This window comes from Scomber japonicus, chromosome 22, assembly GCF_027409825.1.
Source record: "Scomber japonicus isolate fScoJap1 chromosome 22, fScoJap1.pri, whole genome shotgun sequence".
NCBI lineage: Eukaryota > Metazoa > Chordata > Actinopteri > Scombriformes > Scombridae > Scomber > Scomber japonicus.
The window spans coordinates 18,922,463-18,993,147 of record NC_070599.1 but is presented as its reverse complement, the minus strand read 5'-3'; the positions used below and the strand labels follow the sequence as shown (position 1 = coordinate 18,993,147).

The following is a 70,685-nucleotide window of genomic DNA, read 5'->3' as shown; positions in this document are numbered from 1 at the left end:
TCTGAAGGTGGAAAAACAGAGTTGGGTAGTGAGAGTTTGGAGATGTCAGGAGTGCAGAGAACAGACAGAATGTGTGAAATTTCAATTAACACATTTCAACAGTCCTTCCCCTTCACCTGATTGTATGCTATTGTGGTTTTACCTTGACTATGGTGGAATTTTCCAGTAATTACACATATTTGTTGTTTGCACCACAACACAGACCAGAACATGTTTTACTTCAAAGTGCGATGTGGGTGTAATTCTTTAAAAACATTACTCTCTCCCAAAGGTATGATTTAAGAGAAAAAGGACATTTTGTGTGGGACTGTTTCTTGACCTGGTGCAGTAATTTCCTAGTCCTATTATCACCATGAGGTTGCCAAGCAACGAACACCTTGCCAAGAAATGTTGAACTTTTGCTTCGGTAAAGCATGTTAGAAATGCTAATATGACTCCAGATTTGGTCACATTTTCAGAAAGAAACATTCTTTTCAGTTTCTTGGCAAGTTTCAATACTATTATTTTATAAACACAAAAAAGTAATTTTAACTAATTGTACTGGACTGTGCTCAATGTCAATATATCATAATTCCACAGTAATTTCGGAACATATATCTATCAACATTTCACATGTACTGATTAGTATAGTACTTAGTATAGTACTGATTTTAACAACCAGTACTTGACTCCCTGACTCTTCAGTTCCATCACTGCAGTCCCTTATCCATCACCCTCCCTCCACCTCACCTAAAACCTGTCCCACGATCATGCGTCCGTCCTCGCCGGACACAGCCGCCCGGGCATTCCTCTCATTGGAGAACTGGACAAAGGCGTAGCCCTTGTGGACGGAGCAGCCGACGATCTTGCCGTACTTGGAGAAGATAGCCTCCACGTCGGCCTTGGTGACCAGCAGGGTGTTGAGGTTGCCGATGAAGACGCGTGAGTTGAGGGAGCGCGGGTCGGTCTTGTTGGTCACGTTGCTGGCCATCAGGCTGGAGGTGGTGGAGGACGACGACGACCAACTGGACAGGAGGGAGAGAGGTGGACATGGAGGAAGAGTACGGAACGGAAGAAGAAAAGAGGATAAAGAGATGAGGGACAATAGATGGAGCGGTTTTCTTGTGTGCTTTGAAACTTTCTCTGATTTGATGATCATTTCTGCAACATGGTCAACCTGATAACCTTGTTCAGTTGCCAAAGTTGTGGTTAAACTTCATATGAATGAGCATGTACAGTTTTAACCATGCTTTTTAGCAACTTTTAGAAAAAAAGTAGGTGAGTCTGCAGAGGGCTAAACTAATGATGTAGGTCTACCTTCATTTTAAAAAATTGTCTAGTGTGTATAATGAACGTCAATGAATGCTGATCATAATTTTGAAGGGTCTTAGTCCTTAGATTGCTTGTTGTGTCAGAACAACAGTCCAAAACCCAAATATATTAAATGTACAATCATATAAAACAGAGAAAAGCAGAAACCCTCATATTTTAGAGGTTGGAACCAGCAAATGTTTGGTTTTAAATGTTTTACTTAAATAATTAATCAATGTGTCAGTTTTTTAACTAATCATTTCAGCACTAATGCAAAGTGTGAAAACACATCTCTAACACATATTTACTTACATTAATACAGGCTAGCATATGCACTTATCCTTACATTATAGAAATGCTGCTGTACTGATGGATATGCACATGAAAACTTTCTACCTTTTAACAGTGAAGGTGGATTCAGTCAAGAGGGGTAGTTGTGTATATTCTACACACACACATACACATACACACTTACACACACTCACTAACTGTGTGTCTGAACTTTCATCCACTATGAAAAGAAAAACAGGGGCATCTAAAAAGTACTGCAGGTATCAGAGAGCAGAATAGACAGTGTGATCGTGGTCATAAAGCAGCCAGCACTCACTCCATTGTGTCTGTACTCTGGTCGGTGGAGGCCTGCCTGCCTGTCTGTCTGTGTCTGTTGGAGAGAAGAGGGTCGTCGAGGAACTACGAGAGATGGAGGCAGTGACTTTGGGGACACTTCTACTACACCTCCACAAAGTTTTGTTCTTTTTTTTTTCTTAAATTAAGTGGAAAATCCAAGAAGTTCTTAAAAATGGAGGGGGTGGGGGTTCTGGTCAGGAGGTGGTAGAGTAGGTAAAATGTTTTTTTAAACATTAAAAAAGCAACAAAAAAAACCTGTGGGATAAATATGTGTTATGACAAAACAAAATATTGCATTTAAGTGAGAAAACTACCTTTAATAGAGCCCATATTTTCTTAATCATCCACTTAGAAGCAACTGCAAAACCTCAATGTCTCCTGAGAGGGTGAAGACAACTCAAAACACCTTCCAATATCCCCACAGTTAACAACTATACTTTTCATTAACGATCAATCTGTAGATTACCTTCTCAATTAATCAATTGGTTGTTTGATTCATAAAATGTTGGAAAATTGAGATAAATATGCCATTTTGTCCCGACCAACAGTTCACAATCCATAGATTAACAGTTTACTATCATTGAGGACTAAAGATAACAGAAAATATTAACATTTAAGTGGCTCGAACAAGACGATTTAGCATTTAAAAAATACTGAAATCAATTATCAAAATACTTTTACAATTAATTTTCTCTCAATTGACTAAAAATTGCAGCTTTAAATACCACTTTGCCTGTTGTTTTTGTGGCAAGTATTCTGCTAAATTGACCAGAAATGTATTTATAGCATTCATTTGTATCAGGTTCTGATGGAAGCTGAAATCATATGATGATGACATCAAAAGTAAATCCTAGCCCGATAGACGTGTATCAATATCATTCAATAATTAACGAGCCTCCTGGTGTATGATGGTTTACTTTTGATATTGACCCCGTTAGGTTTCTTTCTATCAGTGCTGGTGAGGGTGTACTGGAGACAAAAGAAATGGGTGCACACATATAAGAATCTTCTTTTCTGCCTTTATAACTGTGACTTGAATGTTTTTGATCAATTAGAACAGGTCTTATTCAGAATCTTGTTTCTTTTCGTACAGTTTTGTGTTTCTCAAATGTAATCAAGACGACTTCTTCAGACTTCTCTCCTTGCTCTTCTAAATACATTTACAACATTTGCGACTAAAGCGCCAAGACTTCGAGCCTCACTTGTTATAAATTACAATCACACAAGCTGGTCACATTAGCATGTAATACAATTAGCAGTGTGAAGTATCGGAGCCTTAATATAGTGTAAGTACAGAGTCCAGATTGTCATTAGTCTCAGACACTGCACAATTATGTAACGTTGGTGGTTGGTGGGTGGGTGTCGGCATGTGCTAAACATAGGGAAGCTGCACTATTAAAGAATAGCAGAAATAATCACAAGAAAAAACCTTCACCAACACTGACTGGAAGACACTTTTTGGATATTTGTTTATAGGCTACAACTAAAAAGTAAGACATAGAAAAGCTGCACAGACTCAGAAAATAAAATAGCTGCTCCAGGGTCATATTGTAAGGTGTTTCTTTCATTTTGTCCTCCCCCCTTTAACTGAATACATTCATTACTTTTTTTTACTTTCCAAATTTTGTGGGATTTCCTCTCATCATCATTACACATAAACCCCATTATGAGCAAACAATGGGCCTCTTTATTGACCTTTTATGTGTCTGTCTTGTTTTTTTTTTTGCTAATTCCCTCTCAGTTCTGTGAGCCGTTCATCTTACAATCAACCCCTTTTCGCAGATGCAAAGCCGTGTCTCACCTGCCAAAACACAACAGTGCTGCCAGCCGGGCTAAGCCCAGTGGCAGCGACAGGCTCTCCCTCTTTGGCTAGTAGCTACCAGCAGGGGATTACATGGTTTGCAGCAGGCTCTCCGGCCAAAGCTTAACGCTCTGCTCTCCACTACATGATTTGGCCGGGATGTTTCTGCTGCTTGGCAAGCTGACAGGGCGTCTACAACACTGGGTGTGTTTTTGTGGGGGTGGGGGGGTGGGGAGGGGGGACTGTCACAGTAGCGTTTAGCAAATGTTTCTAATTCTTTGTGGCATGTTGGGGTTCAAGTAGGAATATCCAGGGTTTATACACAAGCCCTCTGTGTGATTCTCATAACAAAGTGAACTCATCAGGCTCTACTGTTGAATGACAGTAACAGAAAAAAGAGGAAGTCTTTATTTAAAAAAGATGGGTAAATATTTGCACACAGGGTGGACAAAATAACAGGAACATCTTACAATATAATAGCACTGTAGAGAAAATTGTGAAGCCCATAAGTTTTCTGAGGTGTTGATTCAACATGATGATCATTGTCCAGGAAATAGTCACCTTCTTTTTCTGGATAGTTTGGTACATGCTGCGAAATTACTGAGACTATTTCTGATTTGCTGTTAGTGTTTCCTTTAAAGTTCAGTGTCCAGTTAGAAGTACAAAGGTTTGATGTAGAGAAGTTGCATTATCAGTTTGAATCAGCTCTTAAACATCTCAACAAAAACTGAATATGAGCTTCACAAGCATAACACATATTTCAAGACTAGTCCATTTCATTGCATTATATTGTAAAGTCCTCCTGGTATTTTTGCACAATCCTTGTATTTTTATTTTATCAAGAACGTAACATTGTCACTTTAAAGGACACTAATACTGTGGCCACCCTTATCAAAAATGTCCACTTATGGTAGCTGATATTTCTTATCATCTGCCTTATAGGGCCTTATTGTATGATGGCCAGCTGTTTCTGGTAAACATTCAGTCCCATTTTGGCTTGTGGGTTCATCCAATTTTTTGTTTTTTTAGTTCATTGAGTGTGAGAGTGTTGGTTTAATGTTTGTGCTTCAACTGTGACACGGACACTGGGACTGCAGTTCTTAGGAATCATGCTTGGAGAGAGACAAGCCAAAAATGACAGGAAGAGCAGATTTGCAGTGGGAGTGAATGTGCCACCTATATGTAGTTGCGTGTTTTTGGGGGGGTTTTCTTTATAGCAGAAATTAACTGGGGAGTTATAAATAGGAGTTTAACTGAACACTGATCATTTACTCATGACTGTGTGACATTAGCAATAAAATATGTGATATATCTGATAGCTTTAGTCACAGTATAACAAAAAAATCGCTTTTCATCAATTCATATGAGGGATTGTTGAATAAGTTAGTAATGAATGAGTATTTAGTGCTGGCATGCATATTTAATGGGCAAAAACTATTCAAAGGGGGTAATAATGGTGACATTAGTGTTATTGTTAAGAGCAACGCCTCTAAAGAGAAGGTAACTTTGTGTTTGTGCAGGTAACGAATCAGATTTACTCCATCAAATGACATGCACACTCACAAAAAGGAAAAAAAAACAAAAAAAAACATCTCAAAGCAAAGGCAGAAAAAATCTGAACTTATTTTGCCTTTGTCAGTGTCAGTCCTTCATCTGAGGACTGACTGCAGGAGGGAGTTGAGGGAGTGTTACTCAGCTGTTATTATCTACCGGCCTCTCATAAACTGGGATAAGTGTGGGAGGATCATTTAAAGAGAGGCCGGCAAAAATCAATCAGTTTGAGAATCAAACATTTAATTTTCTAACACAGCACAATAAAAATAAAAAAAATAAATGAAAAAAAAAAAAAAAAAACACTACATGCTATTGTTCTAGGAAATCCAAAAGGGGAGGAAGAGGAGGAGGAGGGGGTAGGGATAAGCTAAATCACATGAGGGAGAAAACAAAACTGGCATATTTTAAAAAGAAAAAAAGAAAAAGAAAAAAAAAGAAAAATGCAAAAGTTGAGGTGAAAAAAATAAACCAAAAAAAGGTTGAGACCAACTTACGATTTGCTGCCGTTCAAAAAAGTGGCTTCAAAAACTAAAAACAGGGGAAACAAAAAGGTCATATTAGAGAAGAAGCCCTCTGAAAAATGAACCAGAACTGTTATTACAACAAACAGGTGGATGGGGTGGGGGGAGGTGGGGGGTATGGGAGGAGTGGGAGAGCAAAGCTGAAACAAAACAAAAACAAACCAAAACTCTGTCAGGGCTCTACTTCCTGTGTGACTTCAATCTTTATTCAATTTACAAATACAATCTCTACAGTCAAACTTTCCTCCTCAGCCATTGTGAGACTGAAACTTTTTTTTACTTTATTTTTTTTACTATTTATTCATAGTAAAGCAAAAAAAAAAGAAGTATGGCCTCTGGCTTTTTGCCATTTTCCCACAGCACTGCATATGTTAATATTATTTTAGGGTGGAGCAGTCCTTTAATGTTGTTTACATAAAAATATATTAGCAGACTTGGCTGGTAGGCTTAAGTTTTATCTTGTCAAAGCAGCAGCTAATGTCACTGCAACTATTTAGTGAATGCTTGATTTATGTTAATCATGCTATTCTAGCACTGCTTTGACTTCACTTTAATGCTACAATTTCTCCACACTGTGATATGTAAAAAGCCAAATATCTTGTAAACCCATTAAGGATAAAGGTAAGCACATGAAGGTACTAACTGGTAGATCTGGTTCCCTTGTTTGCCAGTTTAGCTGACACTCAGGAGAACTGCTGTAGGGGTGACTGCCTACATCAAAGCAGTATAAGTGATAAACACCAAGTCATTATCTATTAAATAAATATGGTAAAGGAACAGGTGGTTGGCTACACCCATATTTGACTTGACTTGTTAAAACAGTGGAACAAGAGTGTAACCGTCTTTCTTTAGAAACTTAATGACTCTCTGCAAAGCTAATCCTCCTTATTTGACTTTTACAGTTATGCAAACTATCTCAGCCCAAAGAATGCAGGATCATTTCTGACTGAGCTTCAAAATCACATCTGAGCATCACTAGTCAGAGGGAATTCATGGCCCCCCTGTTTTTCCCCCCCCCATACTGCCTGCTGCTCCCTGTACAGAGGCCAGGACAAAGGGTCAGCTACAGAACAGCACCCCCGGAGCCTGGAGGGTTTCCTGTTCAAGGACACTTCCAGAGGACACACTTGGGGGCCAAACAGGGTGGGGGGTACGGTCAGGGGAGGGGGGGGGTAAAACCATGAACTTGTAGTTTCTGGGGGGCCATCTTCAACTGCAAGTCTACCCTGCCCCTATCCACTATAAACATTCAAGGAAGACTGGATTTTTTTTCCTTCACAGACAACTGACTAGTCATGAAGCTACAAGAAAAAGAAAAGCAGAGCAATTAAGAGATCTAAGTCTGGTCATACAGCTCATTGCAGCCCCCCCCCCCCCCCCCCCACCCACCCCCTGTACACTTTCCTCCCGGGTCTAAGCAGCTCCACAGCTCAGAGTAAACTGAGACCGAATGAATGAGGTTCTCAATCTGCAAACGAACTTTAATGTTTATATATCAGAATTACCACATGCACAAATTATGTGACACCACTGCCACCGAAATCCCTTGACTGCATTATACATCAAGACAACTGTTGAGAGCTGTTCCTTAAAAAAAAAAAAAAAAAAAAAAAAGAAAACACCCCCACTTCTCATTAAGGGGAAAAAAAACAAATTGCCTTAAAAATTACATCATTCTTGAGAGATCTGCTGAAGGAAATATACTGTCTCGAAACTGCCGAAAGGAAACAGGAAAAAAAAAACCACCGTCTTATGAGTCATTATCAACCACTGCAAGTCAAGTTACAGGTGGATGTGAACCAAAGGACGAGGATAAAAAAAACCTTTTAAAAACATATTTCCAGAAAAAGGGGCGACCCGTTTTGAACACTGTCCAGAAAAGACTGAACCAATCTTCCATATTTCTCTCCTCGAAAATATGACCACACTCAGATAAAGCAATAGATAACACAGCAGCCCTGAAAAAAACAGAGGTTTTAAAATGTCGATATTCGAAAAACAAAAGCAAAAATCTTGTTTGTGGAAGCTAATCAAAACTATTTTTCTGCGCAGCTCATATTGCCATCACAAAATGTACGCCACTCTAAAGCCAACACAGTCTCAGGAATACCAGCCAGGAAAAATGCATTAAAAATAAAAACAAAAAAAAAGTCCCAAAGACGACTCAGAGTCAGGAAAAAATAAAAAAAAATAGGGGGAAAAAATCTCTTGGTTAAAAATACTCACCACGAGCTTAACACTAAAAATGAGTAAAATTCAACGTTGTTTTTACTTGAGTAGGTGAATATCCGCTTACGGCTCTGCAGGATGATTGTATCACCTTGAAACCAGTGGACACGAAATGGCGTCGACTGATACACAAAACAGAAGCGTCACGCCCATTACCCCATCCCAGTTTTTGATTGGATATTTAACCCGCCCTTGTGTGGCTATGCTCTTCACTGATTTGCAGATACGGTTGTCAGTCCGGCTCGTGAGTGACGACACCGGAATACTGAACTGAATTGATTTTTTGAATAGTCACAACACTTATCAATACGTTATGGCAAACACTGACAATACACCGAGCGCAACACTCATACGTTGAAGCTGTAATTCTGTAAATATAACACGAGACGGACGGTGTATTTAGGTGTTTGAGAGCAAGAGAACGTCAGAGCAATGCGCATGCGTCGCAGTTTGGCATGAACAACAGCTGAGCAGGGGGAGAAGTGGGAGTGACGTCACAAAGTGTCTCTCTTTGCAGCATCACTTAGCATTCTAGAATACAGGCTGAAATAGAACACAATGTGACAGAACAGTTCTGAATAGAATATAACGTGATACAATAACGTGATACAATGTATCAGTAATAAAAAGGAGGAAGAGGAAGACAGTTTTCAGGTTTTCACATCAGTCTTATGTTTATTTTTATAACCATTTTTTTAATGGTTGGGTTATGTTGAGACATTTTATTTTTAGATTATTAATGCAATCATGTGTTTTATAAGAGCACACAGACAAATGCAAATCTTTCACATATTTTATTAAACAATTTTTAATTAATCTTCACTTTTACACTCAGGCGTTGAAAAAAAAATTGCATGGCATGTGAAATTTACACCTGTCCATAACAACAACATCGTGCTGCAAAAAGTTGACTGTAACAACAAATGTCATAAATAACAGTGTAACAATCACAGACAGTTTTTTTTTTTTACAAATATACCAGTGACATCTATTGACAAAATATATCAGCAGGCTCACCACTTCAGTTTCCTCATGGATAGACCTGAGAAGTAAACAATAATAGGTTTAGTTTGACATGTTTTAAAGATGGTAAGAGAAGCAGATTGAGTTTGATCTACAGCATGTGTGTATTACCTTGGATGTTTGTTATCCTCCGGCGGTTTCGAGGCATAGTGGCGTCTGGCTTTGAGTTGGAATCAGGTGTTCTTAAAAACTCCTCCAGCCTGTAGTTCTCGTCACTTTCCTGGTCTTCATTTACCTGTGTTGGAGTTTGCTGATGTTTTCTTCTTGCTGCAGGAGTGTTAGGGGCTGGGCTATCACTTCCACTCTTCCGGCTTTCCCGCTCTCTCTGCTGGAGGATAGCCTGACGTGTGGCCCTGTACTCCAGAGAAAAGTTACTTATGGTTTTACAGAAGTCTTCAGCTTTGGTATCTCTCACCATAGTTCGGGAATAGCCAAGGAATAGGAGGAAAGAGTGGAATCTGGAGAAGAAGAAAAAATAGACAGATTCACATAGTGTTTGATATTATTACATAGCTGGCAGCATAAACACAGGTTTGTTTGAAATACTTGGCAGCTCAAGACACAAAAAGACTATGAAAATCTATATAAAATAAAGCTTCATTAACACAAAATGTCAAGGAAAAGGGCATGACTAAACCTAATTTGAAAACGCTCACCTGTTGATAACCCGACGATGAACAGCTCTCAGGACCTTCAGCCTCTCCTCGTACTCTTTCAGGATCTTTGGCAGCCTATGACGAAGTGCACCATCCGAGCCCGAGGCCTCATTTTCCCCTCCTCCTCCTCCTCCTCTTCTCTTGTCCCCCTTTCCTCCTTTCTTCTTATCCTCAGCCTTGTCCAAAATCTTCAGGTGCTCCCACGATGATTTGCACAAGGCCTCTAACTGGGCAAGGTTTGTTTGAACTAAGGAGTACTCACACTGTAAAGATTTGCATTTTGACAAAAATATATTAGTAACATTATATAATTAATTTGATCTTTAAGTAGAGAACATACAAGTAAATATACAGTGGTTTGATACCAGATTATTCTTTAATAAAGATTAAATTTGAATGAATTAAAATACTGTTTTTAAATAGGATTATATTTAGTTCAAGTTTTGACCTGGTCTGGATTTAAAATGAGCTGAAATCTGTGGTGACCTTTATTTCACCCTCTTTATCCACATCCCAATAATCCTATTTCAGACTCAGATGCAGAATATCAAATACACTCAGAAGTCAAACACACATACACACACACACACACACACACACACACTCCCAAATTAGATACAAGTACGCACCTTGCCAGCTTTAGTAACAGCAGTGATGTCAGAGTAGAGGTCAGAGGATTGTGGGTAGAGCTGCAGCAGTAGCACGCAGACGTGATGCAGTAGTGGCTGCCGAGAGTGTGTATCCCTCACCTGGGATAGCTTCCCCAGGTAACTCAGCTCAAAACCACGGGCCTTAGCATATTTACAGATGATATAAGTATTTTTGGGGGAAGACAAAAAGACTCACTAACATTCAAGTCCATTAAAAAATCAATAACATCAAGATACACAACACACTCACCTTACATCCATTAAGAAAGTTACCGATTGCCAGAACTGTAGCCAGAATACACCTGAAGGTCTGGCTGGCTGCTAGCTGCTCCATGGCTAATTTCAGATGGAAGAGAGGCTCAGCAATTTCCTGTTAAGTGGGGCAACAGTTGGAGAGCAGCGTGATGATTCATATAGCCTAAGCAAGCCACCAGTGTTTTATATTTAGGTTGGTGACATAATTGGTGGTCATTTTAAAAAGTCATTGTTGTCGTGTTTCTGCACTGTCAATGAAACAATGTAGGTTGCACTGTGATGGTGGATTTTTAATTATGTTGTGTCTATGATGGCCACACTCATTCTCATTGTAGCTAGACCACCAGTATTTTTAATGGTTTTATTCCAATTTCAATTATACAGAGTGTAGAGTGAGTCACTTATGTGTCACTTTAGCTGGAATGGATTTCAAAAAACTATTTTCTATTTTATTCCATTGCATTTTCACCTCCACTTTCACTCACCCTTTCTAAGGAGTCATAGTCCAGAGCGAAGGCCCAGAGCTGAAGCCTGATGTTCAGGTAAGGGATTTCCCCCAGAGTGAGGAGGCAGAGTTCAGCCGGCGCCAGAGAGGAATGGGGGTTCTGGGACTTGGCCTCCTTAATCAGACCAAGTTCCTCCTCTGTAGGGGTTAGTTCTTGGAGTCGCTGTTTTAGAGGGAATGTGGGAAGACATTAACTCATCGCTCAGTGCAGGATTATTCAGGACTCAAAAGTAGGACGTTCAGCTGTTTCTCTTCTGCTCAGGTTTCATTTTTGCATTGATAAAGAAATGGTAAGGATATCAAATTGCCTATCAGACAAAAGCCAACTTTGGAGGTTAATCAAATGCTGTAGTTTAAAAATTCTGGAGGATGTGACCTTTACTGTACCTGAATGTCCTCTCTGTCTAGCACAGTGCTGTCCATGCTGTATATAGCACGGGGGAGGAGGCGGGGAGGCGGCAGACTGCTCAGGGCAATGGTTATGATGTTACTCCGCTTCATCCCCAACACTGAGACTGATGGCTGCTTCTGGATAAGGATAATAACATGGGACAGAGAGTTAGCTTAAAGGAATAGTTTACATGCTTATCTGATTTCTTGCTGAGAATTGGATGAGAAGATGAATACCATCTTCATATTTGTCCTAAATACGAAACTCCTCTCAGGAAGCAGTTAGCTTAGCATGGCACAGATTAACAGATTATTCTAAACACTTGGCTCATAGAGACTGAGGACAATCGCTCAGGTTTTTTTGTGAAGACTGAGTGGAAATTTTTGAGACTTTGGATTGCAGAACCAATCCAAAGTCAGGGTGGCCCTTCATATTGGGGTGGTGACATCCAGTTCACTACAGACAAGATTGGTAGGTAGATGAAAGTTTCTGGTTAGGCATGACCCAATTTTAGGGGCGTAGGTTTGTTAGCGATCGTTTTAACTGCTGTTCAAGCAACTCCCTGCATTTAGAAATCCCAGACTTCGGTAGGCAGAGATCGCTGATGGTCTGATATCACGAGACTAAACACTGGAAACAGCTAGCTGATCTTTGTCGAAAGGTAACAACATCCTCATACCAGCACTTCTAAAGCTCACTAATTAATGTGTTACAGGACAGCTCTTAGTCAAATTTTGCTATTGGGGGATTTAGTCCTCCATGCACAAAGCCTACCATGATGTGAAGGTGTCATTAGGCAACTATCGAGTCACCTTAAATAGCCATTTTATTTAATATTTACATAAAGACTTAAAGAAGGGGGAAACCTCATTTCCAAAAGGGTTACATGGGAGAGCAAAACAGGGGAGAAAAATGAATGGCAACAGATGTATTACATTACTACATTAATTGACCTAATGAGGTAAAAACCCAATCAACCTCAAATTCTGATTACAGTAGTTACACAATGTTGCTACTGTATATGAAGCACCTGCTTGGCTCACAGGAGCTACATATATTTGGATTTCCACCTAGAAAAAAACAGATTCTGCTAAATTGAGAAAACAGACATCATCCTGTCTCATAGTACTTACCTTCTGTCCACAAACCAGATTAAAGCAGGTGCTATTGCCCTTAGATTCAAACAAGTACTCCAGTCGGTTTGTATCCACATTGACTGGTTCAAGCCTGGCCCAAATAGTCTGAGTCCCAAAACGGGTCATCCTGGGAAGGGGAGCCAAACTGTGCAGTTCCCTCCAATGGAGCTTCAAGGTCCGACATTTATTGATTGTACCTTTGGGGGAGGCCAAGAACAAGGGTGGCGCACCAGGAGGAGGAGGAGGGGGAAGAGGAGGGGGTGCTGGAGGCCCTTGGCCACTCTGTGATGTTTCAGTGGTTGAATTAGTCCCCTCATCTTCTGTGCTGTCTGTTCCCAGGTCTTCCTCATCCCAGAGGTCTGAGAAATCCAAGGTATTGAGACAAAGACGTGCAGCAGGTTTTAGGAATGAACTCCAGGACTGGTCAAAATCCCAGGTCAGGGGGCTATCCTTGGTTTGGTCCGACTCCTTCATTGGTCATTCACAGTTGTCCTTGACTGAAATGCAGTAGCATTTACTTGACACAATTTTTCCTAATCTTGTCAAAAGATGAAACACACTTGCTATCTGATAATACTTTTTGGATTAGATCGGATTAAATGCATTCTCGGTTTAGTGTCTGTTATGTTTGACACAGCAGTTAAACTTGATTTGTTCCTTATCTCTTCTTCTCACTGTGCACTCTGCAACCAACTCACCGAAACTACTTCTGCATCTGAATGTCTGTGGATGCTCTGCCTCACTTTTTGGTCACAGAAGTGCATAACTCACATAACCAAATCACAATCTTTGCACCACTTCTGGGTGTTCTCTCAGCGCTGTAACCTGCAATTGCCTTGGGTGCAGTGTTTGTCCTTTGCCGGGTTTGATGCTCTGATCCAAAAGTTGACCGTTGTCCTGCATGTGCGCCAGGAACCTGTTGCCTCAGTGAAGAAGAAAGAATTTCATATGAGTCTGGATGGGCTATGTTTAGTCCTGTGTCCAATAATGGTGAGAAAATCCAAAGAACGTGTCTCTGCAGCAGTTCCAGATTATCCAAATGACGTGCTTCTGCAGCTATCCCCTGACTTCCATCTCTCTTGCTCTCTCTCTCTTTTGCTCTCTCTCTCTTTCTTTTAATGACAGTCAGTCAGAGCGAGTGCAAAAGAGAGTGAGAGAGAGACGTGCATTGGTCCGTTGGTGCATCAGTCTTGGTTTATTTGAGTTGCACCCTTTCCCTTAATTTCCTTATCAAGTCTACATCTCCTGTTTGTATTGCTTCTTGTATATACACAAACCTCTCTATCTGCCTCTGAAGATCTGTTATTTCCCTCCTCTCCTGCCCCCCTTCTCCCTTGTGAACACATAAATGAGCACGAAGGACCAAACTTTGGCCTGCATCACTTTCATATTACATGCAACTCAGTGGACAACATGTCAGCAGTATCGTTTCATCTCATATGTGAAACATTTCCCTAAATGATTCTGCAGATACATTATTATGGACAGTTGTGCATAAGTGTGTATATCATACAGTGTGTATATCATGTTTAAATAGATGAAATATTTTTAATGAAACATTATGGGTTGGAAAGCAACACTTGCAAAAACATTGCAGCTTAATGTTGTGAAACTAATGGGAATCACACAATATTGTGAAGAAATATCTTTCAATACAGAAGGGTCTATAAAGTCTGCAGGAAAGCTCCAAAGCATACAGTATACAGTTGTGTTCACAGGGGTCATTTACATGGTTGACATGCAGCCATAATGAGGATCCCTCCCTCTGCCATTAGGTTTCCCCTAATTACACTTTATCTCGTTCAGTGGCCCGGCTGTCTAGAGGGCGGCAGTGGGGCTCATGGGACATTTAGGCCAAAATGACCTCTATTTTTAACATTGATTTATCAAAAGTAGGTTTCCAAGCATTAAGCAATAGAGGATTTAAAAGTTGTTTCCCTTTTTCAGCATTATTGTTTGGATATTTTGTAATCTATCAACAAATGCCAATGAGAGTTTGATAAAATACAAGCAAATGAAGATCAATCAAAATTTTACTAAGATGTTTGTAGCTTAAAAGCAGACATAATCCTCACTAACAGGACTGTGCAGTAGTGATGAAATGGTGCATTTACTGAAAGAGACCGATTTCCCCATGAGAACAGACGTTTCCGGGTGATTTCCTTTGATGAAACTGCCCTGGGACTTGGAAGTTTTTCTGTCTGTGTGTGTGTGTGTGTGTGAGAGAGTGAGTGTGTGTGTATGTGTGTGTATGTGTGTGTGTGTGTGTGTGTGTGTGTGTGTGTGTGTGTGTGTGTCTGTGTTTGGCTTTATATATTAATGTGTGCACCTCTTTTCATCTCTTTTTCTCTCTGTCCCACCACCCCAACGACTGAAAGTAGTTCAACGGTTCTGGCCACAAGATATATATCAGGACAAAAATGAAATGATGTGTGCATGTGTACACTCCCAGTTTGCTTTGAAATTATTAACGGTTTCAGGTTCATAGGGTCATAAACCAGAGTTTGGATTTCACCCTTCAAAGATAATTTTGGAACAGGAAAACTGATACATCAGTTCAATTAAATAAATTGGAGAGTTTTCAGTCTGGCCAAAGGCAGTTTTGTGAGATTCAGGTGGACTGATGTATAGGCCTAATAATGAGAAGGCTTTTTGTTGTTCCTTGTATGTGCTAATATGGTCAAAGTCCACTCTACTGCAGAAGATAAGATGGGTTGTGTTTTAAGCTTTTCGTGAGTCACTACAAAACAATTGAATTGAAACCAGTCAACACACACCTTTGAATGTGCACCATTTATCTTTAAGCCACTAAACATCTCATTTTCCTGAAAGACAATAACATACCAGTGCACCACACTGCTATGCACCGACCACACAGTCATCGCAACAATGCAGTGGCAGTTGTGACTGGCGATGGTATGAACGTAGGCTGCCTCCTTTGGATCTGATGATTGGGGGTTTCACAAAACCACTTTCAGTTCGTGATCCAGAGGTCAGAACCGAGTCACAGGGACTACATAATGTAAAGGCTGGATTTCCAATTGAGTATTTGTGAATATGTGCCACTAAAGTACAATTTCAACCAACATGATAAAGTCCTTAAGGTGGGTCCTTCTTTATTAGCAGATCTTGAGGAGTCCATATGTGAATTACTTTTAAAGGACCAGTGTCTAACATATATTGGCATCTAGCAGTGAGGCTGTAGATTGCAACCAAATGTTCCAAATTTACAGCCATGACAGTGATCCTCCCGGTTTGTTGCTTAGTATGTTTGACCTCCAGTTTATAAGCAACCTGCATAGTTAGCCCTATAATATAATTAGATATGAAAATACAACTGTATGAAAAAAGCATACATACCTGCACGATGGGCCATCCGAAGTCTCTACTGCCTAAACAAACACACTTAAGAAATGATGTCAGTCTCTTAACAACAACAATAACATCAAGGGCAATTTTAACGATTTTGATGGCATAGTTACACTTCAGACACTAATGCATCATCTCATACACTACCACTAAACCTGCAGTAATGTTTTTAGTTATAGATCAGTTTATTTATGTTATTATAATGTAATAGTATATCATTTGGTGAAATAAAAAATAAAGTTCAAATATTTTTTTCACGCCTAAAAAGAAGTGAAAAAAATTAGGAGAAAAATCCTGACTGAGGTTATCATAATTCATGCATGAAAGGGTTAATGTGTATTGTTTTTTTGTGGTATTTTGTATTTGTTTTTATTTATTTATTCATTGAATCAGTGTATAGAATGTGTTTTTTATGATTGCACTGAACTGGAGTAGCTTTCCAAATCTCGTTGTATAGCAATGCACAATGACAATAAAGGCTTTCTATTCTATTCTAGTAGGCCTACACAGACAACCATTACAACTTTTTATGAATTATTTACCATGCCCCCAAATCAACTTCATGCTTTATAGCTTTATAGTTATCATTGTGTGCTTTTTTTGTAATTATTTTTAATTTATGATAGTTTTCTTATTTATTTATTTTTATTTACTTGACATATAATTACATTTAGATGAATACACATTGTATCTATAACTGCTGAGTGTCTATATATTCATTATGTTCAACAAACAGAGGAAGCTCAACTTTCACTTTCTTCAATACTCCTTTTATTTTGACAGTGCTGAGCGGAAGTCTCCTGTCCTGTCGCTTCTGCGCGCTCCCGCGATGTTTTGAGAACGCACGCGTCTCGCGCGCCTCCCGGACTGTAGCCGCCTGTCATCGCTCGAGCTGACATCACACACCGGATTTGCTACAATGTCAAACATCCACAAGCAGCGCGAGCTCATGGCTTCCCCGCGCCACAATGAGAAGCATCGCCGCGTGCTCCTGCTCATCCTCTAAACACCAAACTCCAGTCACCTTTTATGGGCTTTTATACAGGATGAAGGTAAGATGGGTTACTCTGCTCTTTTTTTAATTATTATAAATTTTTAATTATAACTATGTTTAGACTTATTTTTGTTTTTCCAGTTAATATCTAATTGAGAATACCTCCGTGTGTTTTATATATAATCATCAGTTAATAATACATTTTAATGTTGTAACAGCATCTTTTCGCTTCCCGTCTTTATGGGAAAAGTTGTCCGGCTCTCACATTGACTGTCGTGGGCTATTACGTAACGGGAGTGCGGACAGACACTGGCGAGCAGATGTGCGGTGATGACAAATCTCTGGTATTAATACGACCCCGCTTCTTGCGTTGAATCACTCTCATCCGCAACACCAAGTTATTTGTTCGCAAGGAGTAAGAAGAAAACTTGACATTATTAGTGTATAATCCTCCACATTTTAGATTAAACACGTTTATGTGGGAACTGAAGAATTAATGCGCCTATGACGTCAATGTAAAAAAAGAAGAAGATACTTTACTGTGAGTCCAAAGCTTTCATTGACTTTACAATAAAACATCTACTGTATGTTATCACTCTGTCTTTGTGGTCCAGTTTATTATTCCACAGCACTAAGTAGTCTATTAAAACCCTTATTCCTTTATGTTCAATAAATCAGTTGACATATACTGTAGCTCACAGTTAGAGCTGCAATGATTGCTCAATGAATCAGTCGATGACAGAAAGCAAACTATTCTGATAACTAACATGAGTCATTTTAAAATACATTTTCAGATTCCAGCTTCTCAAATGTTCATATTTTCTGGGGTTTTTTAGTCGTCTTTGACAGGAAATTGAATATTTTTGGGTTGTAGATTGTTGGTCTGAACAAAAGAAGACCACTGAGGATGTCACCTTGGGACATGTTTTACCATATTCTGACATCTCATAGGTCAAATGATTAATTAAGTAATTAAGAAAATGGTTGGCAGGTTAATGGATAATGAAAATCTTTAGTTACTGTTATTATGAGCAATTACGAATAATGTATTTAGTTACCTTGCAGGCTTCATAAGATCATTGTGAATCCAAATTGGCTTCAAGTTATGCGCTTGTGGTTTAGACCAATCAGCATCCCATGAGGAACTACTGGCAGGTAAGGGTCTAGTTGTTAAGATGTGATAACCGCAAGAAGTTAGACAGTGATTGACAGATGGCTCGTCCAATCACCTGCCAAATACTTTTTGAAAGTGCCTGCCCTTTTCATTTTACACTTTCCACTTGGTGATGTGTTTGAAATCACAATCAGTATGACAGAGTGTTAATTATAATATTTGTAACCACTTTCTAATAAGGCACCTTTTATAAAGAGGCTTCATTAAAGTTTAGTAAAGAAACAAAAGCTAAAAAGATTTTACATGGCAAACCAAATCACAATCTTACTAATATATAACAATCAATAAAGCACTACTAAATATGTTAATCAGTTGTTAAGCCACAGCTAATAAACATACTGAACATTTATCTGATATAGACATAGGTAGAGGATTTATGCAAAAGGACATGAACAATGATGAGACTGAGGTGTAAAACGAATCCTTACATAACTAAGGTTTTCAGTTTTTTGGACAGCTTTCTTAGAGTCATTCATTTGGATGACATAATATTATCATATAAACCATGAAACAATACAACTGACAGACAATAAGCGATCATTTTGCATTTTCAGAGAGCGACACTCACATTGTAGAATAATAAACACATCTCCTCAATCCCCAGTGTCAACTCATGACAACATATGTGTGTTGTTTATGTGCTCGACAGGTCTATGTGAGCGTGTGAGCCAGGTCAGAGGTCATGCTGCGGAGGGAATCTGACTCCCACGGCCTCTTTTCCTCCGGAGAGACGTCTGACAATGACTGTGAGGTGAGGTCGTTTTATATTTATAACTGCATACGTCAGGAATGTGACATAAAAATTGACTTTAATTACATTTTCTAACATCTGGTGAGCAGGTAATAGAAGTCTTTAATTATTAAGTCTGATGTTATTCACTTCTTTGACTGGATCACATGCATTTGTCAGCCTCCGTAACTCAAATGTCTGGCCAGTGTCAGTCAACCATTCTCTCCTGTTGAGCAGCTAAAATATGAGTGGGTGGAAAAAAGGTTAAAAAGCCAGAAATCTCATCACTGAGCCACCGACAGGGATGCATGATATGAAACTTTTGCTCATGATATTTGACAACCTATCATATCCATGTTCATTCTACATGATACAGTTTCATTGCATCTGTTATTATACTGTTTCTGATGGACATGCAGACGTCTCAAAGTGCTGGTTGTTCGTTAGGGAAGTTTTAATGTAAAGTATGAGTAATTGCCCTCAAAAACTTCCTTTGTCAGAAATAGAGCTGCAAAGATTAGTTGGTCTTCAACCATTTTGCTAATTTATTAAGTCACTCAGTCATTTTTCAAGTAAAGATGCCAAACACTTGATGTTTCCTATGGTCTGTAAGGATGTGTTGTTTTTCCTCTTAATATATGACAGTTAATTGAATATCTTAACATTTTAGACCTCTGAGATGACTAAAGGATTAGTCAACTAATTGAAAAGAGATGCAGATGGATAAGACTGTGGGCAGATCAGCTAAGAAGTGCAGTGTCAAAATGATTTGAGATGAGAGAGGTGTGCTCCAAACTAAGTGAAGGAGGGACGATTGAGGGGGTAGCAAACAAGGATTAGAGTATGTAATGAGGTTGGAGAGAGAAACAGGTGAGAAAAACAGATAACAATGGGTTAACTGGGTATAACTCCAGCTATTCATGCTGTAGATGCAGTGTGTAATGCACAGAGTCGCTCTTTGTCCTTTACTTACTTTGTTAATGTGGCGCTGGCTGAAGATAAAAGGGCCGTGCAGCTTGGAATAAGTCAATAGATCACATCTTTTCATCCTCTCCTTCACTGTTTTTCTGTCTCAGGTGGGGGCGAGTTGTGGAGAGATAGATGTCGTGTGTCTGTGCGAGGCCGGTCCCTGTACACTTTATTCAGAAGCACACACGCCTACGCCGGTGAGTACTCAGGCTTTCCACTTAAGTGTCTGTGGCCATCGCTCAACCCGCTCACATCAGTGTTTCTTCATCTGTAATAGCGCTCTAAATTCTTGCCTTTAACTTCTTGCTGATCCCTCCATCTCTCTGTCACCATTTTTCATCTTTACTGTACATTCTACTGTACAGTCCACCGTACTGTGAAATTGTCTTTTTGTATTTTTTTTTTTTTAATGTGGAGTAAATCAGTCTCTGCTTTCTTCGTCTTCTTCTCCCCACTTCCTGCTCTCAGGACACACTGCTGTGTGAACACTGTGGAAAAAACAGAGTAATGATAACCAGGTACTCTGAGGGATACGGCACAGAGGTAATGTCCGACTGCATGTTTGTGTTTCTTTATGTCTTGACAAGCTGCTTACTTCTGACAGTTGTTCTGACAGTGTTTTATCTGGAGGTGGACCAGAAACTATTCATTGAATTTACAGAAAATGTGCTATTTTGGTAATATTGCACAACCTTATGTGTGATATGCATGACTAATGCCAGGGTTCATTACATGTACAGTAGATTTTTGCTTCCCAACGACTCTAACACAGATTTTTAAAAAACTTTATAATAGGATTAAAGAGCCATTATGGGGTCAAAATATTGTACTTAAATTTTTTATAAAGGAAAAAATTGAAAAGGGAGTATTGTAAAGTGCTGTGAGTCCTTGGGAAGCAGAAATCCCCTTACAATCTTTGGACTGTGCATGTGTTTTGAACACTGATTGCTTCAGGCAACAGCTTTTGAAAAGAGTATCATGTAGAGTATTGTGCGGCCAAAATCCTTGAATGTTTTTCCTTAGAATTATCAAAGGCGAAAGGCTTCTCAAAGAGCGATTTCAACATGAGAGAATAATGTAATTCTTTAATGACCGAGTCACAAACAAACCTCAGAGAATGATAGTGTTATGATGAGACATTAGTTTGGGGGTGGATTTTAATGCAGCTGAAATCGTGCACAGATTTATTTACTTTCCACTCTTTGATTTAAAGGAATAGTTCCAATATTTTTTTACAGGAGGTTGTGTGCCAGACTACTTCATGCCCAGGTGTAGTGACCAGAGTCTAACTGTGATGTCAAGACTCCAGGATGTCAGTTTATATTTAGTGTACAGGCATGATAGTGATATTGATCGCCTCATCAAACTCTCTGCCAAAAAGTGAACAAGTGCAGTTCTCAAAATATTAAGCTCTTTAAGTCACTAGAGTGATTCTAAGAGCCCCCAAATGTTCCCAGTATGGAATGAAAAATATAGCATTCATACTCCTTTATATCAAAAAATCCACAATGCAATGTTCTGTCTGTTTGAAGTATACAGTATTATTGACAATAAATGATACAGAGTTTTAATAAATTATACTTTTTTCAAAACCTTACCTTGAAGAGACAAAAAAACAAGAACATTCTAATTAAAATGCCTTTATTATAATGTCATATTAGACTTAAAACAAACTACCCTAACCCTCATCTAACACCTGGCCCTTTTCTAGAGGTATTCCACCAATAGGAACCTCAACTTGGACATGGTGTTTTGGCCGAGACAGGGTGTAGACATATACACATTCCAGCAGGTGGCGTTGTTTTGACCCACAATATTCATCAAAGAAAGAAAGAGCAATATAGTGAAAACTATGAATTACTTTCACTATGTTGCTCTTTAATTAAGCATTGATTAATATTGCTGGAGACTGTATATGTCTACACCCTGTCTATTTTTGTGTCTACATCTATCACTATACCAACATATTACTTATTTTTGAGTCCAGGAAGCACTCCCACCCAAGCATCATGAGCAGAGTTCTAGATATACTGGAGTTTATTTAGCACTTTGGATGATGTACCCTAAATAATCATTTTTGTAGTAGTCAACTCTCGATGTGATAAAAGCATGGATCAAAGTTTTGACATCAGGAAAGGCGAGTGATGGGCAGAGAAGAGCTATGTTTTGTGGTGGTAAAAGGCAGTACTGGTGCCTGGAAGGAAAGGTTGTTGTTGAAAAGGCTTTCAGGGTTGCGGATGTGTGGGGAAGGAGACAGCATGGAGTTATCGATGGTGGTTTTGGTGAGGAATTTGGGGCTGGTGATTATTAGGAAGTTGGCCTGCATCCATGATTTAATTTCAGTGAGCTAGCTGGTCAGGGTGGAGCGAGTTTCAGTGGTGATGGATTTAGTTAAGATCTAGAGCTGGGCGTCATTGGTGTAGCAGTAGAAGTGCAGACCATGACTACAGATAAGATTATTATTAATTATTATGTAAAGAACTATGTTTTTTGGACACAACCCATGGATCTACACAGTGCTTCTAATTTAATGGAGCTAAAAGAATTCAAGCAATAGGAAGAAACCACCACATTAATAGTCACTGAGCTTATTAGTCATGTTTAGAGGAGGCAGCTGATTCATGCTGAATAACAATGATGATAATAAAAAGTGACGCACAGGCAAACTCACGCAGACAAATGTCATCACCAAGTGTTGATGTTGGTTTACAAATAGTGGCGGTAGGTGATGATTCACTGGCGCTGGTTAGTGATTCACCCACAGAACTTCAAAATTGTGACGATAAAAGGCATTCAAATATTCCTGTGTACTGACTATTTACTTGGTTTATACATATATGATTTGTTTTTGATTGTTTATGTGATTTGTTCTATGTCGCATGTTTTTACATCTGCAGGAGGACTGCGTATTATCTGACCCTCAGGGGGAGAGCGATGCAGATGCTGATATAGAGGATACAGATTGCAGGTGCTCATACTCATACTCAGACGTGCTTATTCACATATAATATCTCTTTACTTATAGTTTTTCCTGACCTTCTTCTTTATAACTTATTGCTTCAGACTCCAGGAGCCCGGTTCTCTCCAGCGAATCAGCTCACGAAGACGTAAGCGTCCACGGGTGGCGCGGCAAGACACCACCGAGAGCGAAGACGATGGTGGGCGGAGTCACAGATCCCATCGCTGGAACCTCAGGCTCAGTCCTGACAGAGCACACAGCAGGACCATACTGGAGGTAGATAATGCAGTGAAGCAAATTATTCGTTCTGTACATCTGCCCACTGAGGTATCATTTCACATTGTTATAACTGCACTAGACTAGATTGTTATGTAAACACACAGATGTAATGCAGTATATCACTCTGAAGCAGCGCTGCAGAAGAGATGATTATCTGTTCCTTTCTAATTAAGATCCCATACATGTCCTCAATTTAACCAAATTAAATGATGACGTTTGATATGGATGCATGAGAGAAACAGAAACCTAGGACTGAAATAGAGTGCTTTCTTAACACTAATTAACAATTAACGAGAGACATCTTTTGCCTCTTGGGCCTTTGGTTTCTTACAGTATGGAGCAGCAGTTCTCAACCTGGACAGAAGACAGACATATGTTTCACACTTTTCACCTACTGTATAGATGGTTATGGAGTAACAAAATAATCTCGGTATTAAATGGAGTTCATTCATCAAGTGTATGGATGTAACGAGGTATGATGTCACCCATTGGTTTGCATTGGAAATGTTAATCGCAGCTGTCAATCAACGTTCACACGGCAGACATCAACACTACTAAAAGTCTTTAGATCTTATTAATGAAGCAATCATTTCCAAAATGATGACCAGCAGGGCCTGAATGGAGCGATTGAGACCATAAAACTCTTCTAATATGACTGACTTTGAATATTCATAGCGGGAAGTGGAGGCCTTTTTAAATGGGAGTCAATTGGAGCCAGCATCTAGTGGCCATTAGTGGTATTGCAGTTAAAGGTACATCCACATTTGCAACAATCACCTGATACTTTACTCTTTTGTCCCTCAGGAGAGCATATCGCAGGTCAGGCCACTGGTCATCTGCCGGCCAAACGTCGAGAGGCAGAGAAGTCCACTCGAACTGTCCCGAGGCACCAAACGTCTGATGTCTCTGTGGCCGTCGTCGCTCTCTCTTCCTCTGATCCTCCTCCTTTTGCTCCCTCTCTCACTCTCCCTCGTCATTGTTATCATGTCCTTCCTCCTACCATGGACCAGCGCTTGACCCATCTTTTCTGTTTTTAAGTGAAGAGTTTCATTCCAAAAATGAGAAAAGGTTCCACCCACTCTTAGAAAAGTAGAGGATTGCACAAATGGAAACAATTTATGGTGCTTAATAAAGGACAGTAAACTTACTTAAATATGTTGTAATAGATGTGAACCTCCATATTTTACAGATACTGGGCCTCATGCAAGAACATGTTCGTATTTCGTATTTTCGTAAGTTATTTGTGAGATTTTATCATCATTATAAACGTTGTTGAAATTGCCATATAAGGCTACCTTTTTCTGCTCTTTTTGTGCACAAGTTTCATTCACAGAAATGTTACCAAAGAGTAAAAAAGAGGAATTTCACACCGTGGAGCTTCATGACAAATTCAGTAGTTTGGTAATAATAGAGTACATGAAACAATTAGGAAAAATATTAATACAGCTGTGTCAACTGTAGAAAAAAATGAGGATGTGACTGTCAAAATTTTAAATATTTAAACACCAAATTCAAGACTTCAGCTCTTAACTAATGAACACTTCTGTTCGTAGTGGTTCTTGGATGAGGCCCATGGGATTTTGAGATTCTTTTGCATCCCAAAATATACTAAATCATATTTTGGAAGGATTTTAAAGATCTAAGTATTTAGGGGCAGTTTGCCTTTTGCCTCCATGAACACCAGAAAACATCAGGTTTAAATATTAACTTCTTCACACAGCATCTGTTAAAACAACTCTGTAAACGGTCATCCACAATCTGTTGACGATGAAAATCAACTATCCTGTATCTCAACCTCTCCGTTTCACTTTCTCACCTTGTTTGTAAAAATAGACCTCTAGTCTCGCTCCTTATACAAACGAGCCACAGGGGCGATGTGTGGGGAAAGGTTTCAGGGCTGTGCAGGTACACTCAAACAGGAAAATAACAGGCTCCTGGAAAATATTGAAACGATGATGCCGCTTGAACTATGCAATTCCTCTGCTCCTACTGTGGCATCTTGACTACTGTTTAAGAACGTCTCTTATGTCCTTGGTACTGTCGTCACCTTCTTGGCCCCTTCCCTTTTCCCTCTGAGGAATATACTTTATGAATGCAGGGACTTAATGTTCAAAAATAGAGTATGACCCAGTTTAAAAAGCAATAGCAGGAGAGATCAGATATAGCTCCCATCTTGTATGATGTACAGTGCATCTGTTGGTTTAATGACTGGATTACATGTATTATTTTAGACTGATTTAAAAAACAGGTGGATCCTGTTAACTGGTTAATCCTCTTCCTGGCTGCACTTAGCGTGTGTTTCTAGTAAAATAAGCTGACCTCAAATAAAATGAGCTTTATTGTAACTTAATTATGTTAAAGCAATGTAAACACTATTTCACAGTCTTAATAATGAAATGTGTTATTATTACCATGTTTAAGAATTTTTATGTCTATGTTTGTGAAGTATTATTTAACAAAAAGGAGCTTGACAATCAGTCATGCTACTTATTCCAAGCTAAAATAACTGGAAAAAGCCATTTTGCTGTGGCTTCTCTATACTGTATGTTTTATGTTATGTTGTTTTTATATGTTTTTAAACTTGTGGGGTTTTTTTTTGTTTTGATTTGTTTTAATGCCACATTGAAATTGCTTGCATCCTTTTAGAGAAATGTTGATTCTAAAGTAAGATCAGGTTGTAGTTGATGACATGTTTTGATTCATGTTTAGGACCTTTCTCTTCCAGCCTGTTTGCCATCTTGAAGTTTATTTGTGTGTATGTTCATCTCTGTGTTTCATGGGGCCATAGCAATTCAATAAAACTAGATTGTATTTTGACTAAACGTTTCCTTTATGCTATATGATGTATGGTTTGAATGAATCTGCATTTTCCCATTAAAACAAAGTTTTCATCCAGCTTTACAGAAGGTAATGGTAATGATGGTAATGATGATGCATCCTCTACTTCAGTTACTAGGAGAAGAAGAAAGAGGCCTTATTAATTCAGTCCTTGCATTGCTTGCTGCTCTTGAGGAAAAGGGCCTGAGGGGGAGGGTCCCATAACGAGGTTATAACACTCTTCACTCCCCCTCTCGCTGTGTGAGTCGTCATGGTAACAATCAGGACTGCAGCAGAAACAGACTTTTCATAAGTAGATTGTGAGCTGCCCAGAGCAAAACACTCTTGTAGGTGATAATGTGAGTACAGGAACATCTGCAAATCTGCTGTGTTAAAAACTCAGGACCTTGACCAAGACACATTGTATAACAGTATATAATTTATGAATTAAAATCTGCTCTGCTCTAGATCAACCTATGTTTTGTAATGTAGTATTTATGGAATAGTGTAGTTTGTTTTGTCTCTCACAAACAATGTCTAGTGAAGCTGTGTTTGCACAGGGCAGTACATGTAACTGCATGTCCCTAAAGAGCACATGTGTTCTTAGAAGTCAATTTAAGGGCTTAAAGAGTAAATTTAGGGTGTAAATCCATCATGCAGACAGGTGGACGCTTACAAACACACACATTGTTACACACTCAGTCTGAAGAGAAACAGAATGATTAAAAATGTTGAATTCTTACATTGTGAGCTCAAGTTTCCTTCTAATTTAAATGCCTCCAACTTGCCTGTTTGCGTAGGTTTGAATAATAACCTGACTCACATGTCTGCTTATTTAAACCTCAGCGTGTGTGTGTGTGTGTGTGATGCCTCACACATGAGCGGCTGTGAAAACAGCAATCATTGTCCTCAGGTAGGAGTGTGTTTTAAAGTGATGCTGTTGCCCACCAGTTTCCTGTCCAGCACACCCACTCACAGTGCTTTAACATTAAGGCTTTTTAAATGAAATCTCACTGTGTGTTGACAAGATTAAGGTGTTGTTCCAGCAATCTTGTCGTGTATTTATGAGGCAAAATTACAACAAAGTTTAAAGAGATCAGATTCCCAACAAGAGGACTTTGGTTTGCACTTGAGGGAAAAGGAAGTGGCTGCCAGACCCTCGACCAATCTGTTTTGCAGATGCTTGACCTTTTGACCTCTGAACATAAAGCATCACATTACAATCTTTGATATCATCAAGAAATAACATTGGATGAGAGCCACAGACAAATATTAAGTGTTCAATCTCTATTTAAAAAGTAGTAGTTTAAAAAGTGTTTTGGTCCAGATTGAAGTGTCATCTATTAACTAAGCAAATCCAGGATAAGTATCAGGGTAACTTCATCCCGAAACATTTGACTCTCTTATCTCTACTGTAGGAATTCTCCTCTCTGACCCAGGTCAATATTTAACTGCTGAAGAGCATGAGACACTTAGTTTTAAGGTTATGACTTTCTTGTTATTACCAGAACTGTTTTAAAAAGACATCAGCTGACATTTCTAACAATGTGGTTACACAAGGAGCATATTTGTAAGGGCCATTGTCAGCTGCTGAACACGAGCTGGCTATTTTTCAAATGAAGGTGACCCAACTGTTTGTTTTCTCTGACAGCACAAAAGGCAACAGGTGTAAATGTGTTTTTTCGTTCCCTCTCGGCCCCCTTCTTAGACTCACGTCTCTCGATCCTTGACCCAGATTCCACAGTGTTTGGTTGTGGAGGACCAATGCGGCCCCACTTGTGACCTTCTAGGCATTTAATACTAAATGCCTAGAGGGTCACAAGGATACTAATCCCCAAGTCGTATGGCTCAGAATAAAAATCCTTGCCAAGGCCCCAAGCATCTTGGTTCAGTCTCAGACAGGCACTTATCCAGCTGCCTGTGGGTCTAGATCACTCACTTGTTTATTACTTGGTTTACAGTATGAATTTAAGAGCTGTTGAACAAGTAACTGGGGAAAAAAATAGAATAAACTGCATGGCCTATAAAATATATTATGATAAATGATTAAAGAGAAAATGCTAAATTAGGCAGCAAATTGGGGAAATAAAGAAGAAAAACAAACAAAACACTTGAACAAAGTGCATTTGATGCATCAACCCCTCATAGACCTTTGATTAGCATAGGTTGACCCCCTAAACAGAGTTGAATTTCAATTACGTAGTGATATATAATAATCTATATATATAGCCACTTGTTTGGTTATATGAGGAATCATGGGTGCTCATCCCCCTCTCTAATATTCACGTGCAGGAGGAGGGAGAGAGAGAGGCTGGAGAGGATCAAACAGACAACACAGCTGGTGTCTGCAGACGGGAAAAGAGGTAGAGCTGCTTGCAACAATAATAACAACATCCCAACAGTGGATTACTGCTGGACCTACACAATTTTCTCTCTGCATCTTTTCTCATAAACTGTGTGTAAAGTAAGTGACCAACCAATCTTTTGGCATCCTAGATGTGCTGATGTTTGGAGGGATTAGAGGGATTAGTAGAGATTGTAGGTATACTGGGCAACATGGCACTAGCTAATCTACATCCCCAGAAGTGGGATGAATGGAAGAGGGAGATGGAGGAAGAGGAGAGGATGAGATGGGGGGAAAGGGCGAGCTGTTGGGTTAATGTGGAGGTGAGTGAAGAGGATGAAGGTGAGGAGGGTGATGATGGGGAGAGAGAGGTAGAGGAAGAAGTGGAAGAGAATACAGTGGTTGAAAAAAGAGAACATGAGGAGAAAGAGATAGAGGCAAAGGAAGCAGAGGAAAGGGAGGAAGGGGAAAAAGAGGGAGAAAATGTGAATGAGAGGGTAGTTAATGAGAACAAGGAGGTGGATGAGGAGGAGGAAAGGGATGTGAAGGAACATGTAGAAATGGACAAAGGGGTGGAAGAGAGAGAATATAAGGTGTATAGGGAGGTTAAGGAAAATGAGGAGGAGGAGGAGGTAGAAGAAGTCAGGAAGCTGAAGGAAGAAGAGCAAGTGGAGGTGGGAGAGTTAGAAGATGAAGATGATGAGGAAGAGGAGCAACAGGAACAGGAGCAAATTGAAGATAACTACCTGGGAGAGCAGAGCAGAGGTTACATGAATGAGAGAAGAAGTGAAGATGAACACATCCAGCAAAACCAAGGAAGTGCAGTGCAAGAAGACGAAAACCTTTCAGATTCAGTGGAATCAAATGATGACGATACTAATTTGACAGGATTTGAGGATGAAACAGAAAAAGGTGCAAATGAATGTAGCAACTTTGAAGGAACGAAGGATGAAGAGAGAGTTGCTGAGAAACAATATCAGGATCCTGAGAAACTGCTAAATCCTGATGAAGCATTGGGGAGGAATGAAAATAGCACCCCAGGATCTTTGGCTTCTCAGGAAAGAAAACACTCAATAACTCATGAAGAAGACTTTCAAAAGCATCAGGACACACTTCAAGAAGAAGAGGAAGCATCCACAGATGACGAGGAAGCAGGCGATTCAATGGGTGAAGATATAGAGAGTGATTATGAAAATGTGGCACTGATATACTGCCAAGATGATTACCCCACTCATATATTCCACACTTTGGCAGAGTTCAGGGAATCCTCCCTTCTCACTGACCTTTTTTTGAGCACAGATGATGGGAAGAATTTCCTCATACACTCCACTGTCCTGGCTGCTGTCAGCTCCATCATAAGGGAAAGTCTGAGTAGAAGGGATGTTGAAAATGATGAAGCTGATGAAATAAATGACAATGACAAAAGTTCTGGAGTGCAGAGGTGGTCAATGTCTTTGGGTCCGGAGGTGGAACATGTTGGATTGGAGGCAGTTGTGGAGTTTGCCTACACTGGACTCATATCATGTTTAAATAGGGACACTGTGGACCGGATAAACGCTGCTGCTAAAACACTGGGCGCCCCAAGGGTGTTGGATCTCTGCACCAAGGAAAAGGAGAAGTCAACAAAAACTGGAGGACAGAAGAAAGAAGAAGGGATTTCTGCTGCCAGACAAATGATGATTAGTCTTCAGTCCATCAAACAGCTATGGATCGACAGAGTGGGCTGTGATGTTGTTCTAAAAGCTCGTGGAGCATCACTTCATGGTGAGTAGGCCAGCAAAGAGTTGTAAAACTGCAGTACTGTGAGTTCAGACAGAACACCATCTATGGAAAGCTTAACTTTGAACAAAATTTGATATCTAAGATTTTACAATCAGTTTAGATAAGATAATGATTCTAAAATATATTAACTGTAACTGATGTTCAGGGCATTACTTACTTCTCTGGTTCAGGTTAAGGGGATGGATGACTTATTTTTATTAAAAAACAGAATTACATTTGAGTGCCTCACATGTTGGGATTACAGTGGATTTACAGTGTACTTATAACCATCTGCCCTTCAGTCCACAGAGTCATCCTGGCTGCAAGTAGTGACTACTTTCGAGGTATGTTCACCTTGGGGATGAGGGAGTCCCTTCAGCCTTGTGTTGCCCTCCCCTTCCTTTTGGCTTCAGAGCTGGAAGTTCTGACTGGCTGCTCCTACAGTGGGGCACTCCCCCTCAGCTGGAGTTGTGTCTTTGAGATCACTTGCACCTCCCTTCAGCTCCAGCACCAACCTGCCCTTTCCTTGTGCCTGAGATTCCTCCAACAAGAAATAAATCCCCACTCCTGCTTGGATGTGGCAGCGTTTGCTGAGGCCTATGACATGGTGTCACTTCTTGAAATTGCTGATGATTTCGTCTTGCGGCAATTCCAAAAAGTATCTTGCACCTCAAAGTTCAAGGACCTGCCAGTCAAGCAACTCCTAAAGTACCTGAACAGCTACTCACTGTGTGTTCCATCTGAGCTTGTTGTATTCAAAGCAGTGGCAGCCTGGATCCAAGCTAAGCCCAAGAGAAGGCTGAAACTTGCCCAAGAACTAATGAAAACCATCCACTTTCCCCTAATGACTTTTAAGGAATTCAAAGAGGTTCAGTCTCTAAACATGTGGTCTGATCACAGCTTAGCAGAGCTCTACGAAGCAGTTTTTGAAGATTTCTGCTCCAATGATACAGCACCACACAGTCGGTGTCGCATCTATCTGCCGAAAGAGAGTCTAGTCTTAATTGGAGGTGATCAGATCTGCGAGGACCTGGGTAGCCGCAGCATCAGCAGAGAACTCTGGTTTGGGAATTCTCTGGTGAACCATACAGGAATTAAAAAGGCCATGGAGTGGAGAAGGTTGGGAGAGATGCCAGAGCCAGCAAGGTTTGGACATGAAGTTGTTGTGCTTGACGGACAACTGTACGTGATTGGGGGCAAGTGTTACTATGGCATTAATGACACCCTGGAATCTGTTTATAGGTGAGAAATGGGATCCCATCTAATAATGTGCAGTTTTTACCATTAACAGTTTTGAATACTTGTTTTACTGTCTCTGACTTTACATTTGTCTCCTTTAACCACAACTAGGTATGACCCTCTTCAAAACAGCTGGGAGAAACTGGCTAAAATGCAAGAAAAGAGATGTGCATTCTCTGCGGTTGTGCTGGACGGAAACATATATGCCACTGGCGGATGTTGTGACAGTCATTATATAGAGAGTGTGGAAAGCTACAGCCCTATTACAAACTCTTGGGGGTATGTTGGAAGGAATATTTAGTTTTCCAAGTATGCCATATCTTTTAAGAATATTGCAAACAATTTTCAACAATTTTCACCATTTACCATCTGGTAGCTGGGTACCTATTAGATGCTGCCAGCTAGCATCTATTTGCTATGTAAACAATGATGACTTCCTGACCAAACACAATGTTTTGCTTGCTACAATATTTACCATACATACATAAAAAATCTGGTACATTTTCAAAATTATTTCCAAAAGCAATTCAGTAATTTCCAGATGTTCAAATCCAATCTTGCCAAAAGACTTGTATGTAACCATCAGATGATGCTTTATGCTACTTTATGCTGTACAAGACAAAAAAAAGTTTTCAAACTAAACAATCAAATATTTTCTCTGTTTCAGCTTTACCAAGCCATTGGATCTGCCTCTGGGTGGGCATATTGCAAAGGTTTTACAAGGGCAGATCTTCATCTCAGGAGGGCTGAACAGTGACTACCAGTGTCTGGCATCCATGTTTCTGTATCACCCAGAGACAGGAAGCACCTATCTGGCAAACATGACTAAACCACGTGCTCACCACTGCATGGAGACCCTGGGTGACCATCTCTATGTAGCAGGTGGAATTACGAAAGATGCTAACATGATTATCTTAGACCACCTAGCTTGTGAGGTGTACAATCCAGCGGCTGACTCCTGGACTGCCTTTTCATCTTTACCAGTGCCACATGTCGGAGCAGGAAGTGTTGTTTTGGAGGGGAAGTTTTATGTGCTTGGCGGGTACAGCCAAGAGGACTTCAGTGACACTAAAATGGTCCATCGTTATGATCCTACTATATACAGATGGGAGAACATGGGCAAGATGCCTGGACCAAACAATGACATTCGAGCATCTTTGCTGTGTTTGCCATCACATGTGCGATTGTAAGAAGTGATGAAAATGTCAGATGTCAAGGTTTAATGGTGCTGAATTTCAAGTTAGATAATACATGATAATAACAGTGAAATTTTTAGTTTAAATTTAAATGTTTTATATATATATATTGTTTTCTTGAAATACATTATAAAGCATATCTTAATGTGGAGGTGAGGAGGGAACAGAGTAGTTTACTTTTGAATCTCATTCTAGCGCTAGCTTGGTTTTCAGAACTTGCATATTGTAGCTTTAAAAAAGAAACAAACACTCTTTCAGTGTAGAGTATGAAAGCATGTTCATGACTCTTAGAATGGTGCAATACTTTGATTTATGATCATGATGGATTTATATAGATAAATCTTTTAGCATGCCTAGTTTAACCTAATATACAGTATATACTACAGTATGTTATACAGTGATATATTTTGTACTGTGTATTCAGATTAAATGTACTATGGTTTAGTTTGGGATGGTACAGCTGAAGATTAATCAAAATATGTTTACGTCCTTCACTGCCTTAACCAATTATGGAAACAAGAAGGAGCTGCGCCGACAACAGACTTTCAGAGTGTGCAGGGAGCAGTGTTTAGTCACCAAAAATAGGAAGAGAGTTTTGTTTTGCATTTATTGTTCTGAAGATGTTCACAAAAACATTAAAAGTTACTTGAAAATTAAGTGTTAGTGTTTGTGATAGAACAACAGGCATGTTTATATCATATACATATATTATATATGATCATACTGTTGAATTTGCATGTCAGCACATGCCTAAGGACAGTGCCATGATCTCAAGGAACTGATTTTATAGACATTAGTGTCCCTTCTCAGGATATAACCACAATGCAAATGCACAATGTCTGATTATCTACATAGCAAAGAGGAGAAAACCACTGAAGGTTGTGTGTCCATTCAGGTTATCAAACACTCTGCTGTTCACCCTTAGCTCTACGTGCACCTTATCGCCAGCGTCCAGTGGCAGAACAGCAGCATTACTGCTACTGTCTGTGCTGTCAGTTGAAAGTTGATCATAGGTTGAAACCTGAAGGACGCCATTCTGTATCAAAATGGCCCCGGTGTCATGAGTGTTGTAACCATAAGTGCTGAAGGTAAAGTAGTAGAGACCCTTCACTGGTGCTGTGAAGATTCCTGAAACAGAGCAAAAATAAGTAGATTAAAATATGTTTTAAGAGGTAGGGGCAAACCTTAGTACTGTATGTGGAGCCAAATAATTATGTTTTCTTCAGAACCATGCTAACCCAAAACTCATAATATATAACCAATTAATTTATGACAGAGAAAGTCGAGAGAATATAAACTATAATGTCTGTCACCCTAAAATTAACGATTTACATTTAGGACACACACACACACACATGCACACACACACAGACAGTACCTGTATCTTGATTGTAACCATTGCCAATGTTTGAGAACACCCTCTTGAAAACCAGGGTACGATTGTCATTGCTGGGTCCTCTGTACACATCACCAGAATTTGACAACGAGACGGAGAATGCGACCTTAGCAGCAGCTGTGGAGAAGCAGTACATGGAGAAACAAACAAGAATGTTTTATCATCATAAACAGTGTAATATTATATCATATTATGGTTTCTGCTTTCGGGTTCCCTCCCACATTCAGACTAAGTTGTTTAGTAAAGTTTTAAAATAATTAAATCAGCTGCTGTTATTTTTTGGTGCAAAATATTGAACATTGTTAACACAGAAATGGTCATACATTAAAATTGTTTGCTGTTGTTTTAACCTTTCAGTGCAAAAGCCAGTGAACCAAAGCTAAAGTGGTCAAATTTATGGATGAAACTGAGAGCTCAGGCATGTTGATGAATAGCTGAAAATGCAAAACCCTACAGTCGCCCAGCAGAGGGCGGACACTCTCGAGGGCAAAACTACAGGTAAGTGTAAAGACTATTAAATATACCCCTTAAGGCTTTTTAAAATATATTATTGCGATGTTTCCTTCATTATCTTCCAGAAATTTGTTAAATTTGGAGTCTATTGCACCTTTGTATCATTTTTAAACAAGTTAAATTAATGAATTACAGAAAATTACAAAGAAACACAAACATAATTGAATTGAATAACTTCATACTTTTAAGTTATTTTTTAGCACTGGAAATATTAGTTTCTAAATTTTTTAGCAAGAGTGCCATCTTCAGTCTCAAGATTTTGTCTGATCTTACCTTCCAGAGCATCAATCCTTTTTTGCAGCATCATCAGGCGGTTATCAAGTTGTACAGTGTTTTCGTAATTTGAACACTCAGTTGGTGTATCTTTGTGTGGTTCTCTGTCACACTTCCGTTCATTTGGGAGTTTAGCACATCCAAGTCCAAATAAAGCAAGAAGGAAAAGCATCTTTGTGGCCATTTTCAGAGATAATATGTAGAGAAAATTTGTGTTCCTGTGCAAGAACTGACAATGAGTCAGTGGCAGCTTCTTTTATTTTTGAAAGGACAGCCCAAATCTGACAATGCAATGCAGGAAGAGCATTCTCACACAAATGTCATTGGGGGAAGATCCACCGCCACTCAAAACAAACAATCAGGAAACAACAGAGCCAGGAAATATCTTTATTTTACTGTCATGTGTCAAGTCATGTTGTTGTTTTTTGACCATACATGACATAGTCACCACAATGTCCTAAATGTCCTCTTGGGTTTTTTTTTATAGCTTGAACCATCCGTGTATTAAAATAGGTATGTGTAAGTCTTCACTGTTGGTTATAGTCAGTGTGTTATTTTAAAGCAACAACACAGTATGTCCCAAATTTGGTCATGTATTACAGTAGGTCAAACATTTCACTTGACAGAAAACAAAAGTCATGTGGATTTAGGACTTTAGTGACTTCATTTGGATGCATCTTAAAAGTACTTTACATTAAGTATATTTGAACTGTTGCTTTAAGTTTACTATTAATGTTTCATTATATCTGCTGTTTGTATCCTCTGTTGCTGTCAAATCAAGCACAACATTTCTGGAAGTTTTACTATCAAGAATTTCTGTAGCTGTTTGCTCTTAACTGAAGTATATTGCCTTGATGGCAGATCGAAAATGTGTAAGTGTCAAAGTTAGGAATGAGGAACGTGGGTGTTTGATCTTGGAATGAGGATGTAGACAAGAAAAATGTTGAGCTGTGAGATCAAGTTCATTCTCAAGATAAGGAAGCAACCCTAACCCTTCTTCCATTCTAGAGTATGTAAGGATGTTCATGACTCTTAGACTTGTCAACATGTGATTCATGATCATGATGAATTTATATAGATTCATCTTTTATCACGTCCTAGTCTAACCTAATATATAGACTACAGTATGTTATGCAGTGATTTTTTTGTACCGTGTATTCAGATTAAATGTACTGTGGTTTAGTTTGGGATGCTACAGCTGAAGATTCATAAAAAATATATGTTTACAACCATAACTGCCTTTACCAATTAGTTACCAAAGATAGGAAGAGAGACAATGTAAAACATTTTTCTTTTTTTGTTTTGCATTTATTGTTCACAAAGCAGAGTGAAAAAAAACTTTCATTAAAAGTTACATGAAAATTAAGTGCAGTGTTCTTGATAGTTCAAGTTCCCATATATAGCATAATATCAAACAATATCAAACAGAAGCAATTGAAAGTGATTTACAGAGTCATAGAACAACAAGCAGACATGTTTATATTATTTAAGCCAAGATGATTATATTGTTGAATTTTCATATCAGCACAAGGCTAAAGACAATCTCCTTGATTTTACAAACATTATTGTTGCATAAATGTCTCTTCTCGGGATCATCTACGTAGAAAAGAGGAGAAAACCACTGAAGGTTGTGTATCCATTCGTCTTATCAAACACTCTGCTGTTAGCGCTTAGCTCTACGCACACCTTATCACCAACATTCAGTGGCAGAGCAGCAGCATTACTGCTACTGTCTGTGTGGTCAGTTGAACGTGGATCATAGGTTGAAACCTGATGGGCGCCATTCTTCATTAACATGGCCTTGACGTCATAACTCTTGCAGCCTACAGTGGTGAAGGTAAAGTAGTAGAGACCCTTCACTGGTGCTGTGAAGATTCCTGAAACAGAGCAAAAATAAGTATATTCAAGATTTTTTTAAGAGGTAGGTCCAAAACCTTCCTTATGTGGAGCCAAATAATTATGTTTTCTTCAGAACCATGCTAACCCAAAACTAAACATAATATATAACCAATTAATTGCTAACCAAAACAGTTGAGAGAATATAAGCTACACTGTCTGTTAATTAATTCCTATCCTAACCCTAACATAACCCTGAACTTACCTCAAAAACAGCCTTCACCCTAAAATTAATGATTTACATTACTTTTATTACTGTATTTAGTATTTGTGTTTTTGTTCCCATGGGAGGTAAATCCCCACAACATGAGGAATACATGGAATACCTGGTCCACACAAACACACAAACACACACACACACACACACACACACACAGTACCTGTATCTTGATCGTAACCATTGCCGATGTTCGAGAGCACCCTCTTGAAAACCAGCTTGAGATTGGCATTGCTGGGTCCTCCGTAAACAAGACCAGAATTCGACAACGAGGTGGAGAATGCGATCTTAGGAGCAGCTGTGGAGAAGAAGTTACATGGAAAAATTATAAACAAATAAACAAATATAATAATATACATAATGTCTTCTGTTTTAGGTATCTCTCCTACATTCAGAGTAATTTGTAATTTGTCTTTTGAATTTTCAAAGATCTATTTCAACATGGAGTTTGATCGACTTACCATTACCACCACTCTTTTCCTCCTTTGTGGCATTCAGTCTCATTTTCAAGTCTGTAAAATACATTTTTAAGTTAATTCATGAAATAAATAAACACATTACTCATAATTAGGGCAGAAATGTTTGTGATATTTGTATTGGTGTACCTTCATTCTCTTTCTTCAGGCTTTTCACATCATCTGTCAGAGAAAGAATAAATACAATTAAATTGATAAATTACAGAAAATGACAAAGAAACACAACACAAACACAAAAATGAGAAAAGCCTTTGTGTTATTGAATTGATTTTGATAACTTCATCCTTTTAACATATTTTTTTTTTTTTACAATGGAAAGATAAAAATATTATCATTAATCCTTGATAAAGATATTTCTCTGAACTTTTTTAACACAATCTTAAGATTTTGTCGGATCTTACCTTCCAGAGGACCAATCCTGTTTTCCAGCTTCTTTAGGTGTTTATAGATGAAAACACTGTTTTCGTAATTTGAACACAGAGTTGGTGTATCTTGCTTTGGTTCTCGGTCACATGTTCGTTCATGTGGGAGTTTGGCACATGCAAGTCCAAATAAAGCGAGAAGCAAAAGCATGTTTGTGGCCATTTTCAGAGACAAGATGTCGAGAAAAATGAGTGTTCCTCTGCAAGAACTGACAATGAGTTGGTGGCAGCTCCTTTTATCTTCGACAGGACAGCCCAAATCTGACAAAGTAGATTAAGGTGAAGGAAGAACTTTTCACACAAATTTCATAAGAAGGAACAACCCTCGCCACTCAAAACAAACAACAAGGAAACAAAAGAGCCAGGAAATATCTTTGTCTGTCCTGTGTCAACCCATGTCTTTTGATGACCTAGTAACCACAATGTCCTGTCTTGGTGCTTTCTTTTGTTTGATCATTTGAGTCATCTGTGTGTTGAAATAGGTAGCATATGTGTCAGACTATAACACTGTTATTTATATTTACATTGTTATTTTAAAGCAACAACACAATGGGATTTGTCCTTTTTCAAAAGAGTTCGAAAGAAAGAACCTGATTTGGGTATTTCATCTTGGAATGAGGATGCGGACAAGAAAAATGCTGAGCTGAGAGATCAAGTTCATTCTTAAGATAAGGAAGAGAATGGCTGACCTGATAATGGCTACAAATCATGACTAGTCCAAAGTTCCAGTTTAAATTTTTATTGCAAAAATGGTGGCTTGGCAGGGTTTATAATATGTCTACCTCTGTGTGTGGTGGGGTGCATACAGTTGTGTTGTTTCTTTTACAATCCACAATTTATGTTAATAACCTATAATTCTTAGGTGATCTTTAGAGTTGTGACACTAGAGGAATCATCTCTGCTGTCATCCTATAGGATTCAACACATGTCAACCATTCACACCCGGTTCATAATCCAATGTAACCATCAGTTAAACAGTCCAGCATTGCAATATTGTCTGGAAAAACAACAGCTGAGGTTGGCATCTGATTCACAGCTCCCAAATGGAAATTTCAGAGGGGGGTCTGGCCTTTTTTACACTTGATGTCTCATGTTTAATATACTTATTAGAATACAATTAAACAAGTACAAGAAAATCAAGATTAACACTGTCAGATAAATGTGTTAAAGAAAAAAAGAAATCTGAAGCAAGCCTGTATCAAGGTTATATATGAGAGCATCACATACACACCTTTTATACTGTACAGATCACCACATTAACACATGCACATGTTTCTCTACACTGCCCCCTGCTGCTAAACAGATGTATAGAACAAAGCTTGATGCAAGTTGCATTATTTTAATATTTCCATCAGCCTATTGTTGCATGAGACCTCTCCTCAACATATAACCACAATGCAAATGTATGGTCATCTACACAGTGAAGAGGAGGAAACCACTGAAGGTTGTGTGTCCATTAAGGTTATCAAACACTCTGCCATTCTCCCACAGCTGCATCCACACCTTATCACCAGCGACCAGCTTCAGAACCGCAGCATTACTGCTACTGTCTGAGCCGTCGGATGAAACGTTGTCATAGGTTGAAATCTGATGGGCGCCGTTCTTCATTAAAAGGGCCCCGATGGCATGAGTGTTGTAGCCATAGGTGTTGAAGTTGAAATAGTAGAGACCGTTCACTGGTGCTGTGAAGATTCCTGCAACAGAGCAAGAACAAGCAGTTGAAAAGCAGATTTCTGAGAACCAGGTGCAAACCTTAGTGTGTGGAGTCAATTAATTATGTTTTTTTAGAACCATGGTTACCTAACAGGAGTCATAATATTATCCAATGAATTTATCAAGAATAGTCAATAAAATATAAGCTATGAAGTCCTTCTTTTATTTATTGTGAACATAATGTTACTTAGGGTTAGTTGCCCCAAACAATTCATTCGATTTTGACTCAATTAATTAAACTGTTCATAGTGCAACTTAATTAATTATTAATTAATTATTCACCAATATTCACTCTGCTTTTTATCTCTATCTTGATTTCTTTCTCGATATCTACATCTTCAGCTGTTAGACGCTTAACTATGTTCCCTAACAACTTTGTCTGCCTGGCATTTGATGCTGTGCAGGTGGAGTACAGTCAGTTTATCATAGCCTTTTTCTGCCTGTCTGATTTATAAGATTTATGAGAGCAACTTTTCAGGCCAGAAAACTAAGACAATGATCCAAAATAGACGAATCACATAACTGAGAAGAACAAAAGTTGGGTGAACACACTTCCGTGGGTTGGTCAGTAAAACCGACAACTTTTACATTGCAGTTTGTCATTTTCCACATTGATATAAAAATATTGATTAATGCAGCTTTAAACTCCAGTCAGCAGTACACAAAAAGCACAAGAGCGCAGTAAAGGTCTGAGTCAAATAGCATTAGCAAATTCTTGTTTGATCTTGTTTCAAATACCAGAACTACTTTTATAGCCTTAGGACATTTACTGTTAGTCTTACACTTGTCTACAAGCACATCTGAGGTACACACACACACAAACACACAAACACGCACACACACACACACACACACACTACAGTACCTGTATCTTGATTGTAACCATTGCCAGTGTTCGAGAAGACCTTTTTGAAAATCAGGGTCTTCTCTGTGCTGGGTCCATTGTAAATCTCACCAGAATTTGACAAAGAGGCAGAGAACGCAATCTTAAGAACAGCTGTGGAGAAGCAGTAACATGGAGAAATTATAAACATGAAAACAATCACAGACCAAGAACATATTCAGGTGACACATTTTTTTACAATATAATCATATACACACATCATCTCTTCTGCTCTAGGGACAGGGAGTATTTATTTCAACATGATCACAGAAAATCTAAGTAGTTAAATTAATATCTGTTGCTGTTGTTTTTGGATGCACAATATTGAACACTGGTAACATTTGTCCTTTGTTTGATCGACTTACCATTACCAGCACTCTGTTTCAGCTTGTCAACCTCCTCCTCTGTGGCATTCAGTCTTGTTTGGATGTCTGTGAAGTACAATTAAGTTAGTTAATGACAAAGAATAAATGCATTACTCATAATTTGGGTAGAAATATATGTGATATTTATATCAGTGTACCTTCATTCTCTTTCTTCAGTCTGTCCACTTCAGCTTTCTGTTCTTTCAGCTCCTCTACAGTCCCATTAAGCCTGGCCTCCAGTGCTTCAATGTCATCCTGATATTTTTCGACATATTTCAGTTTGTCCCCTATGTTCATTATTGTCTCCATTTGTGTTTTCAGCCAATCATTCATAGCGAGGTCAGCTATCTCTCCAAAGCCTGGCTCCACAATCAAGAACCCCATAAGGGTTAGAAGAAGCAAAGACCTGAACTCCATTTCTTCAATTGTTATTTTGTGTTCTCTTGGATAGTTTCCTTGCAGACTGTGGAGGGTTATGTACTTGCTCTCTTCTCTTAGGAGGGTACTTAAATGTCAGTGAGTAATCAGTGTTGAAATTGTTAGTTCAAGTCGTGTCCCGGCAGGCCTTATGGGAGGATGATGGGAAATGAGTGTGTGCCGGTAAAATATCTATACCTATGTGTCATATTCACATCAATTACATTTCTGCATATTTTCAAATGATAAACTTGAGCATTTATGGGTATTTGCACACACACTGTATATGCTTTCAAACAGCTTCAAATGACAGATGCATAATTTTATAGGAAAATATCAGGTGTGTAGGTTTTTTGCCTGTACAGAAAAAATGATGAAAATGAAAATGGTAGTGTTACAATTCTGGGAGTCAAGGAATCAGACTGTAAAAGACAAAAAAGTATAAAAATATCTGTGCAATTTCTGATATTTTGTGATGCTCTATACATATTTCAGTCATAAAACACAAGCGTATGTGTGCTGAGAGCCTATTGTCTTTTTTTTTTCTTTAAGAATGTTTACTGTCAGATCAGCTTACATTTGACTGACGCCAAGTGGTACAGCTGATTTCATACTTTCAGATTTTTAATGGCTTACCTTTGAGTTGAAAGAACCAACTAAGGAAGCAAGAGCTGACAGAGAGATGAAAAATCCAGCAGTGAAGGTAACTTTTTAAGAGAAATAAAATCCACCATTTTTTCTTTTTTGTGTGAAGCTGATCCATATATATGGTATGCATATGTAAGTCAAGTTTGAGCTGTGTTTATTAGAAAGAAAGAAAAACTCAAGAATTCAAACATACCGTTTTATTCATCACATTCTTTAAAATGTTCTCCAGGACAATCTTTTTTTTCCATAAGCTCATTAAACAAACATTAATTAATGACTGATGGGGAATTTATGAATGTGAATTGATTTAGAGACTATTTATGAGTCAGAATATGAACAGTATGTGATGGTTAAAATCAGCAGAAAACGCATCTCATACACATTATGTATAGAACATGGCACTAAATATATGTGAATTAATTGTTTGGCTCTGGATTGGCTTAGATAGATCATCACAGTGTGGCATTTCTCAGGTGAGTAAATCTGTGGTTGCCTTCATTTTAGAGCAGTGTTACAGCATCCTGGGCTTAATGCCACTCAAAACATTTGTGATTGGTTTCAAGAAATACAAACAAGCCAGAACATTTCTTTTCCTATAGCTGGACAAATAGTGGGTGTAGCCAGACCTTTCTCTGTCTTTGGCCTGTCTATGCAAGACTAGGAAATGTAGAGAAATCTGAAATCTGAATCTGGATGGTTCATATAAATAAAAGAATATTAAGAAATGTATAAAGACATTGTGGTGATTGTGTCGTGCATGGCCAAAAAAGTTAGAGTACACTGCACAAGACAGAACATTAAAGATATTTCCTGGTTCTGTTGTTTCCTCGTTGTTTAACCTGACTGGCAAGGGACATTCCCTAAACATTTGCGTGAGAATGTTCTTCCTCAACCCGCATTGTCAGCTATAGGCTGTTTCCTTGAACATAAAAGGAGATGACACAGAATTATTGCCACTTCTTGCACAGGAACAATTTTTCAGACAACTGTTAAGTAGAGAACCTATTTTATCTCTGAAAATGGCCATGAAGATGCTTTTATTTCTTAGTTTATTTGGACTTGCATCTTCAGAACTCATATACTCACGGAGCTGTGACCGAGTACCGAACAGCAGACGGGCAAGAAATAATAACCCAACTGTGTGCTCAAACTACAAAAACACTGAAAAACTTGATGAAACCATGACACACCTGAAACAAAAGATGAATGATCTGAAAGGTGAAATTGATCAAAAATTTTCCAGTGTACAAGAGGAGCTTAAAATGATGAAGTTAAAAATGTCGATGGAATTCAACGACACAAGGGAACAGCTGCAAAAACACAGCGTTGACATTTCCACCCTGAAGAGAGAGATTCAAGAACTGGGCAAACACAAGGAAAGACTAGGAGGAAACATCACTGGGATTGAAGAGAGACTCAATATAACTGAGAGACAGTTAAGGGAAAAAAAAGCTCAGCTTGAATATTTGGAGACAGAGACCAAGGGTGCGTTCACTGAAACACAAAAACTTCTGAAACTATATAAAGACGGGCTGTCCCATCTTAACTCAACAACTCAGGACCTTGAAGATAAAGTTGAAACCCGACTGCATGCCACAAAGACAGACTTTGGAGCTAAACTAAAGGAAGTACAAAACAACAGTGAAGGTAACTTTTAAGACTTTTAATATTTATATTCAAACTTGTACCAAATTATATGTGAATAGAGCAGCCTCCATTAAAATTGTTGTCATGAACTGAATGAGAAAATGTCCTGAACAAAATGTAGTCCAATGACATTTCTTTGACTTTATTATTTATTGTTCTCAGCTCTCAGTGCAGAACTCAAAGAACAAAAAGCTGAAGCTGTTAAATTTATGGAAGAAACTGGGAGCAAATTCCGTCATGTTGATGAACAGCTGAAGATCCAAAACACTTCAGTCGGCCAGCAGAATTCTGACATCCACTCTCTCAAGAACAAATATGCAGGTAGGTGTAAAAACTCTTAAACATCCCTAACCCCTCCATTTCTTAAAGTCATTTGTTTCTCTTAATCACAACTGTGGAATGGTTTGGGAAAAGGCAAAATCACCTTTTTAAAACAATGACTCATTTCTGTTGATAGGAATAACAAACAGACTGGGGTCAGTTAAGAAAACAGTTGGGGAACTAAAACCAGAGGTGGACCAACTGAACGCAAGAGGTAAGGACAGAAAAGAAAAATTGAGACTGGACATGTACTTGGTAATAAAGGTAAAATATTTAGAGATGAATAGCTCTGAACTTAACATTGTTTTTACTCTCCATTCTTCAGTCAATGCGAAGGTGGCATTTTCTGCAACTATAATCGAATCCAAAGATGTGTTCACTGGACCCCAAACCGGCATTAGCAAGATTCTGATTTTCAATAAAGTCTTCACAAATATTGGCAATGCTTACAACTCTAAAACAGGTATGTTCTATATACTTAACCAGATAGATCAATATGAAAAATAGTGTTGGGGTGTGGGTGGTAAGAGAGTATGGATTGCTGTGGAGAGTCCGGTCAGGGCTCTGGTGGGTCTCAATAACCAGACCGTGGAGTGCAAAGAGAGTTCTTTATTTCTGCCAGAGGTGGGTGTTCTTACAGTGACTTGGAGGTGTGTGGTTTCTAGAATGTACAATGATATATAACAGAAAAGACCACACTCAGGTAAAACGTCCTCATAATACAAAAAAAGGGGGTAATTAGTTAACAAATATTAGCTTAAAGGTTTACCACATTAACTCTCTATTTACTACTTTAACTCAAACTAATTATGTTTCACAATATCAAACTGAAACCTACTTACAGGACAAATGGACGCGCACAATCCTCTTGAACTGGAAAACTAGATCTGGAACATTAAAAAAATCAACTGAAAGCTCTTACAAGCATGGCTAATGCTCTCTTCTTTGCTGCTTTGTTGCCAAGCAGAACAGCTACAGTGCGCCCTCTACTGGTTAATGGTTAGCTCTAGACAGCCTTTTCAACACAATATGTAAATAAATAGTAACCTCAATTGTTGTAGTAATTGGAGTAAACAAGACTAAAACATTTTTTTTAATGTACTATTATCATTATTATTATTATTATTATGTATGTTCAATAATAAGGATAATAATAATAAGGATAATAATAATAATAATAATAATGAACTAAGGTCAGTTAAGTGGAGCTTGAGAGGAAATATCCTCTCAAGCAAGGATGGAAATGCAGTTCTCTAACATTAGATTTCATCTTTTACAGGTCTCTTCACTGCTCCACGGAAAGGTGTTTACCACTTTTCCTTCATGACTTTTGGCTACAGCACCTACACCTCAGGAGCCATCTTGGTGAAAAACGGGAACTACCAAGTGAGCACCTGGGAATTCAAAGGGCCGGATAGCAGTGACACCACCAGCAACACTGTCATTCTTGAGCTGAATCACAAAGATACTGTCAACATCATCCTGTGGAAAGGTGGAAAAATAAATACAGGTGTCTTCAGTGGATTCCTTGTATTCCCAACAAAGTAAATTCAAAGTTAAGAATGCGAACAAGATGCTTTTTTGTTTTTCTGCTTCCTTTAAGGGAAGGATTTATTGAGATACCATGCTAAAATCCAAAAAAATAAGAATGTATTATTTATATGATCAAACATGGGTTAAATAAAGTGTTACTTAAATGTAAACATAATTAATTTAAGGATCATATACCTTTCCATATACCTAGAGAGAGGATAGTACTGTGCTTTGTATTTACTTCCTGTGCACAGTTGACGTGTACAGACCTGAACTTTATCTAAAATCTAAACATTATTTAGCACCTTAACCCTGTTTTAGAAATTAAACGTTTTTGTGGCCCTGTCGATGAAATATCTACTGTGTTACATTCTTTTTGACAAATGTTTAACCACTACAGCTTGGTACTTGCATGAGACAAATACTACTATTAGGTGTTTAAAATATATTTTTAAACTGAGGTGAATATATAACCATTTGGTGCAAAGCATAATCAAAGCCCTGAAAAAAGCTAAATTGACTTTATGTTATAGTTCTCTGTAAGATAATGTGTGAAGTGTAGCTTTATCTCCTTTGTGACTGTTTTTATGTTTTTGGTTTCTGGTTGTGTAATAAAACATCACAGAGTTAGGGTTAACTGACTGTTGTTGTTTTATTTTTTTTTTAAATATGATAACAGTCATGTATAGATTAACATGCTGTAGGATCCTGTGGGGAAAAAATGTTGTTGGGTCCCCATTGATCTCCATCATACATGGTACCACTTATGAATTTAATGATGCTCACTAAATTCTCCTATGATGGAGTAATGCATCAGGTTTTTGGTGCACAGTTTGATGAAACATTACTTTTCAACAATTTAACAAAACTAGACAAATTCGGGCTTTATATCATGATTTTGGCCCAAGGCCCCTCTTTAAGAAAAGGGCCACCAGATTTTTCATAGTTGATATTATTAATTATAGTACTTAAGTGGTACAAATTTCTAAAACTAAACTAATTCAAAATCAATGATATTATGAAGACTGATAAGTAGTAAACCTGGGCTTTTGGGGTCCCTGGATGTTTGGTAATGTTTATTTCTACTTCCTCAGAAAGGACCTGGCATTTACAGCAGTCAATGGATTAATTCCACTAATTTATGTTATATTTTGACAATGGAAAAAACACAACTAATAGTGCAATTTATTTAGGTTTGCTAGTATATCACACCAAAAAGTCTATCAATTTCTAGCAATTGCTGTAATTTTCATATTTTTGCCACATTTTGATTACTTCTTTTATTGTGTGTAACTGGATTTCACCATCAAGTTTTCCAGCCTGTTACTTTCTTACATGCTGGGGCAATCGCATCAGACAGGCTCGAATGTCAGTAACAGCCCCAGGCAGTTTACCCACGTTCTCCCATCGCTGTATGCTGGGACTAAACCGATGGACCAGTCCAGACTCGCTATAGTCATCCTGGCTGTAACCTCCCAGTATATAAATCTTCTCCTCCAGGACGACTGATGCTGCACCCACATGGGGCACAGGCAATGATGCAAAAGCAGTCCAGGAATCAGTTGAAGGGTCATACATCTCACAGACTTGTTGGTCAGTGTAAAACTTCCGCAGGTTGCACACACCACCGGCAACATAAAGGTGGCCTCGCAGGGCCTCCATGCAATGCTGGGCCCGGTCATGGGTCATGTCTGCCAAGTAGGTGGTTCCAGTCTCTGGGTGGTACAGAAACATTGAAACCAGACACACATACTCACAGTTGAAACCTCCAGATATGAAGATTCCTTCATCAACGACAGTAACAGCATAGCCACTCAGAGCCTGGTCCAGGGGCTGGACATAGCTGAAAAGAGCAAAACAGGAGGGATCAGACAGGAATAAAGTGCAGTGGTAAAACAAATCAATCTCGAGAAGTCACATTGATAGGATGAAAAAATATTTTTTAACATATACCATAAAACGCAGAGACAGAAATGGTGTGTGGTAAAAGTGGTATCAGGTACTGCAAGCATTAATCTTACCTCCAAGAGTCAGTGTCAGTGTTGTACATCTCCACACTGTCTATGTTGATGTTGATCTCTTTATCTCCACCAATGGCATAAAGTCGCTCCTCGTGTACCACAACTGAGAAGTTACTTCTAAACTCCTGCAAGTCAGCCAACCTCTTCCAGCTGTCCTTCACAGGGTCATAACTAGCATGTGTGAAATAAATGTAAGTAAAGATGGGGAAGATGAAACCACAATCTGGGTTAGTGAAAGTGAGAAGATAATATTTGTCCACTGACTCTGTCTCTGTTTACCTGTAGCTGGATTTCATGATGTCACCCTTGGTATAGAAGTAACATCCTCCAACCACATACAGCCTTCCATCCATTACTGCAACTCCATGCCTGAACTTTGGCTTTTCTGGCATCTCACCCAGCCTTTTCCACTCTATCTCCTTCACCAACCCTGTGCCACTGCGTAGAGAGTTTGCGAGCCACAGCTCCCTGCTAGGCATTCGTAGACCCATATCTGGGTTCAACTGGTCTCCCCCAACCAGAACCAGAGCATCTTTAGGTTGCCTGACTCTGCATTGATTCTGGGTTTCTGGAAAGCTGAAACCAAATTCTTTGAGTGCAGAGCAATATAGGTCCACCTCCTGGTTTCCAAAGCACTCCATACGCAGATTAATGGCCCTGACTTCCCTGAACTCTCGAAAGGTCATGAGTGGGAAGCGAACACCCTTCATCAGTAAACTAGCCTGACCCAATCTCTTCTCAGGATCAGCCTCCAACCAAGAGATTACGGCTCGAAATACAGCCAACTCTGAGGGCGCACATAGACCATCACAGTGGAGAAAATTTAGAAGCTTATCCGCTTGTAGGTCAAGAAACTTTGGAGTGGCTGACACCTCCCAGAAGTTTCTCAATACAAAGTCATTGGCTTCCTCAAGGAGCTCCGACATCCCATAAGCCTCAGCAAAAGATGCCACATCCAGGCAGGACCTAGCTTCCATTTCCTGTTGTATGAAGTCAAGGCAAAGTGAGATGGCAGGCTGGAACTGAAGCTGGAGAGCTGTGCAGGTGATCTCAAAAACACATTCCCAGCTAAGTGCAAGGGTCCCACTGTAGGAGCAGCTAATTAGAGCCTGTAACTCAGAAGCTAAAAGGAAGGGAAGGGCAACACAGGTTTGATTGGATTCCCTCATCCCGCAAGTGAACATGCCACGAAAATAGTCACTGCTAGCTGCCAGGATAACTCTGTGAACTAGAGGAGGACAAAAGAAGTTTTCATACTCTGACCATTATCAAATTCTGTAAAATATACAGCAAAATTACAGTATGAATGATACAAAGTGTACCAACCTTGGAATAAGGCTCCATCTACATCCAAAATTACATCACAGCCCACTCTGTCTGCATAGAGATGTTCAATGGATTGAAGAGTAATCTTCAACTGTTCTCTAACAGGAATATTTTTCTTTTCTATGTCAGGATTTTCACCTTTCTTTGTAACTTCTTCTTTGATGCAAAGATCTAGCACTCTAGGAACCCCCAGTGCTTGAGCCGCTGCCTTAATCTGTGCCATGGTATCTTTGTTTAAAGATAATACAACCCCAGTGTAGGCAAACTCCAAAACTGCCTGTAACCCAACATGATCAACCTCTGGACCCAGAGACAGGTACCACGTATGGATTCCTACATTCTTATCTTTGTCTGATTGCAGTCTGCTTTCTTCCCTCAGTTGTTCCTCAATTAAAAGACTGACAGCAGCCACAATAGGGGAGTGTACATTGAAGCTGTTCCCATTCTCAGTCGTCAGTGTCAGGTCTGTAAGAAGTGATGAATCCTGGAATTCCTTCAGGGCAATGAAGACCTGTTTAGGATAGGTATTGCTGTGGTATGTGCGGATGGTATCACCAAATCCTTCATCTTTGAACGCTCTTTCACTCATATTCTCTCCGATATCCTCTTGACTGCAACCACTGCCATACCTGACCCTGACGTCTGTCCCCTCTTTTTCACACCTACCACTCATCAGCCCCATCTTGGAATCATTGTAGGCCACAATCCTTCTCAATTCACGCTTGTCCTGTTCTATCCCTTCTTCTCCACGTTCTTCAATCACTCTTTTCCTCCTCTCTTTCTCTTTCCTCCATCGCTCTTCCCATTCCATTGGCAGGTAACGCCTGGTAAACTCCATGGCAGTATTATTTTTCTCCTCTACTAGTGGTTATTAGAATTACATCTAGCAAAACTGAGCATGAATCTACCGCTCTTTCTCATAATTATTCAAGTCTCAAATCTTTCTCTCAAGATTAAATCCTCTCCCTGTCTCAGACTCAATGTTGACAAGCACTGGACATAAACAAGCAGCTATTCATAGCTACTGGGTCAGACAGATTAAATTTCAGCAGAATCCCAGCATGCACGTCATTGTAACCTTCATCAAGGCAAGAAATAAAGGTGAACGTCAACTACATTTGCTCCACCATGGTCTATGATTGTCCTTTTGGGTTAGACACTCATTATTTATTTATTTTATTTTATTTATTTATCTATTTATTTTATTACAATTTTCACAATTTTACAGTATGGGATTTAGTCTGTACTCCAGTTCTGTCAGTGACTATTAGGGGGTTTTGGGGTCAAGGTTTAGAACATTTTTGGTAAAGCAAAAGAAAACATTATTTTTGTATTTAAAAAATACATAATATATAGTTTATTTTTATCTATTGACATGTTGAGTTATCTGTCTCTGAAATGTCTACCTATATACCAAAACAATGGAGGTGAATGGAATTTTAGCTGTGAAAAGTGACATTGTGAAACTGACAAGTTCACATATACTGTCTACTTCTTCTGAAAAAACAGCGCCAAAGATAACAGTCACAAAGAGGTGCATTATCTACAGTTATCTACAGTAACCACGACAGTTTCTGGAAATACACATTGCTGTTGAGTTTTTAAGCAGCGCAAATGAAATTCCATTCTTCTCCATTGTTTTGGGGTTGGAGACACACATCTCAGAGACAGATATCTCAAAACCACATCAGATAAAACCAAAACTACCTGCATACCTGACCTGAGATTGGAGTGAACGCTTTAAAACATCATCCTCAGCAACAATACTGAGTAGGAGGACTCAAGTTTGTCAAAATGTTATATTATTCTGATATAATGCTGTCATAAAGTGTAAACATACATAACACCACACCTTCTTGCAATTTCAACCAAGAAAGACTGACAATACACTTAGTGTGTGTGGCTGCATTCATATACATCCTCATGGAGAGGCTGTGTTCACATGCATGGTCAAGCATGTAACCACAGTTCACTGCTCAATCCTGGAACAATATCCTCTTCAGAAGAAGCCATTGGTGTTCGCACCTGTTTGTGCATGTGCCCTTGGTCTTACATGTCATATCAAAATAAAATATTCCCCTCTTGTGTACCATAGGCGATGAGATATTTCAGAAGGAAGACTCTTACGAAACACATTTTTGCAGGGAATTGTTGCATGTTTTTTTAATTTGATCCAAGCCAGCAAAGAACCAGTGAAGGCACACACAGGGGACACACCTCCATTTCTCAATGACGCACACTGTAACCATAAATGATAATAATTAACCTGGACCTATATATATATATATGTGTGTGTTTCTTTACACAACTCCCACAAATCCAAATATCTTTAATCTGGAGAATGGCAAAAATATCAGTGATCATACTGGTGTGCTTGCTTCCTGGTCTATCTAACGGCCAAGCTGAAAGCAATAAGAGTGAGACACTCACTGAGCTGACACAAAAAGGCCTGGCAGATAATAATGACAACCAGAATTCCAACCAAAGGCAAGAAACATCGGCTATTTTGACATCAAACACAACAACAACCCAGGAAAGCTTTGAGCCACCCATCTACATGTTGTGGAAGGAGCTGGGGGCTTTGGGAGAGAGGCTGGATGCCACTGTGGGAGCCCTGGATGAAACAAAGAGAAAGCTGGAGGCCAGTGAGAAGCAGCTGGCTGCATTTACCGGAACTGTGACTAAACTGGGTACAATGGTTCGAGGTAATAACATATGCTATTTTTAACAATGGTTGTATAGGACAGTTTTATTTGTCCTCACTCTAACAACAACTCAATAAGCAAAGCCATTTTGATACCAGAGCAGCTCTGGCTTCATTAAACTGTAAAATGTATTATACTGATATGTATGATTGATCTCCCAGGACAGGCTCGGGTGGCATTTTCTGCTACTTTGCCTGTGAATGGTACCATTGGTCCTATGACTTCTGTTTATCCTTTGGTGTACCACAATGTTTTGTTAAACATCGGGAATGCATACAGTCCAGTCACAGGTCAGTATTCAGTGTGCAGAATTAAAATCAATCATGTGTTACCTTCTTTTACTTTGTCTCTTTCCATTGATAAATCACCCATGAAAGTGTCTTCTGATGTGATGAAACCAACAAAAGTTATGGTCTTATAAAAGTACTTAAGTGATCCTCTTTGAAATATGCAGTATATGTTTTTTTTTAATTTTTTTATTATAATTATACTAAATTGTTGTTTGATACAGGTTATTTCACTGCATCAGTGCCAGGAGCCTATTATTTCAGCTTCACGTCTTACTGGTGGGGAGGGAATGGATCTACTGGTGGCAGTTTGTTCCGAAATGGATATCAAGTGGTGTCATGGTATCGTGATCAACCACACAACACCTCTGGATCTAACAGTGCCATACTTCTGCTACAAGTGGGGGACAAGGTCAATGTTCGTCTTTGGGAGGGTCAGAAGATTAGTGATAATGGAAATAGCTACTCATCATTCAGTGGATTTTTGATTTTTCCTGTGTGGAGCGTATGAACATATTATGATTTAAAATTGATCAAACTTTTGATAGTGATGGAAAGATTATATAATGTCATGTAACCTTTTCCGCTGTAAACACTTCAATGTTCTGTCATTGTTAAAAATGGGAATGCAGCTCTTCTTTTTCAGACAGGGCAATAATGACACTTGTATATTTGTATAATTTAATTGATTTAAGGACTTTTTCAAAACTTGAATACATAGTTTCTTGTTTCTTTTATGTCATGTTGAAATAAATGTCTATTCTGTGCTTCTCATAAACATGTGAATTAAGTTTAGACTGTATTATACTCCATTTTTAATAATCTAGTAGTAGTTTGACTATATACCAGCAGTGTGTATACTACATTTATTTGATTGTAACCATTTTCTGCCACCATATAAATTATAATCTCATTTGCCTTGTTGAGAAATGTTTGCTCCTATTAAATTGTCAATAAAGGTGTATCAATTATGTTGATAATGTGACAATGATTGTTGTGTATAACACTGTTAGTAAAACACAGACACTTTGAATTCCACCGACACAATAATCATTGCAGATTCAAAGAAATGAAAAATCCTTTTGTTTATTTCTTATTGTTAAACAAGAATTATAGATAAAAATTGTCACATACAGACAAGCAATGCAACAGTTGGTTGTACAACATTTTGAAACAAGGTAATTGGATGAATAATGTCAATAAAAACTAAGATATAAGATGTACCAAACTGGTGGGAATCAAAATATTAAAACTATAATGAAATCACCCTTCTAAATACACAGAATTAAAAAAGATTAAAAAATATTCCTTTATCTCTGACAGGATAACTGTTGCTGTCCATTACAGGGGTAACTTGCCTAAAAATACATAATTTTAATGTATTATAATAAGTATTATGTAAATTATGAAAAAAAGAAGATTTCTAAAAGAGTAAAACTGCAAGGAGTGTTTCAGTGGCAACAGTACTGTCCTTCAATACAAGACTGTTCAATACAGGTGGTGAATGTAATAATTAACTACATGCTTTGTTCAAAATCTGACCACTCTGTAGTGCTGTGGTTGTTCAGCTGACCCACCACATCTCACATGTCACCACATCTAGCTGTTTTTTGTTATACTATAAAGTGCTTTTGTGTTTTTGAGGTATGATCACTGCTTTAAAATCAAATCAGGAAAAAAAATAGAGCATTAACTGTAAGTAGGAATTTAAGGCATTCTTAGCCGATTACTATTTTTAAACAGGTGATTGTGACAAAGCAGTACAGTACAGTACCATAACTTTCTCAGTTTTCCCTTAGCGGAAGGTAACGAGGTATTCTGGGTAGGCCTGGTCATCGTGGAAGATCACGAACATAGAGGGCAACTGCTGGTTGTCCACCAAACTGTCGAAGCAGTCAGTGGGGTCAGACGCACGAGGAGGTGGGCGCCTCATAGAGGAATTACCAACTGTGTAACGGCCGGTCAGGACACGAGCAACATACACCCTCTTCATGCCTGCTGCATCTGGTGCGGAATATCCTCCTGCTGAATAGTCTGCGTTGACTGCGAAGTAAACTCCCTGTCCGTATGCAACAGCTATGACCGAAAAACATAATAAAATAATCATATCAAGTTTAAAGAATAGTTAGACAGTTTGGAAAATACAATTATTCCTGCTCTGGTTTGAAGTAGGAGGCCACTGATGAATCATATCTGATACAGTCACACTCACAGAGTCCTAATGAAGCAGATTAGAAGGGCTTTTGATTGAATTCCTAATACCTGGATGGGTATTTTACTTTACTTTTTATTTTTTTCTTTGTTTAGTCATGCCTCTATACTATTATAAAAACATATTTAGGATTTGAATCTAACTTTTAAGCATATGATACAATTTCTTACCATGTTTTCCTGCGAAATTCCTGTCGAATCTATCCCTTTCAATGCAGTGACATGACTCTGCTGATGATCCATGGTAGAGAGTCTTCTCCCCAAGGTCGTTTGGACCGTTCTTGGAAAGTATACGCTCCCTACACACAGTATAGGCATGCCATAGGTGGGTGTTTTGCACACGCTCAATCTGAAATCACAAAGCACACAATTAATGACATGTTACTGTACTGTAAGTTTACAAACTTAAAAAGTATTTTTGGGTTGGCATTACTCACTTTGCAGATGTTGTGTTTAGTTGTTTTGCAAAAACCCTTGACTACTTTCTGGTACTCTGGTGAGTTAGGTTGCAGCTCCACCTTTTTAAAGACTTCTCTGTCCATAGGTTCCCAGTGTGATGGCAAATCTAAAGTACAAATCAAAGAAATGAATGTTATTATTACAAAAAAGTAATTGTTCAAAAAGAAAATACAGAACGAGTGGCTAAATCAGTAGTAAACAACAAAATGTGTCATACTTGATTCAGTCTCGCTCCTTTTCACTCTGTAGGTGATGCCCGTTAACCAATCTGTGGCTTCTCGTTTCTTCAGGTTTACTTTCACCATGCAGTCGTTTGGTGCCTTCACTTCTACAGACACTTCTCCTGTTATGTGAGCCATCTCCAGCACAGAGTTGTCACGCAGGCTTAGCTCCTGCCATTCTCCTAGCACATCCTGCATTGACCACTGGACAGTAAGAGCCAACATCGCTTCATCTTTTTCGCAGAGGTCTTTACAAAGAGCTTCTTGGATTGCTTTGTTCACCAGGTCAGTGACACTCAAAACATCTTCTTTTAGGCCCTTCAGCACATAGACATCTCCTGAGGCTGACCCATCTCTGGCTCCAGCTCTAGCTCTGTTGCCATTAACACTTTGACGCCTCCTATGCTCCAGGCTTATTCCTAGGCATTTGACTTTTGCATGCACTGCCTCCATCTCCATGGCATCAAGCTTGGAAAAATGATGGACATCCATCTCTCTTTCTACCAGCTGCTGCTGCAGGAGCCTCTCTAGATCTGTCTTGATGGTCCTGCTGATGCCTGTACCACAACCAATCACTCGTATGTCAGCTGGCTGGGGCTTTGAGGAGATGAAGGTTTCGCCTCCTGGTGCTGAAGACGTGGATGGTTTGGAACACTTTTCTTGACGCTTCTTGAGCATTTGTTTAGCTCTTTCTACAAAAAAAGAGCAGAAGAAAAACAACAAATGAGGATGTGACTCCTCATCATTTAAATTATTCGAGTCGAGCTAATTTGCATTTTTTTATGTGCCATGACTATTTTTATTTGATTTATTTGTACATAAAAAGTTCTAACTAATGGTTTTATGAAAGATTATGAAACCATAAATTAAACCTTTACACCATTTACAATGACAAACTTTTATGTTTTGTATTGGGGAAGATTTCTTTGGCTTTCCTCTAGCTTGATTTGTCCTTTTACCCAGCTCTTTAATTCATTAATAAAACCGTCTGCACTTGTTGGTAAGTCAAATATTGTTGTCATGGATAATACAGCAGCACATCCTTTCATGGTGCAAAGATAAACAGCACAATTGGACAAGAAATGTTGAGATATTTGATTCCATTCAGTTGGGAAAAAAAACGTTTATATGTACAATTATTTTGTACATTTACAATTTATCTTGTGAACTGACTGCTTCAGGCATAGCAATGGCAACCAGTCAGTCTGTCAAGGTATGATTTGGGTCCAGATTGAAATATCTCAACAACTATTGAATGGATAGCAATGAAATGTTGTGCATTATTCCTTGAGGAGGAAGACTACAGAGGCTTTGGTAATCATCTAATTAATAAATACATACCTTTCAGGCTAAGGCGGGAAGGTGCAGTTTGTCCAAAGCGCTTCTCCAGCTCTGATCTGCAAAATCACATTACAAGTTAGGTAATTTTAACCATGTGATATGACCAGTTAATGAATGCAAACTGTATTAAAACCATATTTTTTCATCTACTGTTTGTTGCCGGATGAATAAGATTAATTTCTGACCTAAAAGTCTGGAAGACCTGTTGTTGCAAGATGACAACGCGAATGAGTGACACAGAAGTTGGTTTCAAGTCTCTAATAGCAGAGGCTATGCCATCCAGCATGGCTTCACAAGCTTTAACAGAGTCCATACCAGCTGCACCTGATGGGATAGAAAGACAATGGTTGGGAATTCATATGGGGATGTCACTGATGATTCCATTTACATTGTTGCTGTGACTTCTCATAACTTTTCTACTTTATTTTGAAAGTGTATCATGACCAAAAGTAATCTGTTGGCTTATAGTAGTAGGCCACAATTTTTTTCTTCTTTGAATAGTGTTGCAAAAGCTTGTAAATGGTAAATCAGATATCAACAATTTCATTGGCAGCTGCTACTATATAGTCCAAAAGACAGTCCATCAATGTTTTATGTATTATGTAACTTTTAGATGCAGTCCTGCTTTTTTTTTAGAATTAAGACACAAACAAAGTTGGTGTCTTGACAGAATACATAAGTACACATAGCCATGCACACAACCACTCATAACACACACATGCACATAGTACAAACCAGTATTGATTGCTGGGAAGGCTGCTGAGTGATAGCCTTTGGTCTCACACTGCTTCAGAATCTTTTTGCAGTTCTTGCGAATCGTCTGAGGGTCACACTTAAAGCCAGCATGAATAATTTCCCTGCAGCCAAGCAACCCGGATCCTGTGGTGCACATATAGTCAGCTGGAATCCCCACTGTCAAAAACAAAAAAAAATATGATCAAAATCATAATGTTGAATTTATTTTCTCTATATGATTTTGTGCAGGTGGCATTAAGTTAAAGAAGAGAACGTGACTGTGGTTAAAGTAACAATCTCTCAGGGTTTCTTGCTCTCTCATAGCACCTATGGCGATACGAAGTAATGCAGGTGTGTTTGTGGACCTCACTTCCCAGAGATCCAAATAGTTTTCGATCATGTGACATCACTACATCAGTACGTCACACCAGAGTGTGTTGAAAAGCAGGTGTATTGTATTAGCCCTGCACACAACCAGTGTTGGAAAACTCTTTACTAACTGTGCAATGCTTGTGATTGTTTCCACAAATGTCATCACTGAGTTTGAAATACTCTATAATACCACCAATGCATCATCAGTGGGCCATAGGCTCAGTCAGTAGTTTGACAGTATTTTTCAGTCCATTATTAAGGCTTACCTTGTGCTAACTCTGCTTGGACAGTGGGCCCTGCTGCAGTCAGAATGGCTTTGGAGACACCTGTTGAGTTTGTAAATACAGAGTTAGGATCCAACCTAGGGTCATACTGTGAGGTACTTTGTTTCTGTGTATTGCATATTTCAATAAAGACATTTAGATTGTACCAGCTTGGTTGTTAGAGAAGTCCGTTGTGTTGACAATGACATCAGTGCGTTCATTAACGATGTCCCCTTGGACCATTTGAAGTTTGACTCCACCCAGCAAGGCTGTGACCTCATCATCATTTACAGAGACATGGCGATAAAAGGAAGCTAAAATCATAGAAATAAGACAGAAAGAAAGGTTTTTTATTAAATTAAATCTGCATACAAATTGTTTGCTATTAACATTGAAGCAACTGAAAGACTGAAAACACAAGCCTCTTTTAACTTATTGTTAAAATTTACCAAAAGATGAGGAAGACATTTTATCATTTAGAGAGTTCAGAGCCAGGTAGTTATGTCAGAATTTGTGAAAGCTAAAACCATTTTCTGCTGGATGTTTAAGTAGCTACTGTAATGGCTAACATTAACTTTTATACATTAATAGCTGTGTGAGTCTGTGATATTTTTTTGCCCCCTTGTGGTCTTAAAATTAAGGTTTGGAATTTGAAAACCAAGTAATTGACTTGAAAAGGCTTGCTCAACATAAAACTGAAAAGAAATTATTCATACCAACCTTGATCAGGATTAGCATCATTTGTGAATCCTCTGAGATGCAAAGTTCCCTGAGCAGACTGGAAGGCCTGTAAGGACACAGTGAGGGGTTTAATTCCAGTTCCCCTTCCAAAGAAAAACGCATCTGGTTTTTGTTTCACAAGTGATTATGCTAATTAACTCTAACATTAATGAACTGCGAAATTCACTTTTTGCAGACAGAATGCTGGAATACTGTTAATCTGATTGTGGACTAAATTATTCACATTAAAGTGTATATTAAAAAAATATGATCAATAATATGCTGTTAATTTTATTACAACCCTTCTTTTGTTGAAGAACCACTAAAGCATTTCCTTTACCTTGCTAGATTCTTTGTCATTGGGGTGAATGACAATATGAACGTTGAAAGATGCTCTGCTGGCTCGGCTCTGTTCAAACCCATTAATCTCCTCCAGGAGAACCTTGGATGCCAAACTGTGAGGAAAACGCAGGACAGCACCAGTCCCAAGCACAGGGAAGGCAACTGAACTAAAGCCTCTGTTTTCACAGCGAGCCAGGATTTTGTTGATTCCCAGTCTCAGAGCCTGAAGATTAAGGATAGTTTTTAAAATGGTAGGGAAAACAAAACACACAACAAGCCTGGTTTCACAAAACCTATAAAAAACATGTTCACTGAATACTATTTCACCTGAACTGCAGCTCCATGTTGGTTATTATCCCAAGAGAGAAGATTGAGAAAGATCACTGCTTTAGATCGAAGTGCAGGCAAGCCCTCCACCAGGACTGTGTCACCAGGCAGTGTTGCTCCTCCTGCTTCTGTATGAAACTTTGCAGTCAGCTGTGGTCCAACCATGTTGGACAAAATATTTCCAACACGGGTAGACAGAGGATCATGGCTTGCCATTGGAGATACAAGGACATCCACCTAAGAGAATACAATAATCTAACTTTATCTGTGTTAAAGTATAAATGGTCCTGACAACCATGGCAAATTAGCATCTGACACATATTGAATTGAGTGTAAACAAATGTACTAATGCAGCATCAATACCTCGGAAATGTCTCTCACCTGCTGGGTCTCCAAAGTTCCCTGAATAATCTGCACAAGGACACAACCTCGCGTATTTCCAGCAGTGGCTCCTCTTGTAGTGTCTTGGGCAGCGGCATCCATTGGGAACCCAAAATCTCTTGGAGCTCTGTTTCCTGTACTTATCGGTTGGAGAAGCCTGTCACATGCTTCTTGCATGGCCCTCACCACCTCTCCTCTGTTATCAATAAGAATAATTTTGCTCAGACTTCTCCCTCCCTGACTACCAAACTTCTTAACAGCTGTAACAATAGCCTCTGAGCACACTCTGACAGGAACACCAAATACACCAGAGCTGATACAGGGCATGGCTATCGACTTGAACTCCATCTGTTCTGCTAAATCCAGAGCAGACTCTGCAGTTTTTTCCAGTAAGACTCTTTCTCTGCCACCTGATTTTCCACCAACAGGCCCAACTGCATGCAGCATTTTCTTGCAGTTTAAGTTCCCCCCTGTTGTCACTACCACATCACCTGTAGGTATTTTTCCCACCTGCTTTACTATTGCACGACTCTCCTTCTGCACTTCAGGGCCACCTGCTTTACTCAGTGCAGCTGCAACCCCTCCACAGTGGTCCAGATCCTCATTTGCAGCATTCACCAGGGCATCAGCATCCTGTTTGGTGATGTCACCCTGACATACCAGCACCTGGAGCCCATCATGAAGGCAGTAGCTGGCAAATGTTATGCCTTCAGCAGAGTGAGGTTGTTCATGAAGCTTTATTATACACTTCTGAGAATGACCAACATTTAAAAGGTTGTCTCTTCCAGAGTGACTTAGGAAATACCTTACTGCCCCTGGCAGGTCAATTGATACTCTGTCCTCAACAAGAGAGTCCAAAAACGGACCTAGTCTGTTTCTGACCTCAGTCACTTTTCTTGATGGTCCTTCCAACATCACCATGGGCCTAGAGGAAGATGTTAAAGGGTGGAAGGTAACCCCTGAATAGTCAAAACCATGCAGGTGCAGCAATTCTGGTAAGAGTTGTACTAAATCTGGGAAAGGGAGTATAACTTTGCCTTCAATGCTTGCCTGATCCAAAATAAACTGTGTGACAGCTTCATTCAGTTCTTCAACCTCTGTGTTGTGGCCCAGTAAGCACACTGTTTTGTCTGCACTAAACACAACCCGGACTCTACATTTTCCTTGGTTCATCTCATTTGCCTTCGTCTCAAGTGTTTTACGAAGTTCAGATGGCACAGTAGAGCAGCTAGGAAGATCAATATTTACTTCCTTGAACCGGCTGTGCAGTGCCTTTTCTGTGTCATCCAGATTACCAGTGAAGAGAGAGAAGAGGCGTAGCTCTGTGTCTCGTAACTCTATTTCCAACTTGTCACCGACCTCTAAAAAGTCACCTAGGGGCCCTGGACCTCCATATGCCTTCCTCAGGAAAGCCAGAAGATGTGGGCTCACATTAGCAACAGATCTCTCGATGACTAAATTCTCCTTCTCACTGATCCAATCTCCAGCCTTAAGGATCTCCTCCACAGAACCTTCCAGGACTAGCTGTCCTGCATCTCCCTGTGTCACCTTGAGTCCTGCAAAATCTCTTTGCAAACCATGCTCAATCTCTTTCCAGAGGAGGCCGAGCTTAGCCTTGCCTAGTCGACGAGTGCTGGTTTGCCTCTCAATTAAACTTGACCCTCGAACTTTAACATACAAGCCATCTAAAGCCATTAACTTAGCATCTACCTGAGATTGTTCACCAACCACAACAGCCATCCCAACCTCACTGTACACTTTCACCTCATCTGTGATCTGTTGAGACTTGCGGGACTGAAGCAAAGCTTTGACTTTGTGAGGGTCCATCTCATAGTGGCAGAGGTACTGTTTTTTAACACTTTCAAATAGTTTGTCCACCTCAGATTCCCACTTTTGAACTCCAGCACCAGGCTGGCCTAAATTCTTGACTACAACCTTCCCCTCATCTGGGTAAAGCTGAGCAGAGCAGGCCACAGAGGTGAGTTTGCCCTCAAATTCTTTCCCAGCCTTGGGACTTTCCTTTAAGTAACAAAGGAGGTAAGTATCAAGTTGTAGTTCATATTCTTCACCACTTGATGGCAGGCTTGAATCAAGAATGGTCTGCTGACTCTGCTGTTGAAAAGAATGAGTATCAGTTAATATTATTGAAATGGCTTGTATTGCCATCTCTGAGATTATACTGACTGTAACTGTAAACATTCAATATCCCTAATTCTGGTCCATGTAAGTTATCTTTACATTGTTTACTGATATTGTTATTGACTGAAGTAATTGGACATTCACACTTATCTTTGTTTCTACATTTACTGCGAGATGAAACACTACTTTAGAATATTTTTATACTAACCTTTACTGGCTGGCCTGGAGTGGAGGTAGTGGTGGGAGAGGAGTTGTCTTGATTGTCTCGCACAGTCAGGACCAGTTGATGGCCTGCAATCTCCAACACATGCTCAGATTTCTGCAGGACTCTCTGCTGAGCTGTGATAGAAAAAATGTATCTTATTACATTTTTTTAAATTACATGAAGCAATACACACTGAGATAAAAACAAAAAACATTGTTTCTAACAGAAATTAGACTAATGAACCATCACACATATTTAAACATCATGTGACGAATGACATTGGCCTACTTTCCACTTTAAAGCAACAGCAGGATAGCATTTGAATGATACTATTTACTAAATGGTATCATTCAAAACTAATCCTAAAGGATTTGCAGACCTATTTACCTAATTTTAAGAGATCATATGAGACATCATATCAATATTAGATTTTTTCTTATAGAGCAGCCTGTAGCCTACTCAAAGTGAAAGTGAAAGAAGACTAATATGTTTCTACATTTAAACACTGTGACAGCGGATAAATATGACGAAGTTGAACATATGCAGTCAGAAAGTTTGTATGTCTGGTCTGCAAACTGTAAAATCTGTCTGTTTCATTAAAAAAATGCAAACATTTGAGTGCACGATTTCGCTTCGTCACGGGCAGAAATACTTTCGCTTTCACCGGCACAACGAGTTCGACATAAATCGAGAAATCGACGACAAAAGCAACTTAATAGACACACAATTATGTCTTACCCTCTCTGTCCTTAAAAGCGATGCTGTAAATGTTATCCTTTATTTGTTTTATTGAGCTGCAGTCGCCACCTCCTGATTTGCGCTGAATGTTGAAATACGTTTCTATTTTCTTCCTTTTTCCTTCATCCAGATCGGGACCCTCGAAGAAGATAGAATATGTGTAAACAGCCATCCTGTTAAGTCTTAACAGACTTAATAATCAAATAAAAGTCTGAATATGTTAGAGGGAAGCGCTGCTGGCACCTGCAGCTGGCTGCCAACACCAGCTCGACTGCGCCCTCAATGGCATTTCATAAAGAAGAAAAGGCGTCACTTACAAACTTATGTAACTCACAGTAACTAAATAATAAAACAACAAACTTAAGAACAGACTTCCTCTACTTCTACTACTCCTACAGATTTACAATGGCAAACCCATATGGATATGTAGCCTATAGCTATTTATTTCTACTTCTTCTGTCCACCAGCCTGATAGGATGGAAAATGTAGCCTCAGAAGATGAATAAAAAGCCCACACTACAAAAGAAAAATATAACAAAATCCTCATGTATAAACAATGTAATTATTTGTCATGCAGCATATCTTCATGAATCAGGACAGGGAGACAGAAAAATACATATTCATGTTAATAATTGTCAAAGCAGCAACTGAACTTTAAACATTTTATTTGACATTTTGCATTTCATTTCACAACTTAAAGTAGAGCACAGTATAAATTAGACTTCTTATTATCGCACTGACTGAACCACTTATATTGTCCTCCTCTTTCCACGGCTCAAGACATGTCACACCCTCTGTGGCCTAGTTCTTATAGTATACTTGCTTATCACTGACCCAGAACCAGCAATCCAAAGTGCAGGTAGCGCAGTCCCAGCCATAGTACATATCAGCATTCTTTGACCCTTCTGGTGGTGAGGGTTAGTAGTGGAGACCAAGTCATGATAGTTCTCGCTGCTGTAATACAAGACCTCCTCTCAGGTCTTGTTTTATTTGATCAGGATCACTTTATCTGTCATAGAGAACAAACATAGGATCATACCAGCAGCTTTCTTCAGCTCACTGTTGAGGATGCCAGGCTCCAATACGTTTTTTAAAAGTTAATAACAGAAAAGTAGGTTGTTGTCACTGATATTATGTTTGGTGACAAAGTTAAACATCTATTATAGGCTTAGCAACATGTCTGATGAACACAAAGTCTCTGATGTAAACAAGACTTAACAAAATACAAGCTGCACAGTTTAAGAAACCAATTACTGGAAAAAAGAAAAAGAAAAAAACATACTTAGCTTATGCAAACAAGACTTAACAAAATGTAAGGTGTATAATTTAAGACACACAAAAAAACGTGCATAATTGTCACGTGCATGATAATCAGTGCTGTCTCCTCCCCATCAAGGTTTGTGAACTGTCATCTGGGTTCCAACAGGAAAAATAGCAGCTTGGTTGAGTTGAGCACTTTAGTCCCCCTACTGGAGAAAAGTATCAACCCTTGAGTTGAGTTCAATGGTGCAGAACCAGTCACCTGGACTAACCAGTGTTAGTAAACTCATGATAGTTAACATACAAGCAGATGATGTGCAACTTCATAGTGTGGAGATCCAAAATGGGTCTGAAACTCCAAACTGCCTGTAACCCAACATGATCAACCTCTGTACCCAGAGACAGGTACCGCTTATGGACTCCTACATTCTTATCTTTGTCTGATTGCACTCTGCTTTCTTCCCTCAGTTGTTCCTCAATTGAAAGGCTGACTCAGCCAGGATAAGGTAGTGTACGCTGAAGCTGTTCCCATCCTCAGTCGTCAGTGTCAGGTCTGTATGAAGTGATGAATCCTGGAATTCCTTCAGGGCAATGGAAGACCTGTTTATGCGGATGTTATCACCAAATCATTCATCCCAGAACATCTCTTCACTCATAAACTCCCCAATTCCCTCCTGACTGACTGCTGTACTGCAACTCGACCTCTGACCCCTCTTTTTCCCACCCCTTCCACTCAACAGCCTCATTGTAGGACACAATCCTTCTCAGCTTATGGTTGTTCTGTCCTATCCATTTTCTCCATATTCATCAATTGTCTTTTCCCCCTCTCCTTCTCTCTCATCCATCACTCTATTCATTCCATTGGCAAGTATATGCAGTATTTTGTCTGTCAGTGGTTATTATAGTTACATCTAGCAAAACATTCTCATATTTACTTTTTTCCATCCTCTCAAATGCAAATCCTCCCTCTTTCCTAACATGCAGCTATTCATGGCTACTGCAACAGATACATTACGTTTCAGCAGAATGCAAGTTATTGTAACATTTACCAAGGAGGAAATAGAGATAAGTAACTATATTTGTGCCTATATTTGCACTATGATAGACCTTTAGCTTTAGATACTGATAAAAATGTAACAATTTTCAATCAAAGAATAAAAAAATAAAGAATGGAAAACAATATGGGTTTTCCTCTGGGCTCTAGATTTTATTAGTGACTATGTCAAAAACAACCAATAAAGTCTTCTATTCCCTGGAGCAATACAAAGTAATAACCTATAATGACAGAAACTTTGGACTCTACTAAAATAATAAATAATAAAATAACATAGTTGTCCTGTAACTAGGACAACTAGGTTGCCAGGGTATAATATTGGTCAACTTTTACTCACTATGTGCATATCTTGTACAATATAACATCACTGGCTCTTTTCTTAGTCTGGCCAATGCAAATACATAGTCTCATCAAACACATGTATGTTTTAAATGTCCATAAACAAACTGTAAGCTATTTTGAAGAACACAGAAGAGAATGTTGTCTACTGTGCCTATAAAAACAAATTGAAATTGTTAAATGTTACTATTTCTTATCAGTGTCAAGGTCAGTTTTATGATCTTCTTCAGGGGAAATGTGTCTTGGATGAAGGGGATTGCTGCAACAACACCATTTATATACCCAGCTAGATAACACCTATTTTTACATCCCACGTGGAACAGACAACAAAAATAAAAACAATAAATTGAAGTCAGTGTGGCTTTCTTTTATCAGAGGCAATAAATTCCTCACTCACCAAACGTGCCGTGGTCCTCTTTAGCCAACAGATAGAAGTGGTATCAGCTTCCAGCCATAAACTGCAGTTTAGACAGAACCAAAATAAAACGTGAATCAGTTGCACCTTGACCGATTGAACTCATTGTGTACTATTGTGGAGGAAATGGCATTAACTGCTTTATTGTTGAACCTAGTGATAATTATCTTTGACAATAATTAATTGCTGATAACTAAATCTGCTCCTAAGTCCAACAACAACAACAAATGGTGCCCTATGTGAGTTTCATGTTTCAAGTGACATCACCACGGATCAGCATGCACTATGCAGCCAGGGCAGGGAGAGTCAGTTACACATAGCTTTTCTTTTTCTTTTCTTTTTGCATTATGGCAACGTCTTACTTCAAAAACTTCAACAAACTATTTGACCCATTGTATTGTGAAAGACAATCTCAGCCTGCACCAACAAGTTCAGTGTACTCAAACTGAGATGGCCTAGGTTCAGGGAGACATGCAGATCATGGCTGCCCAGTTATGAGTAGAGGACTGGAGTGAAAACATCCAGGTTTAGTAAAACTCAGTATTGCTGCATTTACTGCAGCAGACATACCACATTTGGGTCTGCCTGTGGCAGTTTGGGTGGCTGGAATAAGAGACAAGTGTCAACTTTATTTGTCCCACCATGAACTACGATTGACCTTTTGATTTAGATGCTGAAAAAATTACCACTTCTCTTAATGTGGGCATTGCAAACCAACAATCTGTTTTTCATACATTTAAAATCTCTGATCCAACATTATCTTGATGTCTATAACACAAACAATGCCACTTTGAAGAACGCAGTAGAGAATACTGCCTACTGTCCTCTTAATTGTTGAATACCCTTAGTCCTTATCAAGGTTAAGGTCTAGTTAAGGTTTGTTGTTTCCCTCAGGAGAAATCTGTCTTGGCCAAAAGGGATTGCTGCAACAACAACATCATTTATATACCTAGCTAGATAACAGACTTACTGTTATGACCTATGTGGAACAGATAACAAAATGATGAAAAGAAATTTCAGATAAAAAAATGTTTCCCTGTTAGTCAAAAAACCATTGTTCAATCTACCGTGTGTGCACCTGATGCTGACATTTGAAGGTGACATTAAAACATTTATTCCTCTTCTTCCACCTTAAAGCCTCTCAGAAATGTTTGAATCACAGTGCCATGCCCATATCAGAGGCAACAAAATCCCCACTCACCATTGTAACTTGTATGAAAACGTGCTGTGGTAATCATTAGCAAACAGACGGAAGTTGCACTCTACAATATTTATCTGCAAAGCACTAAATATTGGCTCTATAATCACATCTACTGTAATGATGTCAGGTCACAAGATAATTTAACTTTAGTTGTCAGATGAATGAATTATACATACTACTCTAAAACAACATTCTACTTGGAATAATGGGTCTGGTATAATTTGTCTACCAGAAAGGTTAATTAGAGGGTTTGTTAAGGTTTTTCCATGTGCTGTTTGCATCATCCATTCACATATTTTGGCTCCAACATGTACAGATGTATTTGAGAAGATTACATTTTGAGTAAAGAATGAGAAATGATCACTACTATCGCTTGTTGTATGGTTTGTTGATATAGCCTCATGCAACAACAAATACAATCAACATCAGATTCATTGCCAAGTAGTTTTGCACATACAAAGAATATGTGTTGGTGTTGTAGAGACACAACAAAATGAACCATTTCTAAAAGTACATGCCACTAATGAGTGAACACAAAATCCAGTCAATATACAATACAAGACTATTTAAAAAACATCTAGTTTGAACCACACCTGTAGTTTGGCCCACTACCAAGTTATGGGTTGTTATGAATTATTTTATGTTGTTCAATGTTGTACTCTGTTAAAGGAATGAACTCTTTTCCCCAAGTAAATACAACCATAAATGTTAATAATTAACCTGGGCTTGCTTATAAATATGTTTCTGCCCACAGTCGACCACTTGTCAACGAAACCAAATCCTAATACCTTTAAACTTGAGAATGGCGAAACTATCAGTGATCATACTGGTGTGCCTGCTTGCTGGTCTATCTGATGGCCAGGCTGAAAGCAACAAGGGTGAGGCACTCACTGATCAAACTGATGAAGGCCTGGCAGAGAATGATGACAACCAGAATTTCAAGCAGGGGCAAGAAACAGCTATTTTGACATCGAACACAACAGCAATCCAGGAAAGCTGTGAGTCACGCATCTACATGGTGTGGAAGGAGCTGGGGGCATTAACAGAGAAGCTGGAGGCCACTATGAGAGCCCTGGATGAAACAAACAGAAAGCTGGAGGCCAGTGAGAACCAGCTGGCTCAACTTAGCAACACTGTGACTGAAATGAGTACAGTGGATCGAGGTAATACCATATTCTAAACAATGGTAGTATTCATCCTCACTCTAACAATCAAACCTCAATGAGAAGTTATTTTGAGACAAGGGCAGCTTTGCCTGCAAAAATGTATTGCACACTGCAGCATCAAGAGCATAGATAATGTTTAGAAGATACTGTTGTGTTAAACAAAGTCTAATTTTGATAATTAAACTCTGATGTGCACTTTTATTACATTTTAAAACTGAAAAATTAATCATATAGATATGTATCACTTATATCCTCCTAGGACAGCCTCGGGTGGCATTTTCTGCTGCCTTAGGACTGGATGGTACCATTGGTCCTACAAGTGCTCTTTACCCCTTGGTGTACCAGCATGTTGTGTCAAACATCGGGAATGCCTACAGTACAATCACAGGTCAGTATTCAGTGTGCTGAATCAATCCCATGTTACCTTCTTTTACCTCGTCTCCTCCTGAACAAACCACCCTGAGAGTTTCTTCTGGTCTGATGAGTCAAAGAGAACTGAATGAATGGTGTTATAAAAGTGCTTCAATAATCCTCTTTGAAATATACAAAATATGATTTTCAAATGTTTTGCTCTCCTAAACAAAACCAAAGAAATTTTGCTATGTAGATCATTTGAAATTATGAATGTTTTCATATTAATAATCTAAATTATTGTTGTTGTTTGATCCAGGTTATTTCACTGCACCAGTGCCAGGAGTCTATTATTTCAGCTTCACGTCTTTCTGGTGGGGAGTACGGGGATCTTCTTTTGGCAGTTTGTACCGAAATGGACATCAAGTCGTGTCATGGTATGGTAATAGTGACGCACACTCCACCTCTGGATCGAACAGTGCCATACTGCAGCTGCAAACTGGGGACAAGATCAATGTTCGTCTTTCGAGTAACCGGGTCATCGGTGATAATGTAAATAAATACTCAACATTCAGTGGATTTTTGCTTTTTCCAACCTTTTAATAATGATGGACTTTTTGCAGTTGTAAACACTTCTTGTGGTGTCTTAGTTAAAAACAGGAATGCAGCAGAGATTTATATTGGAGCTGGTAGATAGGTCATGTTGAAATAAGTGTCTGTTCTGTACTTGTCATAACCGAATGAGTGAAGTTTGTACTTTATTACTCTCAATTTTTAATAATTCAACAATTATGCACCATGAGTGCTTACTGTATATTGCATTTATTAGTCATATAATTACAACCATTTTGATCATCTGCAGTGTTAAGACAGATTTTCTACTCCTAAAATTGTCAATAAAGGTGTAAATGATGTTAAAATTGTGACCATGATTGTGTAATGTGTGTTTTTTTCTTTCAAATATACATCCACACTACAAACTGGCTCCAATGCAAACCACTGGGTGATGCCACACCTCACTATGACCATCATATTATAAGAACTAAATCCAGGACAGCAAAGTAATATCACAAGAGAAAACACAGTAGTGTTAAAGGAAAAATAAATTGATTCGAAAACTCCTTTTTGCAATTGAATAATGAAATCTTTTATTGTTGCTGTATTTTGTGACTGTTGTGGTCTTCCTTAGTTATCAAAATCAATTAATTGATTACTAATAATAATTGAAACTCAGTAAATAAGGTCAAAATCGTCAATGAGTTCAATGTTCTGTGTATTTTATCAGTATATCTCTGGATTACATACAACCATAAATGTTAATAATTAACCTGGACTTGCTTATAAATATGTTTCTGCCCACCGTCGACCACTTGTCAAGGAAGCCAAATCCAAATACCTTCAAAGTTGAGAATGGCGAAACTATCAGTGATTTTACTGGTGTGCCTGCTTGCTGGTCTATCTGATGGCCAGGCTGAAAGCAACAAGAATGAGACACTAGCTGAGCAGATAGAAGAAGAGCAGGCAGAGAATGATGACAACCAGAATTTCAAGCAAGTGCAAGAAGTGTTAGCTATTTCGACATTGAACACAACAACAAGCCAGGAAATCTCTGAATCACCCATCAACATATTAAGGACAGAGATGGAGGCTTTAAGAGAGAGGCTGGAGGCCACTGAGAAGCAGCTGGCTGAACTTAACAGCCTCAGAGCGATGGATCGAGGTAATAAAATACACTATTTTAAATATGTTTTTTTACAATAATAAAACCTTAATGTGCAAAATTATGAGACAAGCACAGATCAGCTTGAGCAGCATAGGCATGCTTTAATATAAATTACAGTATTGATATTGTTTTGTCCCATTTTCACCCAGTGATTCTTCATGAAACTCTGATATTATATTTGGAAAGTGAAAAATGAATAATACTGTTATATATAATCATACCTCCCAGCACAGACTCCGGTGGCTTTTTCTGTTACCAATCCTGTGGTAGATGGTACCATTAATGCTGGAAATAGTCTTCACTCTTTGGTGTACCACAATGTTGTGTCAAACATTGGAAACGCCTACAGTTCAATCACAGGTCAGTGTTCAATCTTCAATCTCATGTTTTCTCTTTTACCTCGTCTCCTCCTGAACAAACCACCCATGGAAGTGTCTTCTGGTCTCAGAAGTTAAAGAGAACTGAATGAATGGTGTTATAAAGTTCTTCAAACTCCTCTGTGAAATACATAAAATAAGCTTTTAATGTGTTTTGCTTTCCAAACACAACCAAATAATTTTTGCTATGTATATAATTTGAAATCATGTACATTTTTATTATAAATATACTAAATTGTTGTTTGATGCAGGTTATTTCACTGCACCAGTGCCAGGAGTCTATTATTTCAGCTTCACATCTTACTGGTGGGGAGGGGATGGATCTAGTGGTGGCAGTTTGTACCGAAATGGACATCGCATGGTGTCATGGTCTGATTATAGTAGATCACACTCCACCTCTGGCTCTAACAGTGCCATACTGCAGCTGCAAGCTGCGGACATGATCAATGTTCGTCTTTGGAGTGGTCGAGGCATCACTGATGATTCAAGTAAATACTCAACATTCAGTGGATTTTTGCTTTTTCCGATGTGAGGCATATGAAAATATGATTTCAAAAAGATCAAAGTTTTAATTATGAATGGAAGACTACAAAAATGTAATGTGACCTTCTGCAACTGTAAACATGTCATGTTATTTCTTAGTTAAAATAAATAGGAATACAGCAGATAGTTATACTGGAGTACATTTAGAGCAATAATAAGACTTGTTTATTGTTTTAATTTAAAAAAAAACCTTGTAAAATTCATACTGTTGTTTCTTTTATGAATATTATATTCCATGTTGAAATGATGTACTACTCATAACCAAATTAATGTT

General features: G+C 38.8%; 6 protein-coding genes across 12 annotated transcripts in view; 2 read left to right on the top strand and 4 right to left on the bottom strand.

The window, feature by feature from the left end:
- The window catches only part of LOC128383800 (heterogeneous nuclear ribonucleoprotein C-like), a 10,993-nt gene extending 2,869 nt beyond the window's left edge, over positions 1 to 8,124 (bottom strand). For 3 of the 6 annotated variants that reach the window (XM_053343383.1, XM_053343386.1, XM_053343387.1), the window contains exons 1-5: positions 8,020 to 8,118; positions 5,767 to 5,800; positions 1,898 to 1,951; positions 730 to 1,004; position 1 (exon numbers count right to left, since the gene is read on the bottom strand). The exon at position 1 is cut by the window's left edge and continues 72 nt beyond it. In XM_053343383.1, the coding sequence (XP_053199358.1) occupies position 1; positions 730 to 1,004; positions 1,898 to 1,902 (281 nt within the window). In that variant the 5' untranslated portion in view covers positions 1,903 to 1,951; positions 5,767 to 5,800; positions 8,020 to 8,118. Of the gene's footprint in view, positions 2 to 729; positions 1,005 to 1,897; positions 2,550 to 5,766; positions 5,801 to 8,019 lie in introns of those variants that run through there. The other 3 variants (XM_053343384.1, XM_053343388.1, XM_053343385.1) reach the window with 3 other exon arrangements.
- A 21,257-nt stretch (positions 8,125 to 29,381) lies between these two features.
- On the top strand, positions 29,382 to 32,511 carry LOC128383977 (kelch-like protein 33). The gene is made up of 4 exons (XM_053343558.1): positions 29,382 to 30,037; positions 30,337 to 31,276; positions 31,385 to 31,552; positions 31,941 to 32,511. Exons 1-4 carry the CDS (start codon positions 29,437 to 29,439, stop codon positions 32,461 to 32,463), a joined length of 2,232 nt encoding a protein of 743 aa, XP_053199533.1. The 5' UTR covers positions 29,382 to 29,436; the 3' UTR covers positions 32,464 to 32,511.
- Positions 32,512 to 39,075: 6,564 nt separating this feature from the next.
- On the bottom strand, positions 39,076 to 41,007 carry LOC128383517 (complement C1q tumor necrosis factor-related protein 3-like). The gene is made up of 4 exons (XM_053343128.1): positions 40,782 to 41,007; positions 40,624 to 40,689; positions 40,241 to 40,372; positions 39,076 to 39,356 (listed from the first exon to the last, which is right to left on the bottom strand). Exons 1-4 carry the CDS (start codon positions 41,005 to 41,007, stop codon positions 39,076 to 39,078), a joined length of 705 nt encoding a protein of 234 aa, XP_053199103.1.
- Positions 41,008 to 42,965: 1,958 nt separating this feature from the next.
- LOC128383516 (hyaluronan mediated motility receptor-like) lies at positions 42,966 to 45,204 on the top strand. Its single transcript, XM_053343127.1, has 5 exons — positions 42,966 to 43,335; positions 43,498 to 43,656; positions 43,793 to 43,870; positions 43,982 to 44,119; positions 44,936 to 45,204. Exons 1-5 carry the CDS (start codon positions 42,966 to 42,968, stop codon positions 45,202 to 45,204), a joined length of 1,014 nt encoding a protein of 337 aa, XP_053199102.1.
- Positions 45,205 to 46,481: 1,277 nt separating this feature from the next.
- On the bottom strand, positions 46,482 to 49,495 carry si:ch211-63p21.8 (kelch-like protein 33). Its single transcript, XM_053343565.1, has 4 exons — positions 48,537 to 49,495; positions 47,490 to 48,438; positions 47,211 to 47,381; positions 46,482 to 47,032 (listed from the first exon to the last, which is right to left on the bottom strand). Exons 1-4 carry the CDS (start codon positions 49,372 to 49,374, stop codon positions 46,513 to 46,515), a joined length of 2,478 nt encoding a protein of 825 aa, XP_053199540.1. The 5' UTR covers positions 49,375 to 49,495; the 3' UTR covers positions 46,482 to 46,512.
- A 3,232-nt stretch (positions 49,496 to 52,727) lies between these two features.
- LOC128383731 (protein mono-ADP-ribosyltransferase PARP14-like) lies at positions 52,728 to 62,243 on the bottom strand. 2 transcript variants are annotated; one of them, XM_053343322.1, is made up of 15 exons: positions 61,983 to 62,243; positions 61,248 to 61,378; positions 58,901 to 61,012; positions 58,520 to 58,756; positions 58,191 to 58,415; positions 57,851 to 57,917; positions 57,298 to 57,444; positions 57,134 to 57,193; positions 56,496 to 56,672; positions 55,946 to 56,084; positions 55,761 to 55,816; positions 54,416 to 55,111; positions 54,177 to 54,304; positions 53,911 to 54,088; positions 52,728 to 53,604 (listed from the first exon to the last, which is right to left on the bottom strand). In XM_053343322.1, the coding sequence occupies exons 1-15, from the start codon at positions 62,152 to 62,154 to the stop codon at positions 53,324 to 53,326; spliced, it is 4,806 nt and encodes a 1,601-aa protein (XP_053199297.1). In that variant the 5' UTR covers positions 62,155 to 62,243; the 3' UTR covers positions 52,728 to 53,323. The 2 variants fall into 2 exon arrangements, with proteins under 2 accessions (XP_053199297.1, XP_053199298.1); XM_053343323.1 differs by having other exon boundaries at positions 61,254 to 61,378.
- Positions 62,244 to 70,685: the final 8,442 nt, after the last annotated feature.

What these genes read in the sequence shown, in the direction of transcription:
- LOC128383977 (XM_053343558.1), top strand. Translation starts at nt 29,437, where the DNA reads ATGGGTGAAGATATAGAGAGTGATTATGAAAATGTGGCACTGATATAC. An exon ending in TCGTGGAGCATCACTTCATG is followed by an intron (nt 30,038 to 30,336) that starts GTGAGTAGGCCA and finishes TCTGCCCTTCAG; the next exon opens with TCCACAGAGTCATCCTGGCT. An exon ending in CCTATTACAAACTCTTGGGG is followed by an intron (nt 31,553 to 31,940) that starts GTATGTTGGAAG and finishes TCTCTGTTTCAG; the next exon opens with CTTTACCAAGCCATTGGATC.
- LOC128383517 (XM_053343128.1), bottom strand. Translation starts at nt 41,007, where the DNA reads ATGGGGTTCTTGATTGTGGAGCCAGGCTTTGGAGAGATAGCTGACCTC. An exon ending in ACTGAAGAAAGAGAATGAAG is followed by an intron (nt 40,690 to 40,781) that starts GTACACTGATAT and finishes TGTACTTCACAG; the next exon opens with ACATCCAAACAAGACTGAAT. An exon ending in GAAACAGAGTGCTGGTAATG is followed by an intron (nt 40,373 to 40,623) that starts GTAAGTCGATCA and finishes GCTTCTCCACAG; the next exon opens with CTGTTCTTAAGATTGCGTTC.
- LOC128383516 (XM_053343127.1), top strand. Translation starts at nt 42,966, where the DNA reads ATGTCGATGGAATTCAACGACACAAGGGAACAGCTGCAAAAACACAGC. An exon ending in AGTACAAAACAACAGTGAAG is followed by an intron (nt 43,336 to 43,497) that starts GTAACTTTTAAG and finishes TATTGTTCTCAG; the next exon opens with CTCTCAGTGCAGAACTCAAA. An exon ending in TCTCAAGAACAAATATGCAG is followed by an intron (nt 43,657 to 43,792) that starts GTAGGTGTAAAA and finishes TTCTGTTGATAG; the next exon opens with GAATAACAAACAGACTGGGG.
- si:ch211-63p21.8 (XM_053343565.1), bottom strand. Translation starts at nt 49,374, where the DNA reads ATGGAGTTTACCAGGCGTTACCTGCCAATGGAATGGGAAGAGCGATGG. An exon ending in AGATGGAGCCTTATTCCAAG is followed by an intron (nt 48,439 to 48,536) that starts GTTGGTACACTT and finishes GTCCTCCTCTAG; the next exon opens with TTCACAGAGTTATCCTGGCA. An exon ending in ATCATGAAATCCAGCTACAG is followed by an intron (nt 47,382 to 47,489) that starts GTAAACAGAGAC and finishes CACACATGCTAG; the next exon opens with TTATGACCCTGTGAAGGACA.
- LOC128383731 (XM_053343322.1), bottom strand. Translation starts at nt 62,154, where the DNA reads ATGGCTGTTTACACATATTCTATCTTCTTCGAGGGTCCCGATCTGGAT. An exon ending in GAACTTTGGAGACCCAGCAG is followed by an intron (nt 58,757 to 58,900) that starts GTGAGAGACATT and finishes GTATTCTCTTAG; the next exon opens with GTGGATGTCCTTGTATCTCC. An exon ending in CTTCTCTAACAACCAAGCTG is followed by an intron (nt 57,194 to 57,297) that starts GTACAATCTAAA and finishes CAAACTCAACAG; the next exon opens with GTGTCTCCAAAGCCATTCTG.